This window comes from Ambystoma mexicanum, chromosome 3q (assembly GCF_040938575.1).
Source record: "Ambystoma mexicanum isolate Mex_15411 chromosome 3q, UKY_AmexF1_1, whole genome shotgun sequence".
NCBI classification, from domain to species: Eukaryota; Metazoa; Chordata; class Amphibia; order Caudata; family Ambystomatidae; genus Ambystoma; species Ambystoma mexicanum.
In genome coordinates, this window is record NC_090926.1 from 320,489,833 (window position 1) to 320,561,921 (window position 72,089).

Consider the following 72,089-nt stretch of genomic DNA (forward strand, 5'->3'; position numbering starts at 1 on the left):
ACCGGTCCGTATGTCTCTCCCGGACATTAATTCTGCCAGGCTCTTCCCCGTGTAGCTGTGGGGTGTGCTGCGGTAGTGCCTCAGCAGCTGATAGAGCACCTGCTCATAGGGCTGCCCTGCGAGTCGGGCCACTTGTAGGACCCTCTTGAGGTTGGCCATGAAGCGTTCAATCATCCCATTGGCCTGTGGTCAGAGTGGCATGACCTTGTGAAGATGGAAGCCCATGTACTCACTGAATTTTGTGAAATCATGTCCATTGAATGGGGGTCCATTATCGGTCTTTACTTTCTTTGGAATACTGTACACTCTGAATATGCGGTCAAGTACCAGGATGATGTGGTGCGCCGCCGTTGAGGATATTATTTGGGCTTCCGGGTACCGGGTGTATTCGTCCACGATGGCCAGCATGTACCTCCCCCCTTCAATAGGTCCAAAGAAGTCCACCGCCATGGCCTCCCAAACACATTCTGGTAATTCTGACATCCTCAGTGGCTTGGGGTGCCTATTGAGAAGGCAGCAGGTTGGACACTGCTTCAGGCACTCCTCCACCATGGTGTCTAACTGCGGAAACCACACCTTTTGGCGCAACATATGCTTCGTGGAGACCACTCCTCTATGTCCCTTGTGTGCCAGTTCGATTACTATCGACTTCAGTGATGCCGGGATCACCATTTTGTGGCCCTTCAGGAGCAGATTGTCTTCTGAGAGAGCTAGTTCCTTTTACCTGCAACAATATGTCCACCTCCCGTCGCACTTCTTCCGGTGCAAGTCGACCCCTTTCCATGGCTCTCCTCCATTGACCTGACCTGAGTCTGTTGCACACAATCTGGGATGCCTGATCTTCTTCCATCTCGTGGGCTATTTGTGCTGGCTCAAGGCCTTTGGGAATTGACTGTTGGATGAGATATCAAAGGTTCCTGTCAGCCACCGATGGTTCTGGGGCACAACCATTCCTGGGATGTCCGGAGAGGAAGTCAGCAGGATTTTCTTCCTTGCCCGGTATGTGCACGATTTCGAAAGAGTAGTCCTGTAGCCTGAGCTCCCACCTCACGATGTGGGGTGGCATCTTGTCTTGGGGGTTACCGAAGAGGAACAGAAGAGCTTGGTGGTGGTCACTTCCCTGAATGGCTTGCCGTAAAAAAAAAGGGGAAAGTGTTCACACGCACACACCACAGCCAGGCTTTCTTTCTCCGCCTGAGAATATGACTGCTCCATGGTGGAAAGGCGCCTGCTAGCATATGCGACAATGTGGGTTTGCGTTGGGTCAGCTGGGTCGATTTGCGCCAGAGTTGCTCCTAGTCCCACTGGGATTTTGTCCACGGTCAGTTCTGTTATGCGGTCCGAGTCTTAGTATAACATATTCTCTGCTCGAGCCACCCTTTCCCGAATGATCGCGAAGGCCCTCTGGCAGTCCTCCGACCATTGGAATACCGCATTCTGCTTGGTCAATGCCCTGAGGGGCTCGCTGACCATGGCAAAGTCTTTAATTTACGTTGTGCAGTAACTGGTGAGGCCCAGAAAGGACCTCAGCTCGGATACATTGGTTGGGGGTGGTGTTTCGTTAAGTGCAGTGAGTCATGCCGTTTTCAGTAAATACATGGCGGAAGAACTTCAATGTACCTTTTCTGAACTCACACTTTTCTTGGTTAAGAATAAGGTTGGTGGCCTCGAGTGCCATGCACACCTTGGCCAGAGTTTCTTCATGTTTGCTCACGTCAGCCCCGAACACCAAAATGTCATTGCTGTAATTTATGCAATTTGGGATGTGTTTTATTACATTATGGATTTCTGCATGAAATATCTCCTCAGCGGAGGACACCCCGAAACTCAATCTTTTGTACCTGTACAGCCCCAGGTGTGTGACGAAAGTAGAGATGTTCCGGCTCTCGGGGCTCAGTACAAGTTGCTGATAGCCCTTTTGCAGGTCCAGTTTTGAAAAGACCTTGGCTCCGTCCAACAAATGGATCATATCTGTGATGCGCAGTGCCATGTGTCTCTCCCTCTGAATGGCTTGGTTGGGCTTCTGCATGTCTACCCTTAGCCTGATGGCGTTGGATCCTTTCTTCGGCACCGAGACGCTTGCGAGACCCATGTGGTGGGGCCTGTGGCCGGTTCTATGATGTCTTGTTCAAGGAGCTTGTGTAGCTCATCTTCGACCTTCCTCTGGATATTTACAGCTATGCCCCTGTAGTGCTGCACTATTGAGCTAACTCCTTCATCTATGTGCAGTTTGACTTGTCTGTTCGGTAGTTTTCCTATGCCTTTGAAGAGATTGGGGTAAAGTTCTTTTATCATGAGCACCGGGTCAATGTACTTGTGCACCATGAACTTATATAGCACGTGTATTAGCCCCATGTCCATGGCAGTTTTAAAACTGAGTACACAGCCGCTTTCACTTGCCACCAAGAGTACGTGCAACAGCACCTTTTTTTCTTGCCCTTTGTGGTGACATTTTCCTTGTCCCAGGCATTTGAGGGGTGTCGAGGCACCATACGGGTATATATCGACTGTAGCAGGAAGCAGTTTTGGGACATGTGGTAGTTCTTTGTATATTTGTTCACAAACCACATTTACAGTGGCCTCAGTGTCTATGAGGAATTCTGTGGGTCTTTCGTTCAGTCGCAGTATTAACGTGGGGCTGTGTTCTGTTGCCACGGGATTGCCGAAGGCATAGATGTAACCGTCACTTCCTGACGAGCTGACTTCCGACTCTGATGGGGACTGTTCTACTAGGTAGCATACATGTTGCCGGGATCTGCGCTCGGGCCTCACATGAGCGACGTATCTCCTTATCTCTCTCTGTTCTCTCATGTGTCTCTCTTGCCCTGACTCCATTTCCTTTGGCTCAGTGTTTTCTGTTCTCTGCGAGGAGTATGGTGCCACTCCTGATGGTAGTGGTGGTGGAGGAGAAGATCTGGCTTTGTATTTTGGCATCGCCTCTTTACCTGTTTCCTTACCTTTCTCTCTGTTTAGGTGACACACAGACTTAAAATGTCCCTCTTCGCCACACGTGACGCACCTCTGGCCTGTCACAGGACATGTCCCTTCATGCGGGTATTTGTACCAACATCTGAAACAGAAAGGTTCTTCCTGTCTCCTCTCCTGTTGTAGTCGGTGTATGGATTCTGTGGATGCTGTGGAGTTGAAGCTTTCCACTTGTGAATCTACTGCCCTTTCGGCCCCTGCGCGTGTCAGTATTTCGTCCAAAGTGCGAGCCTTTTGTAGCAGTTTACGTCTGAATGCTTGGGACTCGCATCCTGCGATGATTTGGGAGCACAGAGCCTCTGTGTTGTAGTAGTTTGCGAAGTAGCAATGCTTCATTTTGATTCTCAATCTCATGAAATACTCATCCATGGTCTCACCCTTTGCCTGTTTTGTGCTGTGGAATAGGTGGCGCTCATAATCTACGTTGGTGTGCGGGTTGAAGTATGCAGCCAACGCCCCTTTTAGGTCTTGGATGGAGTCGATTGATGTGGTGGGCATCTCGTCTATGATTACTCGAGTCGCTGGCCCCACAGCCAATTTAAGCAGACATTTATGTCTTTCCTCATCAATGGGCCCCATGCCCCCCATGTACAAGTCAAAGTCCCTTATACATCTGGCCCACCTTGGCCCCATGTTGCTGGTGTCCACCACGTCAAATGCCCCCGGCTTCTGCACTGACAGGGAGTCAGGTAATCTATATGGAGCACGAAGGTACATTTGGGTCCTGCACCTGTATGTTCTTGGCCTCATCCTGGGGGCCTTTGTGATCAGACATCCTCTTTGGCTTGCTGGCAACCTATTACCCAAGTGCCCTACCCTGCATACACAGCCGTCTCTAAGGCACAAGCAGCGTGGAATCTCCCAGCACAGTGTGGGGCTTTAGATGGGGCACGTGTGTGAGTGGATGGCCGCCTTAGGGCACGAGCATCATCCCTTGGCTTACTGACACCCTCTCTCCTCGCCTCCGGTAGGTTGCACGTCACCGCCGCAGCCCAGTTCTTTTGGCCTTCTCTCTCGATTCGCTCTGGGGTGGGTGGGGCACCACCGCCGTCGCTGTGGCCCTGTCAAGCCTCTCCTGTCACGCCCTCTCCTTCCGGGCACCGTCAAGAGGTGCGATGCACCATCATCACCACTGCTGCCTGGGTGGGCTCTCAATAATCACAGCCGCACCCCGGGTTCACACGCCTCCAGCACGTCCTCATCGCCAGTGTAATGGCTGTTCCCCACTGGGGGTGGCCCACCTGCACTTCGCACACACGGCGCTGAAAAGAGGGACGGAAACAGGAGCTCTCTTTTCACGTCCTTCTTTATTCACCAACATGCATAGTCTAAAAGGACCCCGCCCTCCCATGTCACTTCCCTCCCTGCCGCCCACCTCCCTGATGCCCCGGAACTCGAGTGTCAACATGACAGGGCCTTTTCCCACTGTCAGTGCCTCTGCCCAATAGGTGGGGGCAGTAGAAGTGGGTGGTACAGGCCACCTATTTACTGGGCTCTTTATTTAATGAGTGACAACGGTTTTCTCTATGGTGCCTGCTGTCATAGATTTTCAACGTCATTATACTGTACAGAGCAGGTTTTGACATAACCAGATTGAAAATCAAACCAATAGCTACCTGGTTATGGTGGGCTCCAATGAGGTTTAGTTCTGTGCTTTAAGTGCCATGCTAAATCGAGTGGGGGGTTTATGGGGACGAGGCCAAAACAGGGTGTGGCCTAACAGGGATGGCATTCAGGTCAAGTAAGTGTTGCTTCCCTTAGTTGCTGCGTCGACTCCCTGCCATGCATCCCTTTGCATTGTTCATCACCCTCTCACCTGGGGTGTGAGGGTGATGATCCTTGCATTTCTAGTTAAAGGGGTGCTTGGTGTGGTTCAAAGCCCATTGATTTAAGTGGAATGCAAAATTGAGGGGGGCCTCTAAATAGGGAGTGTGGCCTAAATGTTGGCCATGGCCTAAATGGTGATTGGCATGGCCTAAATAGTGATTGGCATGGCCTAAAGAGGGTGCTGCTTGATCGAACCAACACACCATAAGACCCTGCAAACATGAGTCACTCAGCATGGTCTCAGATGGCATGGATTGAATCTAGTCAACACATTGCAAATTAATATGTTAATGTCTTGTTAATAGGTCTTGTACTGTGCACTTTTATCATTTGCGTGGTCTCTTGGTGCTCGGGCGGATCTGCAATGGAAGGGGGTTTGTAGGGGTTTGTTAGTGGGATTGAGCAAGAGAAGAGCAAGAGAGCTTTGATGTGCTGCTGGCAGCTTCAGTTCAGAGAAACTGGTCAATAAGTGTAGGTGCGTTTTCGGTTGGTAGCAGTCATGTGGTATTGGGGTATGAGCGGGCGTGGTTTGGTTTCTTGTTGGGTGTTGTGAAGTGCATGTGGCTTGTGGTGCCGTAGAGGCAGGGTTGTGTTTAGTTTAGAGTTTGAGGCTGAGTATGCAGAAAGGTGAGTTTTTAGTATGGTTAGTTAGGAGCCACACATTTGCTTCCCCCCACAAACCATCTAAGTGCGATACATTTCCTGCCACCAACAATCCATCTAAGTGCAATACATTTCCTATCTCCAACAGCCAGTTAAGTGCAGCACATTTCCTGCCCCCAACCCTCCATCTAAGTGTGATACATTACCTACCCCATCAACCAGTTAAGTTCAGCACATTTCCTGCCCCAACAACCAGTTAAGTGCAGCTCATTTCCCGCCCCAACATTCCACCCAAGTGCAACACACCCACAACCCCTAGCAAACCATCTAAGTGCGATACATTTCCTGCTCCCAACAATCCATCTAAGTGTGCTACATTTCCTGCCCCCAACAATCCATCTAATTGTGATACATTTCCTACCCCGAACAACCAGTTAAGTGCAGAAAATGTCCTACCCCAACGATCCATCTAAGTGCAATACATTTCCTACCCTCAACAGCCAGTTAAGTGCAGCATTTTTCGTGCCCTAAGCAATCCATCTACGTGTGATACATTTCCCACCTCCAACAATTCATCCCGTTTGCCCAATTAGGCTAAATGCAGGTAAGTATATGATAGGGAATAAGAGTGGTGGGGTTTTAGTGGAGTACAGTAATGGCTGTGCTCCCCGGCCACACCACACTTATATTTTCTGTTGCTGTAGGTTGTCTGTGTCAAGTGTCCTGAGGCAAACATGAGCAAACACGGAGTGGAGCTGCTTAATAGGAAGCTTCCCTTTGCCTCTGGCCCTTAGCCGATGGCTTGCCAGGGAAAGCTGCCCTGGTTGAGCCACTTAAGAGGGAGCATTCTGGTCAAGTGCAGGATCACAGACCCAATCAGGGCACACAGCGGGTGGGATGGGATGGGGCAGGGGGGAGTAAGGAAGGTCAGGGAAGGGGCTGGAGAGGGACCCATTGCGGCAGAGGGAGAACACAAGAAGGAGAAAAACACAAATAAATAAAGATGGGAAAAAAGGGAGGGGAAGCCTTACCGTGCAGGTGGAGTGTCCCTGCAGGCCCAGAGCAAAAGAAGGCCTGGGTCAGCTGCAACATGGCAAGACTCTCCAAGCCCAGGAGCACAGACCCAATCTGGGGTTCGATGCTATTAACACATATCCCTGCAGCATGTACTACACATGCTGAGCTATCTTATTACCATTAGTGGCACTCAAATATGTCAGTATTTATTTCAAATTTGTTTATTGCATTTGATCACCATATTCCCCAGAGAAAGATAACACTGCTACACAATTTGTGCTATAGTGAATGCACAAAGCGGATGAACTGCAGTGAACATGCAATGCATTATTGGATCAATTGATCCGATCCAAACATAATTGTGACAACAGCTGTGGCTGACAGCTATAAATACTTTGGGTCTCGTTTCAATACTACATAAAGTAAGGCAGCAGAGTAGTGATTTTATTTGCAAAGCACAGATGTGCTATATCGTGGGGGCTTCCATGGAATCGTGCTCCTTTCATAGGCAGCTTGCACCCTCCAGTGGCCCTGCTCGAGGGGAATAAGGTGCTAATGTCCAGAGGGAGTGGAGAACAACAGCCTGATAGCATCAGCAAACAGGCTATTAATCCGGTAATTCGATGCTGACAAGCATGCCTACGGAGAGACACAAGCGTTAATTAGGCAATGAGCCACGAGCAGGGGGGGCACTACTGCTTCAGGCGATGCCCCGGGGCCCATAGTTACAGGCATGAGGCCCTGCAAAGGGCTTATTGCTATAAGTACCCTGGCCCATATGACCGGGGTACTAAAAGCAATAATGTTCAGTTGCAAAATGCTCTGGCTTTTAGCAACTGAAAAAACAAAGAAAATAATATATGGCCACCAAGGAAGGGGAAACGAAGTCCCATCTCCCTTTCCATGGTAGCCATTAAAAGAATTAGGGTAAAAGTAAACAAAGAAAATGGCCGCCATGGAAAGGAGAGAAGGGACTACACATAGTCCCTTCTTCCTTTAGAAGGTGGCGTGTCACGGATCGGGAGCTGACATGCTGGGGACAGAAGTGTTCCCAGCATGTCCGCTCCCGAAAAGGATCCGAAAGGAGAAGGTAAAGGGGATAGAAGGGGAGGGAAATGTGTAGATTAGTAATAGGAGGGCAGGGAGGTGAGCACTTACCTTGTTCCCTGGCAGGGAAAATGGCAGCCTCCAGCACTGAGGTGGCTCGGAGCGGCGGGATTGCCGTCTGGTATTGCCCCTGCACTGAGCCTCCACATTAGCTGGGAGGCTGCCACCCCCCCCTGAAAACTTCCCACAGGATACTAATGGGATTTTGCATATCAATGCAGGGACCATCATGACTACCCGTCGTGTGACTGCCCTGCTCAGTCCCTCTCACTGTGATTTTAGCAATCTTTGAAATTGCCTGTCTTGCCTCTGCCCATGTAAGCAATGGTAGTTGGTAAAAGCTTGTATAGTGGGCTAAGCAGGGGGCAGCATGCAAAGGAGGAATAACACATGAAACCCAATTTCAAAAAACCATGAACACATTTAGTTACATCAAGCACAAACACAACCCACAAATGTAACCCGTCAACAGCACAACCCGGAAACAACATAAACATATCAACTGCATCATTTGCATTCTATGACAGATGGTCCTACATAGAAGCTTGCTGCAGTGGAAAATATAACATGGGTAAATTAGCCATGATGAGAACATGGATGTCGGTTTCATATAATAGTAAGATAAAAACCTCAAGGAAAGAGACCAAGGCGGCAGAGCTGACAGGCACAGAAATACAGATTCATGCAAGAACAAAGAATATTTGCTTGGCTCAGGAGCAAGGATACTGCAGCAATTGCAAAGCACAAGAGGAGTCAGAGAAGATAAGCTATGTACGTAAGACATATTTCTCTTAGATTAGGTAAAGGAGTGAACATTTGAAAGTGTCAAGTATTGAATAATCAAAGATGCAGAAAAAAATGCAAGACGGAGCAACCAAGTATCCAGAGGCCAAGAGGAGTAATAGCACCCAGTATAATTGAATCAAATAGCCCGAAATAGAAGGACAGGATGCACAAAATCCTGGTCTCCTCCCACGTGGTGCAACACCAGAAAACAAGGGCTTTTGATTAAGTTCCAGATGAAGATAACAATGTACCTTCACTCCCCTTAAAGTTCAGCGGAAGAGAACAGTCAGGAAGGTCAACTACAAAGAAGAAGCCTTGGCTTTGGGTCTAATTGATGAGAGATGGTAGGTTAATTGGCCAAGTGGGCAGTTGTTTGATGTTGTTCCCTGCACCTGTGTTTCGTTTTGCTTGCGTGCTGCTAACAAGCTGAATGCCCAAGTTTGGGAGAGAATGCCAACCAATCATAAGGGCCTATGTAATGATGGCCATACATTGTTATTGTTACAGAAGCCAATCTGCTGCAGTTATTCTGCTTTTTATATGTATTATATGTAGTTAAAGGTAGTTCAAGGCAAGCCTACCAGATCAGGGCCAGCTAATAATGTTACTAACACCGAAATAAGCTATAAGTATATATGTTCCCTTAACAAATCCCTCCTTTTGATAGGTTGGTACTGTTAGCCACGTAGGATGATGTCCTAGCTGACGTACAAAGCTTTTGTGTAACCAAAATGTATTTGAGAATGTGTGAGCTGAAATCTGTTTGTTCACGAGGTTTCCCTACTTTATTGAGCTGATAATAAAGTAGTATTTTGGCATATTATTTTAGTCTGTCCTGGTTATGTGGGTTTAAGATCATTTATTGGTAATATCATCTGGCACTTGGAATGCTCCAGGTGCTACTGCACATTTTGGTAGCCTTGCCGATGGTTCTGATCCAGTCTCCAAGATTCAGATTCAGACTCTCTGATGTTTGATGTCTTCCACCATTAGCCAGAAGATCGCAGAGTTTCCTGTGGAGAGCAGAGAAAAACACATGTGTGAAAACGAGACGGTCGGCAGGTGCCCCTTTGAAGAAATAACTGTCTGAACCCCACGGGCGCCCCATGGACTGAAGGCAAACTGGTCGATTGGGGAAGAGTCGCAATTGAGCAAAGAATGTAAGTAGAGCACTGAAAGTGGCAAATAAAAGGAATGTAAGTAGAGCACTGAAAGTGGCAAATAAAAGGGGGGGATTGTATTGTAAGTGTAAATATATATGTGAATGGGATTTGATTTAAGAGAGAGAGAGAGAGATAGATACCTCGACCCCAAATCCGAAGGGGACAGAAGGGCACACATTACACTTCCAGAGGGGGTATTTTTTTTAAGGGATTCCTGAGGCAAGGGTGATATGAAGAATGTGTGTCACCTTCCAAGATGCGGTAAACCTGAAATGAGGTACCCTTACTAGAGATAGTAAGAGAAGACGATCGTAGAAAATTATAGTGCACATTTGTTTGGGGTTATAAATATGTCAGTGTAAAACATTTGAATTGGTCAAACTAAGAAACATGAAACAACAGTAAAAATCTAGCTGGTTGTTAGACTAAAAATTAGCAATTGACTTCAATCATAGGAGCATAACAACAGTTTAAAAAAATAGTACATGAAATAAGATTTTAAAATAAATGTCATTTATAAAATAGCAGGACAGCAAGAATCGATAGAACTATAAACAAAGGAATTAAAGAGAACATTATTATAGGCTTCAAAATTGGTTCAAAAATGTTTTTTTTGGGTGGTCATGGGCAGTGATTGATGGTGCTGGCCCGAATTGATTGTTGTGATATAATTAATTTAAGCAATAAAAGAATAACAGAACCGTTAAGAATTGACAGTTAAGAATGGCTTGTCATTATGGGGGACACTCCCCTGCTACACTTGTGCAAAGCATTACGAAGATACACACCCAAGATTAAGAAGTACCATGCCGAATAGGTAAAGACATGGCTGATAAAATGTTTGTGCCTTGACCTCAACAAAGTTTTCTATCAAGAACAGTATTGCAACATATGACAACATATTTACATGCTACATACACAAGGAAGAAGTTACAGAAAAGATTAGCCATTTTAGAGCTATGGAAAATGTATCAGAGCGAGAAAGAAGACCTGCGTGAAAAGGTGTGGATTGTCACACTCACCTGTGTCTCTGCAGGAGCGATGGACGATCCTCCCTTGACCAGAGTCTTCACTTCCCCTGTTTCACCCGTAGGAATACCTGTCAAATACAAGGTGTACACTCAGACCTGAATTCACCCGATTCCCCTGGGCCCTTCCCTTCTCTTTACTGTGTGCTGTGATGTCCCCCTATGGGCTTACCTTGATCTTTAGTAGGGTGTGCACTCCATCCTGCATTCGCAGGGGCGCGATTCACTCATGTGATTGGTGCCAATGTCTGTAGGCTGAGTTCAGGTGCCAAACGCTGTTTTATGCCTTCACAGCGAGGCCGAGAGTTCAAGGTGCCAGTTTCTTCACTGGCTAGAAAGTCCTTTCCACAGGTGAATGTTGCGGGGAGAATGTTGAGTGTCCAAAATTGTCTGTATTGTCTTTGTTTGCCGTAATTTTTGTGGGTGAGTAGGGCTGCGTGTAGAAGCTAGCTGCTGGTAGGTTTGCGCAGCGCCTTCAATTCGAGCGCGCCTGGTAATGTCTCTTCCTTTCCCTTGCAGGAGAAATTATGTGGTATTAGCACCTCGAGTCCGGGTTCAGTGCTACTGGAGACTTGGCGGTTAGGGAAGTTTGCACGGAGGCTTTTGATAAGTGTGCACCGCGTAGAGAGAGAGAGCGCAGTGAAATTAGTGTCCGCGTTATTGGAGCGAGCGCAATGAATAATGTCTCTTCTTTCTTACAGGGGTTTGTGGGCTCGTGCAACTAACCTGTATTCCAGCATCGCGGGAAGATTCGGTGAGTATGCACAGCGTTACTGATGTTCGCGTGTTAACGCTGTTCTTCTTTGTTCTTACAGGTGCCGGTGTAGAAGTTCCCTCTTGACTGAAGATTGCTGCGGTGTGGAGTAAGAACCAGGTACGCTGAAGCTGAATGATCGGAGTGGGTAAGCAGAAGAAGGATGATCCGGAGCAGGTAAGCAGAAGCAGGATGATCCAGAGCAGGTAAGCAGAAGCAGGATGATCCGAAGCAGGTAAGCAGAAACAGGATGATCCGGAGCAGGTAAGCAGATGCTGGCTGATCCAGAGCACGGCAAGTGTGTTGCTGATACAGCTCACAGTAAGCAACACAAAGCACTGGAAGACTCTTGGGTGTGGCTTATATAGCCAGCCACACCCAAACACTAGAGAGCTCATAAGTTATCATGCACTTCCTGTTTGGCAACAGAAAGTGGTAACCAGGAAGTTACTACAAACACTAGGAAGGAATGAAAGGAGGGATTTGTTATGGGTTCTTTGTGTGCCTATGCCAGGCCTGCCAAGCCTCCACCCAGCTTGCCCCAACTACCTGCCTGATACCCATGACAGTCTTCCCCCTCAAGACCGCTCCCAATGGTGTGTATGGGGGCTTTGGTTCCTCAGGATGTGTCATGATCTCTGCTTCCAAAAGATCAGGACTTGCCCGACTCCCTTGGAAGCAGACCCATAACCCTGGTTCCGAGTGCCAGCCAGTCCCAATTGGGACCTTTTGGACCCTGTCCTGGCGCCAGTAACATCAGGCTCATAAAGATGCCCAGTCCCAGCGCTGGAAGCGCCGGGCTCATAATGCTTGGGTGGACTTACCTGCAGCAGACCATGCTGCTTACTTACCTGCCAGTTGAACCCCGGATCCTCTTCTGTTTGGGACTACTTTTCCTGTTGGGTGGGGCAGGAGCCACTCCCTAGGTTCACAACACTGGAACTCTTCTGGAAAGCAGGAACTCTTTTCTTACCTAGGCGTGGCTGTGGAAGGAGACACCTAAGCACTACAGGAGGCTATTTAAACCACACCCGATGGATGAATCTTGCTTTGTGTTATTCTGCATTCTCTGCAGCAGAACGCTCCTCGTGTCTTCTGCTTCTGATCCTGGGCCTAAGGAAACAAAGGCTTACCATCCTGGAATCCAGTCTTCAGCAGCACCTGTAAAGACAAAGAAAGAACAGGTTAGCACTACGGTCTTCAGTGGCAGCGCATCTCTTACCTGGTCCATCGGCTGTCACCAACGCCTCGCGCTGCATTCCGGCATCTGAAAGACAAAGGCTTACCTACTCTTCGCATGTTCCGGAGGTCTTCGCACTGCAATCTGGCATCTGAAAGACAAAAGCTTACCAGCTCTTCGCACGCTCCGGAGGCCTTGGGCGCTGCATCCCGCATCTGAAAGACAAATGAAGGTGCGTTTAAAGACATTGGGCAACTTTATTACTCACGTGCCATTACTCCTTCCCACGCCGAATCCAGTGGGTATTCCAGCACCCTTCAGCTTCTCTAAAGCTCCGAACTTGTGCCTGCAAGATAAAAGGGACAGTTAGTGCGCATCGTGATGCAGGCTACAAGCGCTTACCTATGTGCTTCCAGGCGCTTCTATTCCTCACGCGGGTTCGATCCTCATCTCTCATCAGCCCGCCATCCGCCATCGCCGGAACTCTGCAAAACAAGAGATATCATTACAAAAGACTTTTAAGACATTTGAAGCGCCCAGAACTTACCGTTCTTGCAGTTAACGACGGACAGCAGTCCTCTGAGGTCAAGAGGCCTGCACCCTTACCCAGTGAAGGAACTCGTTACGGCACCCTGCCCTGAGGCAGATGGAGAGCTCGGCGTTCACTTACCTAAGGTGAGGGCGTTAACCTTTGGGGTTCTACAGGAGAAGAGAAAGGGAAGAGGAGAGAGGCACCCAATAACCCCAGTTCATTAATCCCATATTTTCTATCTGCAGACAACTTACTCTTCGAGTCAGACATACAGTGCACAGAGGTCCAGCCCAAAGAGCCAACCGTGTGTTACACATCACCTTTGAAGATATGGCATTCACCCAGTCAAGACCGGCGCCTCTGCGGGAATCAGGTGAGCGTTACAGAACACAAAGCCTACCGCAAAACTCCCACCCAGGCGCTGTGGAAAACTCAGATACCGACCAACTAGCCCAGTTACTTGGGGAACTAAGAGCAGAAGTGCATGCAGCCCGTCAGGAAACGAATGCTCTAAGAAGGGAACTGATTATTTCCAAGGAGCGAACAGACGATCTCGCTAGACAATTGCTACAGTCACAAGACGGACAAACTCCGTTACCCGCATCAGGGGCAAATCTTCCTTCAACATCCTCTACGAACCCAGTGCAGATCAACCTACCTGGGAATGTACCTCTGGCTCCGCCCGAACGATTTTCTGGTGACCCAAAGAGGTTTGCAGTATTCATTAATCAGTGCCGGTTGCACTTCTTATGCCGGCCAGCAGCCTTTCCAACTGATCAAGCTAAGGTAGCTTTCGTGCTTTCGTACCTTAGTGGCAATGCGGCAGACTGGTCGATCCCTCTAGTTAATCAAGATGATCCGGTTCTCCATGATTTTCAAGCTTTTCAGCTCAGTATGGAAAAACTGTTTGCAAGACATTCACAGGGGCAGGCCTTGGACAATGAGCTCCTTTCATTGCGACAGGGTTATCAAGACCTTTTGGCTTACATTGCGTCTTTCAACAGACTGATAGTGGAAACTCGATGGCCTGAGGACAAAAGGATTACGCTGTTTTATAGAGGTCTACGTGGAGAGCTCAAAGATGTGTTAGCCCAAGTAGTGAATCCCCCGCAAGACTGTTCGGACTATATTGACTTAGTCGTTCAAATAGATCACAGACTGCAGAACAGGAAGGCCGATCGTCCCAGGTTTGATGCTCGAGTATTTTCCAAACCACCAACTCCTTCCAAAGGAGTAGACTCCGGGGAACCCATGCAAATAGGGGGCCTGAAAGGACCACTAACACAAAAGGAGCGGGAAAGGAGAAAACAGTTGCAATTATGCCTCTATTGCGGAAACTCAGGGCACTTTCTTCGAGACTGTCCGGTGAAACCAGCCAAGAAGGCAGTAGGAGCTGCAGTTACCAAGGTCACAAACTCTGAGCAGGGAAACGACCTCGCCCGACAAGAATAGAGGTCCTCTTGCCGAGCGTTAAAACCAGTTCCGTGACCTCGCATTTCGTGATACCTATGGTCCTCATTAACCCTGATCATCCGGATCGATTACATGCGATTGAAGCTTACGTCGACAGCGGTGCCATCAGCAATTATGTGGATCATGAAATGGTTTTGAGGATGAATCTAACTCTTTGTCCCAAGGCTGTAATGGATGTCATTACTACGGTGGATGGTACGGAGATAGCCTCCGGACCAGTAACGCATACCACTCAAGAAGTGACGCTAGTAAGTCAAGATGGACACCATGAGAAGATCGTGTTCGATGTGATCAAGGCCCCTCAGTTCCAGATTATTCTAGGAATACCTTGGTTAGAGAAACACAATCCTCAGATCGATTGGCGAGCAAGAACGGTTCAGTTTCCAGAATGTGTCTCTACTTGTCACCCTCCACCTGGTGTTGCACTGGCAGCAATTTCTTCGGAGACTCCCCAGTTACCTCCCGAATACCTAGAATTCCAAGATGTTTTCCGGAAGGATCAGGCTAACTCTCTACCTCCTCATAGGTCTTATGACTGCCAGATAGACCTGATACCTGGATCTACTCCTCCTTGTAGTAGAATTTATGCCCTCACCGAGCCTGAGAACCATCACCTCCGACAATACCTGGATCAATACCTAGCGAATGGGTTTATTCGTCCTTCCAAGTCCCCTGCTTCCTCAGCTTTGTTCTTCGTTCCAAAAAAAGAAGGGGACCTTAGAACTTGTATAGATTATCGCGCCCTGAACCAGATCACCGTTAAGAATAGATATCCGTTTCCTTTGATCCCTGAACTCCTGGACCAAGTCAGAAAAGCATGCATATATACAAAGCTGGATCTTAGAGGAGCCTACCACTTGGTACGAGTAAAAGAGGGCGATGAATGGAAGACGGCCTTCTGCACCAAGTATGGGCTATTTGAATATCAGGTCATGCCCTTCGGACTTTGCAATGCCCCGGTCGCCTTTCAATATTTTATGAACGATGTCCTCAGAGAGCTCATAGATGTGTGTGTTGTTGTTTACATTGACGACATCCTCGTTTATTCTTCATCGGAAACTGAACATCGGAAACACGTGAAAATGGTCCTCGAGAGATTGCGTCAACACAAACTTTTCGCTAAATTGGAAAAATGTGTTTTCAACGTGACTGAAGTTGAATTCTTGGGATTCATATTATCACCTAGCGGAGTGCGTATGGATTCAAAGAAGGTCGATGCAATTCTCAAATGGCCATCGCCATCCTCCGTAAAAGGTGTTCAAAGCATGTTAGGCTTCGCTAACTTTTACCGCAGGTTTATCCCCGAATTCTCCAGCCCATCACTGCCTTGTTAAAGAAAAACAAACGTTTTGAATGGTCTACCGAGGCGGAACAAGCTTTCCAGAATTTGAAGACTAGATTTATCTCTGCACCGATCTTAAAACATCCTCGCCCAGAACTCCCCTACATCGTTGAAACTGATGCTTCGAGCCTTGCCATGGGGGCAGTTCTATCACAAAAGGACCCAGTAACCAATCAGTTGCATCCCGTGGCATTTTGGTCCCGCAAATTCTCGCCTCCTGAAATCAATTACACTAATACTGATAAGGAACTTCTAGCTATCAAGTCCGCCTTTAAGGCTTGGCGGCATTATCTTCTGGGGGCACAACAAACCGTTACTGTGATTACAGATCACCGAAACCTGCAATATTTGAAAACCGCAAAATCTCAATCCTCTAGGCAACTCCGTTGGGCACTATTCTTTGCCGAGTTTGACTTCATAATTACCTATCGACCTGGTACAAAAAACGGTAAAGCTGATGCCCTTTCTCGGATGGGAGTGGAAGAACATTAAGATCACTACGGTTAGCACTACGGTCTTCAGTGGCAGCGCATCTCTTACCTGGTCCATCGGCTGTCACCAACGCCTCGCGCTGCATTCCGGCATCTGAAAGACAAAGGCTTACCTACTCTTCGCATGTTCCGGAGGTCTTCGCACTGCATTCCGGCATCTGAAAGACAAAAGCTTACCAGCTCTTTGCACGCTCTGGAGGCCTTCGGTGCTGCATCCCGCATCTGAAAGACAAAAGAAGGTGCGTTTGAAGACATTGGGCAACTTTATTACTCACGTGCTATTACTCCTTCCCACGCCGAATCCAGTGGGTATTCCAGCACCCTTCAGCTTCTCTAAAGCTCCGAACTTGTGCCTGCAAGATAAAAGGGACAGTTAGTGCGCATCGTGAAGCAGGCTACAATCGCTTACCTATGTGCTTCCAGGCGCTTCTATTCCTCACGCGGGTTCGATCCTCAACTCTCATCAGCCCGCCATCCGCCATCGCCGGAACTCTGCAAAACAAGAGATATCATTACAAAAGACTTAAGACATTTGAAGCGCCCAGAACTTACCGTTCGTGCAGTTAACGACGGACAGCAGTCCTCTGAGGTCAAGAGGCCTGCAACCTTATCTAGTGAAGGAACTCGTTACGGCACCCTGCCCCTAGGCAGATGGAGAGCTCGGCGTTCACTTACCTAAGGTGAGGGCGTTAACCTTTGGGGTTCTACAGGAGAAGAGAAAGGGAAGAGGAGAGAGGCACCCAATAACCCCAGTTCATTAATCCCATATTTTCTATCTGCAGACATCTTACTCTTCGAGTCAGACATACAGTGCACAGAGGTCCAGCCCAAAGAGCCAACCGTGTGTTACACATCACCTTTGAAGATACGGCATTCACCCAGTCAAGACCGGCGCCTCTGCGGGAATCAGGTGAGCGTTACAGGATGGTCCCGATGGAATTTCTGCACCAATCAGGGGGCATGCACGTGCGTGCTGGGTTCCTATGATCTTTCCTGAGGTCCGTACCCCTTCCAGTCAATCAAATAATACAGGGTCTTTCGTACTTGTTTGGAATATAATATGTTCTTTACTTCATATTCTGGTGCTTCTTCACCCACTTGTATGGGTGCGGGAGGTGTGGAAGTTCGGGTTCCTGGGTGTGCTGGTTTTAAAAGTGACACTTGAAATACGGGATGTATACGCATATGCTGAGGTAACGGCAGTCTCATGGCTGCTGGATTAATTATTTTTTCTATTGTATACGGGCCAATGTATCTAGGCTGACATTTCTTGGGACCCTTTAAAGCAATGTGTCTAGTTGCCAGCCAGACCGATTCTCCCACTTGATAATCTGGAGCTTTTCGTCAATGGCGATCAGTGTTTCTTTTCTGTGTTTCTTTGGCTTGCTGTCGGTTCCTGCTGGCTTCTCTGGCTGCTTTCATGATGCTGGCATGTAGATTCTTTACTGCAGGCATTTCAATCTTTTCTGGCGGATCGTAGACCGACATTCTGTGGTTTCGACCATATAGTAAAGAAGGGTGTTACTTGGGTGGATGAATGTGTTGAGTTGTTGTAGGCATACTCTGCCATCCATAGAATTTCTGTCCAGCTTTGGCTTGTTTGGTGTAATAGACAGCGCAAATACTGTTCCATGGTCTGGTTCGTGCGCTCGGTTTGGCCGTCCATTTGAGGGTGGTGACTAGAAGACAGACATTCTTCTACTCTTGCCAGGGCACAACATTTTTTCCAAAAACGAGATACAAATTGGCTGCCTCTATCAGAAACGATTATGGTAGGGAATCCATGTAACTTGATGATTCGGTCTAGAAAAACCTGCTCCAGGGTCTGAGCTGAGGGAATACCTTTTAGAGCTATGAAATGGGCCATTTTGGAGAAGAGGTCCACTACTACGAGGATGGCATTATAACCTGAGTTATGAGGTAGATCAGTGATGAAGTCCATTGATACTGTGTGCCAGGGCACTGGCGGAATGGTGTTTGGCTGAAGGAGGCCGGCTGGTTTTTGCCAGGATGTTTTATACTGTGCACAAACCTCACAGGTGCCTATTTAGGTGGCAATATCTTCTCGCCAAGTTGGCCACAATAAGATTTGCTTACTTTTTTCATGGTTTTGGCTATACCCGGATGGGCTTCTAACAGCAGGTCATGGTAGTCTGATATGATTGCTTGTTGCAGATCTTTAGTTGGAATGTAGAGGCGTTTTTGGTAGTATGGTAGTTTGTCTTGAATGGTGAACTGGTCTCCCTTCATGTCCCAAGCCAGTAGGTCTTCTTCAGACATATTTACTTTTATTGTTTCCTGCAGAGTATTTAACGGAGATGGGCCGATGCAGAGGCCGAGAATTTTATGGCTGGGTATGATCTCCACCGGGTTAGGGGCATTGTAGACTTCCTCTCCTGTGCCAATGCGGGATAACGCATCTGCTTTCCCGTTCTTAACTCCGGGGTGGTAGGTGATTACAAAGTCGTATTCCATTAAGGATAGGGCCCAACTGAGCTGCCTGGAAGACTGAGCTTTTGCTGAGGGTAAATATTGCAAGTTCCGATGATCTGCTATTATTGTGCTGGTGTGTTTTGCTCCTAGTAAATAATGTCGCCATTCACACAGTGCGCTTTTGATTGCTAGGAGTTCTTTCTCAGAAATTGCATAGTTTAATTCTGCTGGGGAAAATGTCCTTAACCAAAAGGCAATGGGGTGAAGGCATCCGATTTCAGGATTTTGTTGAGACAATACAGCCCCCATGGCAATGCTTGAAGCATCCATTTCCACAATGTACGGTAAATCGGGCTGTGGGTGTTGCAAAATTGGGGCTAAGGTGAATTTTTCCTTGAGAGCTCAGAAAGCTTCTTTCGCCGCTGGTGTCCATTCGAACTTTCGGTGTTTGCGTAGCAAGGACGTTATTGGATGTACAACATATGAGAATCCTGGTATGAAGCATCGATAAAAGTTTGCAAACCCTAGGAAACTCTGTACTCCCTTTACAGACGTGGGTGAGGACCAAGTGAGGATTGCCTCCAATTTTCTATTGTCCATCTTGATCCCCTGCGGTGTCAGTAGATATCCCAGAAACTCCACCTCAGTGACGTGGAAGGAGAATTTTTCTAGATTTGCATACAGTTGGTTTTCACGCAGTTTGCAGAGCACCGCTCGCACATGGGTTACGTGTTCTTGGGAAGTGGTGGAGTAGATCAGAATGTCATCGATGTAGACGACTGCGCAGACATCGAGGAGTTGCCGTAACACATCATTCATAAAATGCTGGAACGCAGCTGGGGCATTGCAAAGCCCAAAGGGCATGACCTGATATTCGTACAAGCCATAGCGGGTACGGAACGCAGTCTTCCACTCGTCCCCTTTCTTCATGCGTACCAGGTGATATGCGCCGCTTAAGTCTAGCTTGGTGAAAATCTTCGCTTGTCTCACGTGGTCTATGAGTACTGGTATCAGAGGTAACGGGTACTTATTTTTTATGGTGACTTGATTTAGGGCCTGGTAATCAATACACGTCCTTAAGTCCCCCTCTTTCTTCGGTACGAAGAAGAGTGGGAAGGCGGCTAATGTCTTAGATGGTCTAATGAAGCCATTGGCCAGGTATTGATCCAAGTAGGTCCGTAGATTAGTGTTTTCTTCCTCGGTTAATGCATAAATGCGGCTGCACGGTACTTGTGCCCCTGGGTGCAGGTCGATCTGGCAGTCGTAAACTCGATGTGTTGGTAGTGTAGTAGCTTGCTCCTTCGCGAACACATCCTGGAACTCCTGGTATTCCTCTGGTAAAGTGCCCACCAAGCCTAAAAGTGCTATCTTTTCCTGTGAAGCTAACAATGGGCTTCCTTTGATCCCTTTGATGTCATAACAAGAGGCACATTCCGTGGAAAAGAGTAAGGTTCGAGCTCGCCAATCTATCTCTGGGTTGTGCGTCTCTAGCCACGGTATCCCAAGAATCAGCTGGAATTGGGGTGCAGCGATAAGGTTGAATCTAATACTTTCTCTGTGGCCATCTTGGCAGATTAAGGTGATGGTGGAAGTACACTGTGTTACTGGTCCCAAAAGGAGTTGTGTGCCATCCACAGGTGTCACGCTTTCTGCGGTGTCCTTACGGTGGAATGCTAATCCCAAGGTCTTTGCGGTGTTTATGTCCAGGTATTTCCCAATAGCCCCACTGTCTATGAAAGCCTTGAGGGCATGCATTCGGGTGGGTGGTGAAGGGTCTACTAAATCCACAGGAATACTGAAATGTGAGATCTGAGTGCTCCGTTCCTGGCTCGACAGACCGACCTCTACATCTGCCGGGCATTGGAGTTTTCCGCTACCGCACCTGTGTCTTCCCCTGTGTTATCTAGTACCCCGTTGTCTTCTGTGGGGGTTTAATCGTGCAGTTCCGAAGGAAGTGACCAGATTGGCCGCAATATAAGCAAAGTTTTTCCTGACGCCTCCGTTCTCTCTCCGCCTTGGTGAGTGGTCCCCTGAGAACACCCAATTGCATGGGCTCCGAGTGTATTTCTGAGGCCTGTCGATGGGACGCTTCCTTTGGTCGGACATACACTGGTCTATGCTCTGATCTGGTTCGGTCAGCCTTGCGATCCTGTAACCGGTGGTCTAGTTGCATAGTTAGGTCGATGAATTCACTGCAATCTTCGGGAGGATTAACTACTTGCACCAAGACATCTTTAAATTCTCCTCTCAGTCCTCGATAAAATAACTTATTCGTTTCTCCTCTGACCAACCTGATTCGGCTATTAAACGATTGAATGTGGTGACATATGAGATAAGATCCTGACCACCCTGTTGCAGAGAGAGTAGCTCATCATCCAGGGCCTGACCTCGAGTCCGATGGGCAAATAGTTTTTCCGTTCACGCTGAAAACCTGGGTAATTTCTCAGTAAAGGGTCATCCCTAAGCACTAACAGGACAGACCAGTGCGCCGTGTGCCCTTCTAAATAGGAGATGACAAAAGCTACTTTAGCTTGGTTGTTCAGAAAGGTGTCTGGTTTGCAATTGAAATGTAGCCGGCGTTGATTCATGAACGCTCCAAATTTCTTGGGCTCCCCAGAGAAGCGTTCTGGTGGTGCTAAAGGGATGTTGCCTGGAAGCAATACCTGAACGGGTGTCCTTACAGGTGCCACAGTAGGCTGCCCCTGTGGAACTCCACCTGGTAGGGGTGCTAGACCAGCTTGGGTCTGTAGGAGCTGTCTTGCCAAATCGTCTGTTTTGTCCCTGTTGACTACCAGTTCATGCCTTAAGGCATTTGTCTCTGAGCGGGCTGCATGCACCTCGGCCTGTAGTTCACCTAACAATAGGGAAAGCTGGTCTACCTCGGAGGTTTCCATCGTTCGGGCAGAGGTATTGAGGATGGCTTCGTGTTCTGTCACACTCACCTGTGTCTCTGCAGGAGCGATGGACGAGCCTCCCTTGACCCCGAGTCTTCACTTCCCCTGTTTCACCCAGAGGAATACCTGTCAAATACAAGGTGTACACTCAGATCTGAATTCACCCGATTCCCCTGGGCCCTTCCCTTCTCTTTACTGTGTGCTGTGATGTCCCCCTATGGGCTTACCTTGATCTTTAGTAGGGTGTGCACTCCATCCTGCATTTGCAGGGGCGCGATTCACTCATGTGATTGGTGCCAATGTCTGTAGGCTGAGTTCAGATGCCAAACGCTGTTTTATGCCTTCACAACGAGGCCGAGAGTTCAAGGCTCCAGTTTCTACACTGGCTAGAAAGTCCTTCCCACAAGTGAACATTGCGCAGAGAATGTTGAGTGTCCAAAATTGTCCGTATTGTCTTTGTTTGCCGGTATTTTTGTGGGTGAGTAGCGCTGCGTGTAGAAGCTGACTGCTGGTAGGTTTGCGCAGCGCCTTCAATTCGAGCCCGCCTGGTAATGTCTCTCCCTTTCCCTTGCAGGAGAAATGATGTGCTATTAGCGTCTCGAGTCCGGGTTCAGCGCTACTGGAGACTTGGTGGTTAGGTAAGTTTGCACGGAAAAGTATGCACCGCGTAGAGAGAGAGAGCGCAGTGAAATAAGTGTCCACGTTATTGGAGCAAGTGCAATGAATAGTGTCTCTTCTTTCTTACAGGGATTCCTGCATTGCGGGAAGATTCAGTGAGTATGCGCAGCGTTACTGATGTGCGCGTGTTAATGCTGTTTTCTTTGTTCTTACAGGTGCCGGTGTAGAAGTCCCCTCTTGACTGGAGATAGCTGTGGCGTGGAGTAAGAACCAGGTACGCTGAAGCTGAATGATCCGGAGCGGGTAAGCAGAATTAGTATGATCCGGAGCAGGTAAGCAGAAGCAGAATGATCCGGAGCAGGTAAGCAGAAGCAGGATGATCCGGAGCAGGTAAACAGAAACAGAATGATTTGGAGCAGGTAAGCAGAAGCAGGATGATCCGGAGCAGGTAAGCAGAAACAGGATGATCTGGAGCAGGTAAGCAGATGCTGGCTGATCCAGAGCATGGAAAGTGTGTTGCTGATACAGCTCACAGTAAGCAACACGAAGCACTGGAAGAATCTTGGGTGTGGCTTATATAGCCAGCCACACCTAAACACTAGAGAGCTCATAAGTTATCATGCACTTCCTGTTTGGCAAAAGGAAGTGGTAACCAGGAAGTTACTACCAACACAAGGAAGGAATGAAAGGAGGGATTTGTTATGGGTTCTTTGTGTGCTTATGCCAGGCCTGCCAAGCCTCCACCCAGCTTGCCCCAACTACCTGCCTGATACCCATGACATGGATGCTTAATCAGCATAAAGGGGAGGACGAAACGCCCTTGGCTCCTCTTTTGCTTCCAAAAAATAGCAATACAACTGAAGATAAGCAGGGATTTGATCCTTTAAAGGAGCTAAAAGCAGCGGTGTGGTATGTTAATCCAACACACATACCCCCTGTTTATACTAGTGAGGACAATATAGAAGCAAGCAGGATTAAAGAACGAAAATATATGTCAGCACGCGATGAATATAAAGAGCGTGATGAAATGAGGGACATACAGATAATTATAGAAGAAGAAGCCAAGAGACAAAAAGAAGGGAAGGACAAAGTTAACGAAGTGACAATAGTACAGAACGAGTGGCTGGGAGGACAGATACTACTCAAATTAGATGAAAAGGGCATTGATGATGTTAGAGAGAGAGAAGAAAAGGAATGGGAAAAGAAGCAAAAGGAACAAACAAGAAAGGGCATACAAAGAAGAGAAGGAAAAAGAGAGGAAGTGAAAGGAAGAACAAAGAAGGTATGAAGAACAGAAAAAACAAAAAGAGAGAATAGAGAAGAAACGTGAAGAGATAGAAACACAGTGATTGAAAGAACATATGTTGCAAAGAAGGTGAGAGGAGGGAGAGAAAAAGGAGATGAGAAGAAGGGTAGAAGAAATGAGAAGGAGTAGGGGACAAAGGGATGGCAAAATAGATCATATTGTTAACAGATGTATAATAGCAATCGAAGCACAAGAATGATGGGAAGAAGAGAGAGGGTCACAACAGCCCTGCATGGAGATCCAAGGCATACTGAGAATACAGACATGGGCTGATGAGCATGAGGCAGAAGGCATAGGCATAGGGAAAAGGATTGGAAATTTATATAGGCAAATGAGGGAGAAAGATGGTTATAAAAACAAAGGGGGCATTGAAGGATCTCCACCGAAAGAAACAGGAGAAAGATTGGATGAGATAATGATAGATGAGCATAGAATGCTGTCCTTAAGTAGATTAGATCTTGATGATGAGGAAAGGGATAATAGTCATACCAGTGGGGGTATAATATCAGATGAAGAAAGGGAAGAAAACGAGAGAGCGCGAAGACAAGGTGCATGTGTTTTTTTGATAGATCCAGATGCAGGAATAGGGGTAAAGTGTTCACACTTAGAAGACCAAAAAGAAAAAACACCAGAATCTAAACCATATTCCGAACAACCATAAGCATGGTCACACAGTGCAGGGGATATATCCCTGCCTTATGTAAGTAAAGTCATAACCGAGACAAAAACGAATGGGCAAAACTAGCCTCACCTGAAAGACAAGAAGTGTAGGTGGATAGGATTGTGGACCAGGATTTACACAATTTCCATTATTAGGGAAAGGGGGAGGATGAACATATTATACCGTGGCCACAAATGGATAAAGAATATTTGAAATGTAAATGACCTAGTTTGACTGGAGGTGCAGGAAAATGGATTTGAGTTAGAAAGATTGACAGCGAGAATGACGTTAGCGGGGGGTGACATAAAAGGCTAACGAGCAGCTATTCTAGGGGAGAGAGCTCATTGCATTTGGAGACAATCAGGATATGAGAGTGTGACAGCACAAAACATGACACATGATGGAGCGCCATTTAATAATTGCAGAGCAGACATATGGAGGGTGCTTAGAGTGCAATATCCTGGCACATCAGACATGAGTGTGATTACGACAAGGAAAATGGTTGAGGACGAAGATCCTGTTGCTTTTATTCAAGAGATTCAAGAACATTGGCATCTTAAAATGGGGGAACTGTGGGATAAAACAGTAGCATCATCCTGTTTTATGCCCGAGCCAGTGCAACGGCAGATGACAAAACGGGTAGGGATGGAAGCGAAGCCATGGCCAGAAATACAGTTGACCATTGTACATCGTTGTTGATTATTACAAGAGAAGAATAAGAAGAAAGCTGAGAGTAGAAAGCAATGGTAAGCAAAGTTAGTTCATAAACAATTGTCAAAATTTGCCATAGAAGGAGCAGTATTGACGAGTGGTGAAGGTGTAGCAGCACAAAAGTTACAGCTAGTGCAGCCAAGCAATGTAGGGTACTCTATAGATCGAGGTGGATACAAGTTATGGCCATGAGGTAGAGGGAATGGACCAAGAGGAAGAGGAGAAGGGATGACAGAAGTCCTCACGCAGAAGACAACATTAGGACATGGGCATAAGCCATTAGCCAACTATAGTGGGATTCTAGACCCAGTAATGAAAGGACTTTATCTTTGCGAACAAGCATTAGCTGCTGCTGCTTACGCGCTTGAAAAAGCTGCAAGTATTACAATGGGGTGCTGAATGACGTTATTCGTTGAGAATTCCTTATTCGCCATTTTAGTGAAACCCAAAAGTACATTGACTACACAAAGAACATCGGGATACAAAGTGATTATTTTGAAAACAGTGATTACAATTGTGAGATGTAGAGTAGTGAATCCAGAGACATTCATAGCAGAACCAGTAAGGAAGGACTATATACATGGGGTTACAGTTGGTTGGAGTTATCTGGGTCGGGACTCCCAGTCCACCACGCACCTTGTTTATGGAATAATTGTATGTTAGCCCGCAGCCTGGCTCCTGGTTTGTCTGGAACTCCGGAGTTCCCAATTGACTGAATGAGTAGGTGGGATGGCAAACCTGCGGATGATGTTGGGCCCTGGGGGGATACAATAATCCAAGGATTTACCTGATTCACTAATGGTTTAGGTTCATCATCAGGTCAGAAGAGTCATGTTGCTGCTAGTAAATTGTTGCTTTATTATTGTTTTCAACAAAACACCAGAGCAATCTGAAAACATTAACGTGGCAGATAATGCCAGTTGTTCAACATAGGTGAGTGCACCTATGGTGTTATGTTGAAAATAATAATAAAGCAACAATTTACTAGCACCAACATGACTCTTCTGACCTGATGATGAACCTAAACCATTAGCGAATCAGCTAAATCCTTGGATTATTGAATCCCCCCACCGCCCAACATCATCCACAGGTTTGCCATCCCACCTACGGACTATATACATGATTGTACAATGTATACTGAGTTCTATGATGATATTCCCCATGTTAGAGAAAATGCTCTCGGAGGTGGGAAAATTCTATTCATTGACGGTTCTTCAAAAATTCATCAAACAACAGGAGAAAGACATATGGGATCAAAAGCAGTGAAGCTAAAAAAAATGGTGAATTTGAAGTAGTAACAAGTGCAAGACTGCCTTCACATTACTCAGCACAGGCTGCATAATTGGTGGCACTTATCGCCACACTGCAGGAATAGAGGATGAGGAAGTGACAGTGTACTCTGACTCTGCCTATGTGACATCAACCGTACACGTAGGATTGCCACATTGGAAAAGGAGGGGTTTCCTCTATGCAGACAGCACACCAGTGCAACATGGATAAACTAATTTAGGCACTAAAACTCCCATTGGGTATTGCCGTGGTGAAATGCGCAGCCCATAATAAGAGGGCAGACATGATTTATTGCGGTAACGATGTTGAAGCCAAAAGAGCAGAATAATTTCCAAATGTTTCTAATTTTGAAGTAGAAGATGTTAAGCAAATATCAGAATGTTGCATGCTGATAAAAGAAGGTTTTACCATGTAATCCATTGTACAGTTAATTGAGCTGCAAGATCAAGCATCACAGGAAGAGCAGGATTTATGGAAGAGACAGGGGCTTTCTTTATCCCACACTGAGGCTCTGTGGAGCCAGGATAGTACTGGAAAGCCAGATATGCCTCTAGCATTACTGAAAGTTGCACTGGACCAGCTTCACTATCCAGTGCATACAACCCGAGGGAATCTTGCTGCCATGATTGCAGAAGACTGGTTTTCACCACATTTGTTAGAACACATTGCAGTTTATTGTGAACTGCATTGTTTTCCAGAAGTTCACAGCAGGGCATACCATGCTAACAGTGAGAGGAACAACCCCCAGACCCAATGGTCCCTTTCAGCATCTACATACAGATTACGTGGATATGTTGCAAGTATGCAATGGGTATAGATACATGTTAGTGGTAGTATGTCCCTTTCCCCAATGGATTGAGGCAGGTCCATGTACACACCCTGATGCCATATGTGCTGCCATATTTCTCATATTTGAGGTGTTTCCTAGATGGTGTGTGTGCGAAATACTGTGGTCTGATAATGGCCCACATTTTGTAAATGAATAGTTCGAACAGATAACTCTTCTATTAGGCATAAAACACATGTTTTCATCTGCCTATCACCCATAGGCAAATGGTTTTGTGAGGGATTAAAAGGACTCCTTAAGGAAAGGATAGCCAAGATTAAAATAACTTTAAAGATGGGATGGCTACACTGCCTACCCCTTGCTCTGTTTGCTCTGAGGAACCAACCTGGCTCCTCATGAGTTGGTGACTGGACACCGAATAAGAGTGCCCTTTGCTCCTCCCTCTTGAATAAAAACTGATGCCCATAGTGTTGCAAAAACATTACGGGATAAGATGCATGATTACTTAACAAATATGACTGCTAGTGTTTATTTTATTTCTCAACAGGTCAAAAATTGTAGGGAAGGGTTGAGGAAGATTGAGGAAGACAGTAAAACAACTGATCCTATAGACTTGCTAAAGTAACCTAGTTTGTACCCAGGGGACCAAGTGCTTGTGAAAGTTTTCTACGCACTTGGAATAAGCCCCACTTTGAGGGACCATACCTAGTAGAGGGGGTCACTCCCACCGCAGTGAAGATCGAAGGAAGAAGAGCATGGTTACACCTAAATAATGTAAAACTTTACAAAGGAGAGTCCCTGACTCCTCCTGCACCCACTGACAGTGAAGCAATAGAAGGAGTTCCACGAATTAAGATGAGATCGGCTACCAATAGCCAAAACAAAGAACAGATGGAGTAAAAACCGTTGACTATTGACTATTCCCAAGTTTAAAAGAAAAGCGAATTAATCTGTGTAAAGTATCAACTGAACAATTCCAGTTAGGCTAAAGAGGCTATGCATTGGAGATAAAACACAGAGATTGCACACAACATTTTATGTTGTCTATAACATTGCATACATTTCTGTATGCTGTTTTTATATACATTCTTCAGACTTACCCAGCTTTAGTAAGGCGACCTGCTGATATTGTCACATTTTTGGGAAATCCTAAAAACAGTTTTATTATTTTCAAGATCATCATTGCAATCATTTTACAATTTCTATTATAAAAATAAGTGTGGTTTATAAAAGAGACAGACGTTACACATTGAATTAAAGAAAATGAGAATCTTCCATTATATGAGATACACATTGCTAGCAAGAAGACCACTTACTGAACAGGATATAATTTGACACATGGATATTCTTGCAATACTTCTTGTAGTTACATTTAGCACAATGTGTTCTCTTTACTTTCCCATGCTTATAACATTTCTCCAAATGTTGTTCTTTAATACAGATGGAGTATTTAGCAATTTGACTTCTATTTCTATTCCTAACAAAAGCACAAGTGATATTTTCGCTGGCATTTGCAGGCAAATTATCCAATTCAAGAGGGATGCTGGGTAGATCATGAGGGTATACATTCATATCTTAATAATTCAGCCAATGTAAAAAATAAAGGAAGTGCACATGAAGGAAGTGGGGAAGCTGCTATGTATGTTCTCTCATCCCTAAGGCCATGAGCGCAGCCAGCCAGACCATTCATTGCAAGAGAAATATCTGTACATGATGCAAAGTGCCTCAGCCATCTAGCAGCATGCACGACAAGAGGACAAGAGGACAATTTGAAAGAAGATGGGCAACCCTATGATGGAGGTTGGGAAAGACATTCCCATATGAAGATGAATACATAAAACCGCAGAAAATGGAAAAAGACCCAGACTGCAAAAGTAGAATGCTCATGTACTCACTAAATGGTATGATTGGGGATCAGATAAGGATTGTTGAACAAATGAAACTGGGCTGTGCAGATGCATGGGAAGCGCCAGGATTGCCAGGATGCTGGGAGTGACCTCAACTATTAGTATATGAAGAGTAGCCACTAGTACAGGATGGGAAGACAGAATGTTAGCATGCAGTGCAAACTTATTGATGTCAGCACCAGTACAGTTAGTGCAAATAGTGAACGATGGATGCCTGAAAGAATGGGCTAAGTATTCAAAATTATTAACATGGGTTGAAAATGAAGCATGATCTGTAATCATACTGCCAATGAAAAATACAACATTGTGTTTCAGGAACAGTTGTCTGCCCAAAGTTGGAGAAAACAAAAAATTCAAGCAAATAATTAATGTACCAGGAATGAATGTAGGAACTGCTGCGCTAATGGACCGCTATTGGGCCTGTGGATCCAAAGCTTATATGCAGCTACCTAAAAACGGAGGAGGAATATACTCTATAGAGACCATACATGTTCCTGCATTGGTGATTTCCCAAAGTGATCTACATATTGATAGCTTTCCAAAAATGGATGCTCATGAGAGGAAGAAGAGGTCACTCAACGTCATCCGACAGACGAGAGAGAACTGTTTTTCAGCAAAATCAATAGAAGCCTATCATGCCATTCCAGCGGAGCATAAATTGTTCATGCCAGGAATATTCAAACTGCAATGAACTTGAAGTGGTTACAAATAACCCGGTGGGAGCTGTTATAAACAATACATATGACAATAAAAGGATTCAATATGATTAGAGAAGAATTGAGGGCCATCAGACTCATGACCCTCCAGAGCAGGTATGGCTTGGACTTGATCAGAGCAATGGAAGGAGGCGTGTGCGCCAAGATCGGGCCTTCTTGCTGTATGCACATACCTGCCCGTGATGAAGAAAATGGAACCCTGACAGAGGCAATAACTATGCTGTCAACCATGCAATGAATATGGAGGAAGAAGTCGATGAGACTGAAGATGAAGACTGGTTTTCGTCCTTGTTTCCATGAGTTCCCACCTGGCTGGCAAATACTTTTAAGCTACTTGGAGCAATGCTTGTGTTAGTATTGCTGGAATTCTGTCTTGTGAGAATAATCATAGGACAGTGCAAGAAGACAGCAGAGAAAGCTATTATGATGAAGATAATGATCAATGTGAATGCTGTGACTGATGAGCACACGCAGATTGAAAGTACCATCTGTGAGCAACTGAGATGAAGTACTCTGGCACCCTCAGGAACAAAGTTTTATTACCCCAAGGATCAAAAGAATTATATGGGACGGTGGGTATTCTGTCAACCTACTGGGAAATGTTGCCATATGGCCTGGAGTGTGGATGAGCACATAAAGAATGCAGGTGACCTGAGGGAGGTGACAAAGATATGTATTCTGAAGAAACCACAGTGTGAAGAGAAGGTGAAGAATATTGAGGAGCTGGTCGAGGGCTCAACCAGAGGGGAGACTGTAGAGAAGCAGATCTACATGTCACTCATGGAGCCCACCCCCTCACCTCTGTCATATTGGAAGAGTAACAAGAAAGCACTGTGTATGACACCTGGTATCATCCCAATGTGGCATCGAAGATATGAATGACGTTATGTGCTCAGACAACCGTACCAAATGTACCCTCGAAATCATGTGGTAGATGGACGTCTGCAGACACCACTGGACATAGAAGAGCTATAAGTTAAGTCTGACAGGTGTAAAGTGATGTCATAAGGAGATGACACAAGGACGCACTGAAACAATATAACAATATTTGAAGAATGAACGTGTGATTGAAGTACAAAGTAACTGAACATGCAAATGCAAAGAAATCATATACACAAAGAAGATGAGTAAGAAGCGATGTAGTAGATGTATATATGCAAAAACGTAAGGTAGATGAGATACATAGAAGCTTTCTGTAGTAGAAAATGTAACACAAGTAAAGTAGCCTTGATGAGAAGATGGATGTTGGTTCGTATAATAGAGAGCTAAAAACCCCAAGGAAAGAGTTCAAGGATCCAGAGTTGACAGGTACAGAAATACAGATTCATGTAAGAACAAAGAATATTTGCTTGGCACAGGTTCAAGGATATCACAGCAAGAAGCAATTGAAAAGCACAAGAGGAGTCGTTGGGACATACATTGTTGCAGAAGCCAATCTGCTGCTATTATTCTTCTATTATCTGTATTATACGTCGTTATAAGTAGTTCAAGGCGTGCCTACCAGATAAGGGGCGGCCATTAATATCACTAACACATAAATCAGCTATAAGTATATATGTTCCCTTAACCAATACCTCCTTTTGATAGGTTTTTACTGTTAACCACATAGGATGATGGCATAGCTGACGTACATTGAGGTATAAAGCTTTTGTGTAATCAAAATGTATTCGAGAGTGTGTGAGCTTCAATCTGTTTGTTCACCAGGTTTTTGTGTAATCAAAATGTATTCGAGAGTGTGTGAGCTTCAATCTGTTTGTTCACCAGGTTTTCCCTAGTATTTTGCCATATTCTCTGTGTCTGTCTGGTTATTTGGGTCTGATATAATTTATTGGTAACACCATCTGACACTTGGAACGCTCCAGGTGCTACTGCACAGTCCCTTCCGCTCCTTGGATGGTGAGGTGCCACTTTGACCTCCCCGCCATACCAGGCGGCCCAATACCTTGTACCTATACTGACTACCTCCTGATCACGCCCCCCAGCTCCTGTGACCTCTACTGGCCAGAAACCCCCAGTGAGAGGCAGCCAACCCACACCATTAGCCTATTCCGGTCAGTGGGGACCCCCAAAGCGGAAAATCACCATCCTCTTGGACCTACACCACCTGTCACCCAGTCACCACCACCTCCCTAGACTGCCTACTCAGCAGGGTGGGATGGAAGAAGGAGCCCTGTGTGGCTGGCGATGCGCTGAGTGGGACTTGGCAGAGGGTTGACCGAGGAGGAGGAAGCTGATGCTCTCCCCCTCCTCTGGCTACCCTCAAATTTCAGTTTTTGCACCGTCGGCTCCCCTCCTCGCACAGCAGATGAAAATACCAAGCCCGCCTCTGACCAAGCCCCCCAAATCCCTCCATTCAGATTGGTCTTACCTACAAAACCTGCATATTCAGACTTCCTCTTGGGCAAGAACTACCGCACATCCCCCAGTGAATTCCCTTTTCGCAATATCCTAACATTTAAAGTGTGCCCTTCCTTGTGTAGAGTAAAACACTGACACTCTAAAGGGACAAAATATAAAAGTAAATTGCCGTGACGCCAAAGGAGGTGTTAATGTGCTTTGTTTTGACATTGCAGAAGGCCAAAGCCTGCTACCCCACTCATCTGGTTGGGCACGTGGGATCATGGGCGGCGACCCAGAAGAAGATTCAAGAATGGGAGGTGAGCCAGAGAGCAAAACAGGTTCACAGGATATGCCAGGGGAAGGGTCTTCACACTGGGCCAGTGGTGACAGGGCAAATTTGGGTGGGGGGCCTTAAAGTTTGCAGTTTGTTGGCGTGGGTGCCCGGGACAGGACAGGCAGCGGAGCATTCACATCATGTCCAGGAGTTGCCCCCCTCGACAGTAGTTGAGCCGGCGGGGAACCCAGTGGATAGCAGCAGTGGTGCCTGGCTGCTGGCGACGGAGCTGGTGACCCACAGAAGAAGGGAGGAGAAATGGACCATCTGGGAGCCGGAGCCGCACAGTGCACAAGAACAGTGCGGCACATGAAGAAGGGACCTTGCAGCACATCAGTAGTACATATGACCGCAAGGGATTCTGTGACAGCAGAAGGCTGACATGCTAGCTGCAGAGAGGGGCTCAAGCTGAATGGGCTTTGGGTTCTGATACTTACTTAGCAACAGTAGCATGCAGTGGAAAAAATGACGAGTCAGGATTTAGGTGGATCTATTAAAATGTTATTAGTAAAGCAGTGGCAGACACACACAACCAACGGCAAAACGAGACTTTGGCGCAAGTGAACCCCTCTCCCTTCTGTGTCCCAGTTTCTTGTACCCACATAGATACATGAGTTTCAATGGCAGTGGGGTGGTCCCAACTGGCAAAGTCACACCATGCAACATTATTGCTGACAGAGAACAAACCCTCGTTAAATGGCCTTTGCCAGCTGCACTCTGCCATGCTCGTTAGTGTTCTCAGTGAAGAAAGCATAGCGTAATACATTTCTCCAAGGTGAATATACTCCCTAAAGCTTTGCACCTACTCTGAGGCAGGTAAGAGCCTTTATAATATGATGACTTCTGGCAGCTAAAACCACCTTTCAGCAGGAAAGCTAGAGCATGGAACGCGCTTAGCTATTCCAAAAGGGATATACGTCAGAAGCGTGAATGGTGAAGGCGAGCATTCTTTCGGAATGGTTAAAACGCTTGTCTACAATGACATGCACAGCGTAGTGTCCCATTTCACCTCATACAAGCGAAAGACAGTGGTTTATAAAATGGCGAGTGGGAAACAGAATCGAATGGTCACAGTGACAGTATGACGGGGGGCTGCAAAAATGAGTAGGCCTTGTTACTTATTTTTCCTCCATATGCCCGTATGACCCCCAAAGCTGAAGATTCATACCAATGTAACATGAGTTCTCCTAATCGTCAAATTCTTTTTTCACAAGGTGTGCATTCATTTGCTGGCCAAACGTCACAATGAATGTCTATTGGTTCCCAATTTATCAGCAACAAAAAACTAGCATAATCATTTAATGATGGGGACGGTGAAATAGAAGATGAAATTGCATCTGCATCCATTAACATACGTGTCTTAGAGCAGCTTGAGGAGAATCATGTAACTGGTGGCAAACATAACCCAGTAGTTGATAGAGAGTTAAGTAGAATGGAACCGGTGAACAATCCTAAGGATAATGAGGCTCCTCAGAAAGAGAACAGGATATGCCTCATTAAAAATCTATACCAGAAAAGTGAGAGCAGTTGGCTCACCAGAACTGAGCTAATGGCCAGATTCCACGCTGTTCCTCAACTACGTGTATTAAGATCGGATGATTTTGAATTCATTGAGCCTCTACAAGTTACTAATGCCAACGTTTCAGCCGTTCATTGCAAGTTTATCTCCTCTGCCCAATTGATACGTAACTACAAAGACAGCCTCCGAGTCGTTGGCATTGAAGTGGATCCTGATCCCGATCAGGAGGATCCTAAATGGCCACGTAAAGCTCCCTCAGCAGTAAAAGAAACAACAGAAGTTCCGCCAAATCTGAAAAGGGACCGGGTCGCGATGGCCGACATCCAGAATGTTCTAACCTGGTTAGCATCAGCGCTACCGAAGGTGGTGAACTCAAATTGAATCCCCTCACTAGTATCATGGAATTGCAGAGGGTTCAAGCATTTGTTCTCCTCGGTGGGTCCTCTCCAGCTCCTAACGGAAAATGTATGCATATGCCTACAAGAGACTTGGTTGAGATCTTCTATAATACTCAACGGTTATACAATCTACCAGTCTCTGGCGATGAAGGGAAGGAGAGGGAGACCTTATGGTGGCCTGATCACAGGTATCAGGAATACGGTTACATCAAGACAGCTGGAGACATTAACCAGTGATAAAGTGATCGCAGTAGAACTGGAGAGCATAAGCGAGGGATGTAGAGAAAATATGCTCATTATTAATTTGTATAGTCCACCGGGCGGTAAAGAGGTTGAATCCCTTCAAGAAGCAATTCATGAGTTGTTGGCCGCCTGGGTGATGGATCCGTCTAACACATTGGTAATTATTGTTGGGGACTTTAATTGCCATATGTTAAGTACAGCCGGCACATCTATTAATCCTCTTTTGAATTCAACAAACAATATGGTACATAATCCCGAAGAGCCACTTGGTATCTCTTGGCTGAGCTTCTTTAACGGCTGTGAAATGGAGATGATTAACGGCAGAACTTCAAGCGACAATCCAGGAAATTATACATGGCACAGCGGGACTGCAAAAAGTGTCCTGGACTATATATTTGTGAGTCCACAGATGGCCATGAATGTAAGCGACCTGAAGATCTCTGCAAATGACTGGAGCGACCACTCAACGCTTGTGCTGAAGTGCAACATTGGTATGCCGGCCATATGTACTAAGCCCCTGGGGGACATGACAACTAACCATTCGGGCACCCGTCTATGCTGGTCTGATAAAAACATCAATGCAGCTGTAACCTCGGTGCAGGCCATAGATGATGACATACTGTCCAAGTTCCATAATATGTCCATAAATGAAATGGAACATTGGGTTACATCATTCTCCGCTACACATGCGACATCTGCAGTTAACCGGATAGCGATTGATGGCAAAACATCAGTTATATATGACAAAAGCATTAGAGATGCCAAACGTAGGTTAAGAGCAGAAATTAGACAAGCCAAACGTACTAGTGCATCTCATTGGGCCTACCAAGGTATTTGCAGAGCTCTAAAAAATAAGTACAGAGCGTGTGTTAAAGCTAAAAGGTTTGAGCTAAAACTTAGGCGATGGCAAAATATGGTTCAAACCATATGTTCCAAAAATTCAAGAAGCATATGGTCTCTTCTTGGCCAAGCCAGAGGCAGTGGTAGAAAGGATCTGATTAACCCTATAAGTTCTAGTCAATGGACGGACTTCCTTATGGGTCGCAACATCCCTACTAAGGAGGTGGGAAAGTCGGTAGAAAAAGTGACCCCAAGGTCCACCCCCCTCAATATAACAACTGAGCATTTACTTTGGAAAATCAGAATGCTCAAATCATCTAGGGCTCCTGGGCCTAACGGACTTTCAAATGCTGTGTTGAGAAGCCAGCCGGAATTCTGGGCTAAATTTTTAAGAATATTATTTGGGAAAGTACTTGCGGTTGGAAAGATCCCTAAATCATGGCAGCATGCCTATTTAATACCAATCTTTAAGAAAGGTGATAGGAAAGATCCCTGTAACTTCAGGTTACTATCTATGCTTGACTGTACAGGGAAACTTTTTGCTTCACTGTTACTTGATAAATTAGAGGAATGGGTGGCTAAATCTGACATACTCAACACTTTTCAGTGCGGCTTCAGGAAAGGCTACTCAACGATTCATAATATAATTATCCTGGACACTTTACGCTCAAAGGCCATGAGGAAAGGAAATCTGCCACTATATGCCATGTTTGTCGACTTTAAGGCAGCTTTTGACTCGGTCCGCAGAGAAAAACTGTGGGCCGAACTCGAGCTATTAGGCTGCCTTGAGATACTTCTGTATTATTTAAAATTATTGCATGAGGACAATACAGTGGCTTGCAGACTTAATAACCAGGGGGATATGACTGCTGAGATCCCCCAGAATCATGGAGTCAAGCAGGGCTGCGTGGCGGCCCCGTTTTTGTACAATCTTTATACGTATGATTTACCAGATGCCATCTTAAGTGTGCATAATTGTCCTCCTGTTGTCGGTACAATCCACTGTGCAGTGTTAGCGTATGCTGAGGATCTGATAATTATGGATCATACGGTCTACGGAGATCTGCATTGAAGCTATGGGAGTATGCTGCGAATAATGATCTAATCATTAACCAGGAGAAAACTCAGGTGATGATCTTCGTAAGTAAGAAGATTGTACACCCTAGGCTTCTATTGCGTGAAATCGAAATTAAGTACACCCAGCAATACAAATATCTCGGGGTCGAAATGGACGCCAAGCCGGGCTATAACTCCTGTATTCAAATGGGACAACATCGGGCGGCTCAAGTAACGTCGCTGATCAGCCAATTTGCAAGACAGAACTGTGGATTTACACTGTACGGAATCCGTCAATTACATACCCAGGTGTTAACCCCTATGGTTGTTTATGGGCTGGAAGCCTTGCTGCAAATGGACTTAAGCTGGCTGCAAGTCATAGAGGGGAAGTTCTGGAGAAGAATCCTAGGGCTCCCCCAATCTATTCCAATGGCATTGTTAAGATTGGAAGTGGGGGTTTCCTCTTTAGGTTCCATCGTCCTGAAAAGGAGAGCTGAACTTTATCTTAGGATTTCTAATCAACCAGAGAATCGGTTATTGAAAGAATTTGCCATTGAAGCTACAAAGGAAGCTACCAAATGCCATCTTAAAAAGGAGACTGAAGCCTTCTTGAGGGTAATGAACTGGACTAAGAGTGGAATGAAGTTTGATGATCCCCAAAAAAATGCATTGTCCAAAAAAATTGCCCTCTGGGACTGGTTGGAAAACTACACACATCTGGATAAGCTTCCAAAATACAAATTCATTCACTACATGCTCTATTCCTTTAAGCAAATGCAGCCGTATCTAACCCTCTGTCCATCAAGTAGACTCAGGCGATTTTTACTTCTATTGAGGGTTGATAATTTACCGCTGGTGTCGAATAAAAGTAAATATAATAGTTTATCTTCCACAGAGAGGTATTGCCGACTATGTAAGGATAACGGATGCAAAGAAACCGCTAATCATGTACTAACTAAATGTGTAAACATGATGGATACTTATATAGTAAGTTATAGCAATTCTGTCCATGATACGGCATCTATTGGGGAATCTGCATTTTGGCTACGCCTTATGAATATGCAAAGTCGGCAGCTGCGGATTGCTACCTTTAGAGTCTGGTTGGTAATCGAAAGAACTCTGAATATATATATATGAACTTGTCTGATACTATGATACTGACTCTATTAGAGGTTTGGTGATCTTTATATTTCCGTAGGAGTAATTTTATCAACGATTAATGATTAGAACAATAAGTATAACATGCTTGAGTTGTGCTTAACTGTAATTTTTAGTTAGATAAGTAATTAACTGTAATTCTTAGTTAGATAAGTAATATATATATTATGAGATTGTTTTTTAGGTTTTAGTTTTAGTTTTAGTTGTGTTTAAATCCTATCTTTAGTTCTTTTTTTTTACTATGTTTATAAAATGTATCATTATGTGTAAAGTTTAAATATAAACTGTAACACATTATTAATAAATTAAATTTAACCATTTTTTTTTAAAAAGGGGAGGTTTTTCAAATTATTGCCTTACCTCTTCCATTTTCTTTATTCTTTATTCAATATTTTTCATTTCTTAGATACGAGAGGCATAATTTTCCTGCAACATCTTTCTACAGAGAGTGACAAAAACAAACAACAATATACATAAACATTGAAGGCGGCAACACAAAAAGTCTCTCGCCTCTTTAGACAGTCAGGTACTTTGTAAATCAAAAAAGCTGGTGAAGTACAAGGAAATATAATGAACTGTACAAAACATGTAGAGCAGATAGACATATTCAACAAAAACATTGTACATCTCGTAATGTGTACAAAAACATGAGCAGAGTGAACATTAGTAACCATTAACATGTAATGTGGTACATCTGTCCATACTGTGAACTGTATCAGTTACTTATACTTGTTCATATGGGTCTCTTCTCCAAATACATTTCTTCTAGGAGTGTTACAGGTCAGACTGTGCATTTTCTGGTTCACACCTAGTGTGACGGTCAGCTGACCTATGTCATGATAGGAAAGGGGTGAAAGCGGACCTGGCCATGTGGGATGAGTGTCATGCACTGGTGAACCCTCCCAAGCTTCCTCCTCACCTGTGTCTTCAATGGAACTCTCGTGGGTCTGCGACCTCTTCTTACGGCGAGGTTTCTTTGGTTCCTTTACTCTGTGCTCCTTTTTGTGGAGGTAGGGGCGAGCTCCCTCGGAGGCCACCTTGGCCCAAAAGGGTTACCTAGGCCAAGGGGAACCCAGAGGAGCAAGCCCCCAGCAACAGGGAAAAAGCTGCTTGGCACAAAAAACCCTGTATGAAATGGTGCACTGTAGATCACGTAGATAGTGAGGTCTGAAGGTATATGTGCTTCCGTGGTGGGTTGAACCAACTAAGTAGGCTGTTAGTAGGCGGAGCCTCAGTCTAGACTGTACCCACTCGGCACACTGGCGAAGAAGTAGAGAGATTCCGTTCCTTCCAAAACAGTGTGCTCCTTGATGGGAATGCGGAACAGAATGAAGGGGTGAGCAGCCTGCTTAAGGATTTCGTAGCCTAGATAGGTAAACTGGAAGTCAGCAAAAGAACGTGGCAGAAAAACCCTGTGGAGAGCAGGGGAAACTGAGGATACTAAAGGAGAAATGCCCCACGAGCACGAGGATGAAATGCACAAGCGCGAGAGCCTGGCGAGGGAAGTAGGCAAAGATGAAGGTATGGGTGAAAGCCGCAAGGGATGCAGCGGAAATGCAAGAGAGCGAGAGGACCCAGCCGAGAGTACGGGAAGGAGAAAAGGAAAGGGAGAAGCCTGACCAAAAGTGGCGGGTGAACAAAAGGGAGCGAGAGTGCCAGAGAGTCCAGCCGGAGCTGGGGAGAATATGGAAAGCTCTGCGAAGACGCGGAAAAGAAAGATCAAGAAAAGAGCAGCAAACAGGAGAGGAGGGAGGCGGGCGAAGCACAGGAGGAGAACAAGGGAGACAGGCAAGCTCCGGCAGAGAACCGGAGAGGAGGGTGACTGACTGGCAAGATGCTAGAAACTCTAGGGAAGCTAGAGGACGAGCAAAGCGTGATTCCAAAAGACGGATACAACGCACCTTGCCACTGCCGCCCATAGTTATAACTGCAGTGGCCATCTTGGGTGTAGACTAGTCCGTTCACCGAAGAAGCAAACAGCACGTGAATAGCACCTCAATGTAACTTCCACTGCTGCCAGCATTTCCTTGGGCGTCGCATGAAAATGATTTCCTAAGGTGCTTCAATGGGATAGCAGTTTGGCGGGAAGCTTCGCCATCTAGCAGACAGTTAGAGTTTGTTACGGATGCCTCTGGAGGAGGGGGTTCCAAGGCTTTCCTTAATTGCAGCTGGTGTGCAGGCTCATGGCCATAGTACTGGAGGGAGGGACACCTGACTGGAACATAACATTCTTAGAGCTTTTTCCAATCACAGTGAGTTTCCAGATTTGAAAGGAAAGACTTAGCAAAAAACAAAATAATGCTGTGGTGCGACAATCAGGCGGTGGTACATGGGCGTTATAGAGTGCAATATGACAATTTCGTAGCGTGGTCCAGGCCGGCAGGCTCCATAGGCGAAAGGGAGGTCAGGGATTTCATTCAGAAAGCCTACACAGCTGGAAAGTCAAAAGCGCAGACAGCTTTGTGCCTGGCAGTTGTGGCCTTCTTCACCAAGGTGAGCGAGAAATGGGACCCGATCAAGGTTCATGCAATAAAAGCGGCCATGAAGGCAGAGGCTTAGACAGGGTAGGGCCTGAGCGGGCAAGGCCCACCCCAAATCTGTTAATGCCCACTCACCAGCCCTGTGTGGGCATTTTACAGATGTTAATGTCACTGCGGTGGGCCCAACTACATTAGCTTCAGGCTCCACTGCATGAAGGGCAGTAGGCAGGGAATGCAGTGGGAACACAGACAACCAATTTTGTTGGGGGGTCTGGTTAAAATAATAGTTAGTTTGGGCCTGCTCGGGAAGCATGAAAGGCTGCTGTTCAGGACAGCATTGTCGCTGTCGTACTTTGGGGCCTTTCGAGTAAGTGAACTGGTCACATCTAACAAGAATGTGGACGGCATAGGAGGCCTCTTGGTAACTGATGCAGTAGTAGATTTGGAGGAGGTGAGATTAAAGGTCACAAGGTCAAAAAGGGACCAAGAGGGTAGTCACAGTTGGTCCAATTACCATGCATCACAGCGCAAGAGTGCTGCCCCATGTGCCTCTTAAGGGTTCTCCAGGGGGGCCCAGAAGCCTCTTGGTGCACGAGGATGGCCTGCCATTGACAATATTTCAATTCCATGCAGTAATGTAGATAGTATTGATCAGGGTGGGGAAAACCCCAGCAGATCTTTGAACACACTCATTCAGGATTTGGCCTGCTAGCACAGTCTTTCAGGCAGGGGCAAGCGAGTGGGAGATTAATCAAAAAAGTGGGTTCTTGTGAGCTCATGTGGTCAGAGATGATACCAAGACACCAATGGAAAGGGGCAAAATCATACACAGCCGTGAAAAGGTTGAGGAAGAAATGGAACATTGCGATGGCAATATTTTGCAGGTGCATGGGTTTCGCGACCATAAGACACTGGGCCTCATAACGACCCTGGCGGTAGCCGTGCCGGTAAAAATGGCACGGCTGCCGCTGGAGTCGTCCTTTTTTTTGGCACCTGGCAATGGGGAATTACCAGGGCATTACAGCCCCGGTGGTCCCGGTAATTGCCCATAGCCAGGTGCTGGTAAAAATGACTCCCCATTCCCATTCGAGTCCCATAGGACTCAATGGGAATGGGGAGGACGGAAGCACTGGCATCGTTGATAACGGTGACGGGTCTTCCATGAAAGTCTGTGAGCGGGTGCTGTTCCGCCCGCCAGGTCTGCACCCGCTCGCAGAACTCAGAGTATGCTGGTCCGGTAACAACGGTGCCGGTAGTTTACCGGCACCATTGTTACCGGACCGGCATACTCATAATATGCCCACTGTCTGATAAAAGTAGGTGTCCCTGGGGACGGGGTGCACCTGTCGGAGGTAGGTATGGATCTCTTCCTACTCGATGTAGAGGATTGCCTGAGAGAACAGGGCTTTGTATTTTTTTTAAAAAAGGAACTTTTGTAAGAGGAAAGGACCACGAGCAGTCAGCCCCTTGTAAAGCCTCACATGGTGGGTGACTGGAAGGTCTTGGAACATGCGTCCCCAGCTGGCGAAAAATAATAGTGCTCCCCAAAGCCCAATACCGGGATTCAGTGGTATAATATGTGAATGGAGTAAAACAGCTCAGTGGGCCGAGCGCTGCCGCATCTTAAACATGAATCAGGTTGGCTACGAGTAGGGTCACACTCACAGTGATATTACCTTTGAAGAATAATGCGCAATGGCACTTGGCATGGGAGAACGTTTGTGCTGACCTCTGTTCCCGCAAATAAACATAGGGTTCTGGTTTTCCATTGCTCCAAGAAGCTATGGGAAAGGTCCTCATGGAAAGTAGAAAAGGTCTAGCATAACAGCCGAAACCAGAGCGCTGAGTGTTGGTCAAGGAAGTGTATTATGAAGCGGCGACGCGGAATGAGTGTCTCCTGTTGGTGCATTGCCTGTGGGCCACCGTATTGTTAAACTTAAGGATCATAACAATGCAAGGGCGGAGATGTGGCTGAACATCGGTAAAATGTCCCTACACATCCAGAAAGTATTAATTACGTCAGCGAAGGGCATAGTCGGTTAATTTCAGCGGAGTAACTTTGCAGAAAAGGTTGTGAGAGACATGACATCTAAACGAAAGGGGCCCCTGCCCAAATGAATGGGGCAAAAATGCTGATTATTCATCCAGGAGGGAATGACCTGGCCTAAAAGTGCAGGAGGGTGGCAGGGTGAGCAGGTACCTGGGCCCGAAGGGCAGAGGGTGGCCAGGTGAAGCATTGCTGAGAGAGAAAGCAGATCAGCAGGGGAGAAGAGGGGCAAAGGCAGAGGCGAAGAGGAAAGTCTTCAGGAGCTTCCGAAACCATAGATGGTTCTCCTCAAGTTTCAAGGTGGCAGGGAGGCAGTTTCAGAGGGAGGCCCCCATCAGTGGAGACAAAGAGTGGGGGGGCCTGTATGGGTACAGATACAGGCCCCAGAGCAAGGGGTGGCCAGGGGGCAGTGCAGGAGGGTGGCAGGGTGAGCAGGTACCTGGGCCCGAAGGGCAGAGGGTGGCCAGGTGAAGCATTGCTGGGAGAGAAAGCAGATCAGCAGGGGAGAAGAGGGGCAAAGGCAGAGGCGAAGAGGAAAGTCTTCAGGAGCTTCCGAAACCATAGATGGTTCTCCTCAAGTTTCAAGGTGGCAGGGAGGCAGTTTCAGAGGGAGGCCCCCATCAGTGGAGACAAAGAGTGGGGGGGCCTGTATGGGTACAGATACAGGCCCCAGAGCAAGGGGTGGCCAGGGGGCAGTGCAGGAGGGTGGCAGGGTGAGCAGGTACCTGGGCCCGAAGGGCAGAGGGTGGCCAGGTGAAGCATTGCTGGGAGAGAAAGCAGATCAGCAGGGGAGAAGAGGGGCAAAGGCAGAGGCGAAGAGGAACGTCTTCAGGAGCTTCCGAAACCGTAAATGGTTCTCCTCAAGTTTCAAGGTGGCAGGTAGGCAGTTCCAGAGGGAGGTCCCCATCAGTGCAGACAAAGAGTGGGGGGGGGCCTGTATGGGTACCGATGGCTTGCGCACCGATGTGGTCAGAAATGATTACCGAGGTTTATAGGTAGGGGCCAAGTCAATTGCAGCTGTTGAACAGTCCACCACTCCCTAACTGACTTCCTTTACAGGTATATATATATGTGTACAGGTGTCACGTATGTCTTGTCGCAGGTGGCAGTCACACAGGCGATCCAGCTGACCAAAAAGCTTTTTGTAAGAAGAAATGACCATGAACAATCAGCCCCTTGTAAAGCGTGACACAGCTGGAGGCTGGAAGGTCTTGGAACATGGGCACCCCATTCAGCTTCCAGCCCTGGCTGGTGAAAAAATAATGGCGCTCCCCACAGCCAAATACCAGGGACATACGATTCATCCCGAGCTGGAAGCTCAATGAGGTTGGGGAGCGGGACCCGGATTATGGACAAAGATGGACAATTATTGACTGAAAAGCTGAATGGATACAAATTTGCGGTGGGGCTGTGCAGAAATTTAAAGAATTAAGCGTTGTGTCCGCCGTCAAGCCGATGGCTCGCCGATCATCTTATGTTGACTTATGTGTCAATAAAAGTTGCGACCATTACGTTTTTCCACAAATACAAGTGGTCTGATTCTGTAAGCAGAAGCCCCCTGAATGGTGGGGCACAAGACTGGCGAGGCCACAGCTTTGTATAAAACTTGAACCTTTATGGGGGCAATGACACTAAGCGGGGCCACCAGGGGCCTGACTGCCTATGTTAGAGGTGGGCACCAGACTCACCTCATCCCATGTCCCATAGCAACTCGCTCGCTTTGACATCTGTGCAGAACTTGCTGACGCAGGTTCGAATTCCGTATCCCTTCCGTGGTCGATAAATGAGCACCACACACCGTGGGTAATATAAGCAGCGCTCAGATGCCTGAGGTGTCTTAGCGCTATATAAATGCTAAATAATTATTATTATCCCAATGTATCTGCATCTGCTGAATTAACCATTCCTGCAAGGATCTGGCAGGGGGCGCTGTGCTTCGTGCAATTCCACTGCACTCTTTCCAGCTCACTTCTTTAACGTTCTAATTTCCACAGTGAACTATTGGAAATAATTTGGGGATTGCATGAACCACATGATGGAAAGGTGCGTCCCTTTAAAGCAAAGCATATACGCCCATGCTGCCACTACTCGCACAGTGGCAGCATGGGTGTATTTGCTTTGCTTTGCTCCGTGGGTGCCCGTTCGTGGGCATGTACTCACATTGTGTACTATGCACAAGCGTAGTGGCCTTACGATGCCTAAATCGTATCTAAAAAAGCGTCCTGTGACTCTGCACGGTTGTTTACAGACTTTGGGCTGAGGGTAAGCAAGGATGTGAGAGATGCATGCACTCATAGCTGCAACCTTGCTCTGTATCAGCACTTTTTCACCAGGATATCACCCTCTTTTCATCTCCCTTTCTCTGGCTACTTTCTGCACTTTCCATCACCCCCAGGATTCTCACCATCTCCATTATTTTCTCTTTTCACACCTTTTTCCCGCTCCCTATTTCTAGCTCTCTTGCTTGCATTTCTTCGTATTTTCACTTTCTTTTTCGTATTTTCTTTTCATCTTGCATCGTCTTAATGTTCATGTCTCTCCCTGACCCTCTGTCTCCAGCCAGGCCCCACTTGTAACACAATCCTGGCTACTCCTCTTCCTCTTTCACTCTCTTCTGCTCTGGCTATCTCTCTCCATCTCGCGCGCATTCTCTGCCCCCCCTCCCCGGCCCCCTCCACAGCCCTTCTGTCTGCATTGATTTGTCTGCCTTTCTGGTTTTTATTTCATCTGTCAGCCTGTCTCTTTTGCACACTCACCACTCTGTCCTAGCAGGTCCGTCTCTGAAAATGCTGAAGACTTAGCGGGGTCACCCCCTACTTTGGCCCCCCTATCCCAGACCCAGAGTCAATAAGTACTTATAAGATAAAGAACTAGAGAGACATTATGGGCCTCATCACGAGTTGGGCGGTAGCCCTTTAATGCGGCGGTAATGCTATTACTGCTGGATTTAAGTAAATGTGCCAACTTAACGCCCATTTTCGGGTGCAATTACAGGTCCGAGCGAGATGGTATATGAGAAGGGACACAAAGCTTATATGTGCTGTTTGGTAATTTACACAGCCATCGACTGATCATGGCCATGCTAATCCAAATGGCCATTCCTACCACTTCCTGCCCGTCCCTGCCCAAAGCACATCCTCCTGAGATCTCTTTGGGCTAGCTTTATGAAGCCATAACCTCAAACCTTGTGCTCAATGTGCTGCCTGCTGGTCGTATTTCAAAGCAGTTTTCTGAAAGTTAATGGCCTGATTGCTGCTGTAAACGCGCTATTGGTTTAATAAAATGTTCTTAACCAAGTGTTCATTTATAAGCAGTGTGTCTGTCCTTCACTGAAGTCCTGTTAAAAACAAGCATCCCACCTACCTGTTGACCGGAGCTTTGTGTTCTGGTCCCGGTGCTCCGCCCTCCCGCACCCACCATAGAAATAGGAAAGGGACTAAGTCCCTTTTCCTATGGTGGAGGCCATCTGTTTTTCCGTGGAGCACATTCCCGAAAAAACAAAAAAGTATTTGCAGGCCCGGGCAATCCCCAGGGTGTAAATGTCTATCACCCCTTTGTCGGGGGTAGGCATAGCCCGTGGTAATGGGCCACAGCCCTCAACGAGGTCCTCGCCTTGCTCGGGCCTACCTAGACTCTGGCTGGCGGGCCAATACCGGCCATGTCTGCCCCCCCCGACACGGAGGGGATTGCCATATTACATGCCCAGGTACCCGCATCATTTTGCAGCTGCGGCCATTAATGGTCAGGTAGTAGTCAGTTAGTATCATTACAGAAGTGCCTGGCAAATGCCTTTCCAATACGTACACAAAAAACATAATTGTTGGCATTGCCAATGCTCATTTTCATTGGAAGATAGCACTCTGCATTTGTGAAGCCTTGCACTTTGAATAGCATTGGTTTTGCATATGTAACATCCTTCCATAGATATGGCCCCTGCTTCCTTATTAATCTGTTCTTCTTTTGTTTGCATGCATTAAATAATGATGCCATTTTAATTAAAATGAAGAGAAATAAATGAAACATAGGAACACAATTAAAATAGTGCTTTCATTTGGTTTTAAATAAAAGTATGTTTTTCAGGTTTGGACATGACTTATTAAAGAAAACACGTATTTGACTTCATATTCAGCGTTGGCCTCTACTTGATGAACAATGTGGTATTCAGTCGAATACTAAATCTGCTTTTCGGTATACCCCTACATTAAAATGCCCAATTCCTGGTGGGAAACTTGGGAGTGCTTAATTCTAATGCTCTCTGAAGGTTGGCTGCTTCACACTCAATACTTGGCCCTTTTCTCCAGGATGCCGTTTCATGCCCAGCTCTCCTTGATGGGCCCACCCCACTGACACATTGGGCCTCATTATAATGTTGGCGGTACGGTGTGAACGGTGCCGGTAGTGCACAGGCACCATTAATGCTGTACTGCCGAATTAGGAGCTCTGCTCGTGGGTGCCTGACAGCCCACCAGGTCTGACCTACGGGGCAGAATGGGGATGGGGAGCCTGGGAATACCGCCACCCGTGAATAGGCAATTACCAGTCCATTCAACTCGTAATGGGCCGGTAATTGCCCATTCACAGATGGCGGTGCCAGTAGCGAGTAAAACAGGCACGGCTACCGCCAAGCTCGTAATGAGGCCCATAGTCTTTCACTACGGTATATATTTTTTGGCATATCCTGTGATATCTATTTTTTTACCTCCATAGCCAACCAGGCCTTTTCCTCTTAAGTTACCTTATGACCTCTCGAAAACTCTCCCCTGATAAAATAGTATGCCTATAAAAAAGAGAAAGGTCTTTCCCCATGTGTTCGCTTTCTCTTTCTTGTGTTAAATAGGATGTTGCAGCCAAAAAGTGCTCCCCGAGATGAAGTGTCTTGTTGAAAGAAAGTGGATTCATGTTTCCCTTTCTGGATTGGACCTCATCACAAGTCTGGCGGTAACCCTTAAATGCGGCGGTAGCGCTATTACCGCCGCATTTAAGGATCTGCCAGATCATGGCTTTGGCTGATTTCCCCCCGGCTAAGAGCTGGGGGGATATTGCCGAAATTTTACGCTCATACCGCCGGCGGGAAATCCGCCGGCGGTAAGAGCGCGAAATTTCCCCATTGAGCCCAATGGGGAATGGGCTCAATGCGGAATGGGGATTTCCAGTTCCGCCAAACCTGTGATCCAGCGCTAATAGAGCTGGTGGGTTTGGCGGTAGGGCAGTTACCGCCCAACTCATGATGAGGCCAGAATGCGGTCCATACCATTAGTTACTGATGCACTCTAAACATTCTGACTGGCTGAGAAGAGGTTAATAAAGATTTCCATGTGCTAATAAGTCTTAATGCTTTGGTGATATTACCTTTTAGCTGCATTTACTACTAATGCTCCACATAATCTCCAAGTAGCTACCCAGATATGTGCCTTATTTTAAGACAATTGAACTAAGTCACATATGCATATTTTCATGATGAATGCTTTTTCGTGGTACTTCACATTTTCTACACATCATATCTAGTAACAAGCAGCATGCCTGTGTCAAGCAATGACAGTCAGTCAAACCTACCACACAGTATTGTTTGTTGTGCGTCTTTGAGAACATTTGGAAATCCAGAGGACATTTTTTATGCTCGCATTGCTGTGGATTCTGGGACTTACAGTCTTCCTTTCAAGCTGGGGGAAATATATTTACAATCATGCTCGTTTTGCTTCCCATATTCCTTATAAGGATGTACATATTACGCAGGTTTCTTTATTATGATGTGTATGCTTTTCAAGTAGTCCCTACAAAGCAAAACATTATTGATAGCCAAAGATTGACAGGTGTTTATACCAAATAGTCCTTAGAAGATACGTGACCAAGGGCCCAAGATGCAGACTGCTCTTAAATTCGGGTTTCACCACTTCACTAAAGTGTGTGATCTTGAGAATGTCATTTTATCCCACTGCGCAATTTCTGCGCCTGTTGTAAACGAACTATTCAAGGAGTTTGTTTACACAAAATCTAATAATTAAACAAAATAAACAGAAGTTGTTTTTAATTATTAAAAAAACACTTTTTATGTTTACCCATAGACACATTAATGAAACATTCTGATACTAAGTGCGATCTCTGCATTTATTTTTCTCAGAATTCTCCAAAATGTTTGTTTGGCATCAGGCCTGGCTGAAGAAGTGCAGGGGCCCATTTCAACATGATGGTTGGGCCCCCCCACCCTCCTTAGAGGACAAAACAGTCTGGGGCACCAGTGGAGAGCATACATTATAATGGAGACAAATACAGCCAGGGGTTAATAGCTGCCAGTTCTCACGAGACAGCCAGCCAGCAGGGAGCTGAAACACTAAACGCCCACTGATTATCACCTTGTCTTTTCACCAGTTCCTCCACATCCGCCTCTTGCTGACAAGAAGAATGTATAACTTTTCAGTGGCCAGTTAGTGTTTCAGCCTGCTGTCCGTCTCGTGATAATTGGCGGCTGTTAACGCATGGCTGCATTTCTTTGCATTAAATGTGCAATTTGCAGCACTAGCGTTACACACTTCATTTGCTGGAGCCCTTCGGGTCATCACTTTGAAACCCATTACGCCCACTTTGACCACTCACTGAATTACAGCTGCCAGGAAATCGGTGCTAATTCCGCCTGCGGAATTCGCCCCAGCGGAATATCCACTGGCGGAAATTCCACCAAAATGTTGCAAAATTAGCCCCTGTGGTAATTTCACTGGCAGAATTACCACCAGAAACCCAAAAGGACAATCTACCACATTACAATTGGAAATACCGTTAAAACACCACCAAAACCCAGTGGTAATTCTACCAAAAATGTGGTGCATTTACCTCCAGCTGTAAGTTGGAAGTAAAAGCATCCAGGTAATGCGAATCAAAGCACAGGTAACAATAATAACCTCCAGATGTGTATTTAAGGCCCACACCCTCCCCAAACACACTCCCAAGCAACATGCAGCCACACCACACATGAACTATGGCATCCACAACTTGCTGCTGTTCATTGAGCTCCAGCAGCATAGAAAGAACACTGCATGGAAGGATACCGGCAACACGAAGACGGAGGAGACGTGTGTCGCAGAGGCCAGCCATACCACATGGCCTGGGCACTGACCGATGGACAATCTGTCTCGCTTGGACCGGAACACCATAGCATATCTGCTGACCCTGATAGAGGCAGATGTCCAGAGCGCCATACGCATCAGAAATGCCATCCCACTCCTGCGGAGGTTGGTGTACGTCTTCCAATGCTGTGCCATAGGCGCATTCCAGTAGACTGTCCAGGCGCTGCATGGCATGTCCCAGCCAACATTCTCAAAAGTGCTGGAGCGAGTGTTGGATGTGCTCATGAAGCCTGCATATCAAAGAATCTTGCTGCCCTCCACTCAGGCCCAGGTGCATTCAGCAAAGGCATGATTCTATGCCATCGTCCATTTCCCTAATGCCATTGAAGCACTCGACTGCACACATGTGGCAATGGTTCCCCTGTCACCCACTCTCCTAGGCAGTGGATCCTACATACCGGAATCATAAACAGTATCTTTCCATGAACATCCAGATGACCTGTCATGGAGAGCTCACCATCAGCCACTGCTGTGCACGATTCCGAGGTTCATCACATGATACCATAATCCTGAGGAACAGCACTCTCCCTGTATAAATGGACGCACACTGAGAACCACATACCTGGCTCCTGGGTCAGTATGAAAACTGATGATGTAGAACAGAGGGACACATGGAGACAGGCATGAGATAATATGTGAGGACTCTACAAGTCCCATAAACCATATTCCAGGTGGCAATAAATAGCCCATGGCCAATAATACAACTTATGCTAGACACAGAGCCACCTGAAAACATATGGCGTTATGCTGCCTGTGCCCACTCGCAGCCACTATAAACCCACCACCCCATGTGCAGTGCAGAGTGTCAGCCCTATACACAAATGAGTACACAAAGGACACCAGCACAATAGAGAGTGAAATTAGCATTCAGGTGCCAAACAGTATTGCAGTACACTCTCCTTCTTACCTGTCGTAGATGATTCAGGTTATCTGCTGCTACCGTGATTGTTGACACTGCTGAGGAACCCTGGTACACTGCAGGAGACAGCCTACAATGAGGCACTCAAGACCAGGACCTGCACAGAATGCAGGTTTGGACTACTAAAGGAAAGGTTCAGGTGCCTCCAATAGAGAGGGGGGGCACTAATGCACACACCTGCAAAAGTGGATGAGATTGTCCTCACTTGCGCTATGCTACACAACATGTGCATACGGTGGAATATACCCATTCCTCCAGGTGAGGACATTGCATGCCCCGATTCAGTTGATGAAGAAGCTGCAGGTGATGGCAGGGCACCTCACAAACGACGTGAGCAATTGAGAGAGGAACATATTGTCCGGCAGGAGATCATGGATAACTATTCCTGAAAGCTCATTTTAATACATGTCACTGAACATTTAGCTGCTACTGTATTCCTTCCAAAAATTGTAGTCTCTGGAATCATCCGCCACACGAAGTGCAAGAGACACGCGGAGAATACGGGCAATACAAAGGATTCATACAGTTTAGCTGCTACTGTATTCACAAGTTTCACTGTATGGAAATGATCGCTGGATCCACTAGCTGTAGTACGAAGTGATTTATTAAACATATGTGCACCCCAGCACCCAATACTAGTGCGCTACCACCACCTTCATTCCCAACACTAGAGCCCTCCAACCAACCTCATCCCCAACACCAATGCCCTCCCACCACCCTCATCCCCAAACAGAATGACATGTCCATTGTCACTTGTGCTTGCTACGTCCCCCATCGGGAAGTGGGGAGCGTGACACCAGTTCCTCAGATCTACATGCCGTAGTGCTTGGGACAGAGCCCTCTGTGGGTGTGGCTGAAATGGAGCAGCCACTACCCCCCTGATGTGCTTCAATGTGTGAGTGATGGCCCTCGGAACAGTCTCATTACTTGCTGAGATGGACAAGGCCAGCTCACGCACCCTCTGCTCAACCGCTGTGAGAGCAGCTGTGCCTTCACCAATGAACCTGCCCTGCCTCTCCAAAGTAATTGAAACGACTATTTCTATCTAGCTACAATGTTTAGATCTATAATTAACACATGCTTATCCTAGATTGCAGATTAGGCTTCCATGCATATATTATAATAAGGTTGTTGACCGGAATCTCTGGTCGGCAGAAGTCTAACCAAAGACTGCCAATCTTAGTCATTTAATGTTTGTGTATTTGGAAGAGTCCCTATCTTTTCCAGTATTCTATTACGTCGCATTCCAAATCAAGTTGCCCACTCTCTAATTAGGATCCTAATTATAGCAATGTATACAGGGAAACCTGATCCTGCAGTCTAGGATAACCAGTTGTTCATTTTAGATCTAAACATTGTAGCTAGGTAGCCGTAGTCGTTTCAGTTAAGGGTGGTGCAATTCTGGTGTTGAATATTGCATGTTAAAGAGGTTGTGTGTACTAATCCTCTTCTCTTGCCTTTTCTCTCTTCCACAATTCCCATCCCTTGTTGTCACCTTTGTATTTTTTGGGTACAATTTATGATTTATATGCATGTACATTGTAATATGCTTTGTTCATTTCAATAAATGTGGGTTATATGTGGTTTAAGTCAAAAAAAGACCTTGGCCGTGAGGCCAGCGGTGCGGGCTGCACACCCGAGGAACACGCGAAGGTGGTTAAGTAAAGTACTTATGATTCAACAACTGCTTGTTATGGTTTTAGAACAAATACATTTTTATTTTTGCTATTAAGTTCATTGACTGTGATTCCACTGAAAGTATTCAATTTGCCAGGCTGAAATGTCACATTAGAGGCCTATGCATTTCGGGCTTAAGAACCCTCCCTCAAGGCCTGTGAACGTATGTGTTAGAACTGCCTTATGGTCAAATCAGCGTAAATTAATAATATATTGTCAGCAGTTAACAAACAAAACCAACCGTTTTCGAGGTAAAGCATTGAAATACCACCAATTGTATACAACATGAAGAAAATTGTCATGTGTCTACATGGGCATTTCGACATAAGTGTTCGTCGCATATGTGTTACCAATTGTATGCCATGTGGTAGGTATTTATGTGGGTCATCATCAATAGGTACATCGATTAGTATGAGTCGGAGAAGAGAAAAGAAAGAAGCAGAAAAAAGTAAATATGTGTTGCGGTGAGAAGAATATAATCACTGATGTTAGATTAGAGTCTATTAATGATTATGTAGGAAGGTGGGAGTCAGAATACTGACCTGCTGCTCGTATTCGTGTTATGTTGCTGTTGGCCTCGAGGAACGGAAACAAAAGTGTCCGTGTCTCTTGGCTGGATCGATGTCTCGAGTCTACAAAGATTATAACTAGCTCTGTAATAAATTACTATCAATGGAGGACTGAGGTGACTGCATCTATATCAAGAGTGTCTCTTACCCAGTTGAGATTAATGCTCGTCCGGGCTGTAGCGGGATGCTGCAAAAGCCTGTGTACAGCGTTCTGCTCGCTTTGTTGTCAGCGGTTGCCAAGGTAACCGTAATGGATGCCCGGCGAACGTTAGCCGCGGTGATACGAGTCAGTAACAAATGCTCAGTTAGTATGTGGCAATCAAGGCGGCCATCTTGAGATGGTGAGAGGAACTCCTAAAAACTGATCCTGGAGCGAAACTGTACAATTCCTATGTGTAATTATAGAAAATATAGATAGTAAATCGAAAAGCTAATGTATTTAATATTTAATGGTAAACCAAGGGAAAAAGCGTGAGGAATTATCCCCGTGGATTGAAATGTTATGAGAAGGTGGTGTGAGACATGAAAAATAACGCTGTATAAATAATCCCAGAGGTTGTATCAAGACCTAAAAGAGAACTGTAAAGAAACAAATATATAGAAGAGTAAATGGAAAATATTTATACTGTGGGAAAATTAAGCTGAAAACAAGCTTGTAACCCGAGTGTGCAAATGGGCAAAAATGACAGGTGAAAGAAGTTAAATCAAAAACGAGATGCATAAATAATGAACGTCTTTCATGACATATTGGTGAACGTTTCATAAGAAGCAATTTAGGTCAATCCAAAGTGCTTCTCATAGCTCTCAACTCACCCGCTTTTGGCGGGTGTCACCCGCCTTGTAAACAGGTGAGTCACCCGCCAAGCCTCGTGCACGCCCATTCATTTCAATGGGCCTCTCACCCGCCAAACACAAAATCGGGTGATTTCACCCGCCTTTGCATCGAAAAAGGTTGAGAGCTATGGCTTCTTTTTGTGCTCTCAATCTTTTCATGTTCATAATCGGTCCTTTGGTAGATATCACTTCTAGCACTACGGATCTGAGTTGTGCTACTGTGTGACCATTTTCGTGGAAGTGTCTTGCCACTGCTGACATTTGGTTGTTCAGTCTGATGCAAGACTTATGTTCGTTAATGCGTACACGTACTTTGCGTGCAGTCTCTCTGACGTAATACTTAGCACATGGGCATTTGATTGCGTAAATCACGTTTTCTGACAAACAGGTGGCAAGTTGTCTCAGTTGGATTTTCTCTCCTGTTCTTGGCTGTGATATGTAGGGTCCTCTTATTATGTTGTTACAGTTCTCGAAACTCATACATGGATGTGTTCCGGGATACTTGTCAGCTGCTTTTGGTTTGGAGTTTCTGCTGTGCGTGTGGACTAGTAGATTTCGTAAGTTATTGCTTTTTTGATACGCAAATACTGGAGGTTTTGCAAAGAGATCTTTTGTCCTCTGGTTGTTCTGTAATATGCTCCATCTTTTAAGAACACTGTCTTTGATATGTCAACTCTGAATAGAGTATTTGGTGACAAAAACCAATCCTGGATTTTCACGTTCTTGTTTTTTGGACAGGAGTTGGGTACGGTCTTGTGTGTTCGTTTTGGCTCTGGCTGCTATAAGGTCTTCCTCTGGGTATCCTCTCTCTTTGAGCTTCATGTGCAGTTTGTTCAATTCTAGATCACATTCTACTGGATCGCTTACAATCCTTTTGAGTCATAGCATTTGGCCGAGGGGTAGATTGCGTAAGATGCTTGGTGGATGGAAGCTCATTCTGTGAAGTAAGTTGTTTCTGTCGGTTGGGTTGAAGTATAGTTTTGTAAAGATCCTGGAACCTTCAATTTCCGTTTGTACATCTAGATAATGTACGTTTGGATCCCCTATTTCCATGGTGAATTTTAATCTACTGTCGATGTTGTTGAGGTACAGAAGGAAAATGTTTAATTCTTCATGGTTACCTGACCAAATTCCAAAAATGGTGTCGATATATCGCTTCCATTTTTTCTGGTGGAGGCTCCATTGTGGATGATTGATGATATGTGTGGTTTCAAAGTCATACATAAATGCATTTGCCTATGATGGTGCCATAGTGGCTCCCATGGCCGTTCTAGGGAGTTTTTTGTAATACGTATCTTTGTATTTGAAACATACATTTTCAGAAATGAATTTCAATAGGACCATCAGGAATTCTTTGCTGGCTCTTATTGGTCCTGCGTGTAATAGTAATTTCTCTACTGCTCCTTGTCCAAAGTTGTGTGGGATGCTTGTGTACAAGCTAGAAACATCTATGGTAAATAAGATGTCTTCTGTTGTGAGTTCAATTTGGTCTAGAATCTGTAGAAAATGAGTTGTGTCCTTCACATATGTAGATGTCTGTTGGATGATTGGCTGAAGAAAATAATCTATATATGTACCTAAGGTTGAAAAATGCTTTCCGTGGCTGCTACTATTGGCCTTCCAGGTGGATTTGTGAGTTGTTTGTGTATCTTCGCTAGGATGTATAGGTGCTGCATTTTGGGATAAGAGGTCCATAAATATGTCTTTGTTTTGCTACTGATCCAATTGTTTTCTAATGCAGTTTCTAATATGATGTTAATTTCCACTTTGATATCTTTAGTTGGATCATGTGCTAATGCTTGATATGTTTCTGCATCGGATAGTTGTCTCAAACACTCAGTATTGTATTGTTCAGTATCCTGTATAACTATAGTGCCACCTTTATCAGCTGGCCTGATGGTTATGGAATCATCTGTGAATAGATTCTTGATGGTGGACAGTTCTCCTCTGTTCAAATTCTTTCTCTTAGGTTGGTGAAACTGTATTTTCTTCATATCACTTAATACCATATTGTGAAAGATTTCGATTGCAGGTATGCTCACTGGTAGGTTAAATGTGCTTTTGGGTTTGAATTCCATGTATTCAGATTCCGCTTGACATGGAATATCAGTGGTATTAGCTGTTTCTGCAAAATATGTTTTCAATTTGAGTTTACGAACTAGTTTGCATAATTAAACTTTTGTGTTGAACCTACTGGTGCTGTAAATTGGCATGAATTTGAGACCTTTTTGGAGTGTTTTGATTTCTCTGGTTGTTAAACTTCTAGTTGATAAATTGACCACTAATTTGGATTAATTTTCAGTCTTGTCTTCATTCCTTGTCCTCTTCTTCCTTCCTCTCCTTGTCCTCTTCCTCGTCCTCCTAAAAAATCTTTCCTTAATGGGTTCAGAGGTTGTCTTGGTCTTAGATTTATTCCTGACGTACTTGCTGTCGGGTTTTCTGCTGTTTGGTCATCTGTGGTTTCTACATTATCTGATTCGGAACTACTTTGATCACTTGTTGGTTTGTTGGGTCTTTGACCTTGGTTAAGGTATTTATCCGCCCACTTGTATACTTCGTTATTCAAATAGTCGTAAGTATCTCTCTTAAATTTCCTGATTTTGTGGGATTGAAGGTCTGGTTTGTAACTTTCCAATTTGTTATTAATGTCTGTCAGTATTTCAGCAAATGATTCTGTGTCAGTTAGATCTGTTATGTCTTTAGATAGGCCATCTATTTCTTTTTCTAGTAATTCGATGTTTTGCGAGAGTTCCTTGATCATCAGTAGTATCAAATCGAGGGAACATTTATTAAAAATTTGTTCCCATTTTTTGACAAACTCTCTGTTTTCTTTACATAGGGTTGGACGTAATGGTATCCTGAGTCCTCTTGGAATACGCTGTGCCTTGTAATATCGGCTGAGTGTGACCACATGTAATTTATGGTTGATGAGTTTCCTTATGGAGTATTCAAGTTGTGCTGGACACAGAGCCACCTGAAAACATATGGCGTTATGCTGCCTGCAGCCACTATAAACCCACCACCCCGTGTGCAGTGCAGAGTGTCAGCCCTATACACACACGAGGACACAAAGGACACCAGCACAATAGAGAGTGAAATTAGCATTCATGTGCCAAGCAGTATTGCAGTACACTCTCCTTCTTACCTGTCGTAGATGATTCAGGTTATCTGCTGCTACCGTGATTGTTGACACTGGTGAGGAACCCTGGTACACTGCAGGAGACAGCCTACAATGAGGCACTCAAGACCAGGACCTGCACAGAATGCACGTTTGGACTACTAAAGGAAAGGTTCAGGTGCCTCCAATAGAGAAGTGGGGCACTAATGCACACACCTGCAAAAGTGGATGAGATTGTCCTCACTTGCGCTATGCTACACAACATGTGCATACGGTGGAATATACCCATTCCTCCAGGTGAGGACATTGCATGCCCCGATTCAGTTGATGAAGAAGCTGCAGGTGATGGCAGGGCACCTCACAAACAATGTGAGCAATTGCGAGAGGAACATATTGTCCGGCAGGACATCATGGATAACTATTCCTGAAAGCTCATTTTAATACACGTCACTGCACATTTAGCTGCTATGGAAATGATCGCTGGATCCACTAGCTGTAGTACGAAGTGATTTATTAAACATATGTGCACCCCAGCACCCAATACCAATGCGCTCCCACCACCTTCATTCCCAACACCAATGCCCTCCCACCACCCTCATCCCCAAACAGAATGGCATGTCCATTGTCACTTGTGCTTGCAACGTCCCCCATCGGGAAGTGGGGAGTGTGACACCAATTCCTGAGATTTACGTGCCGTACGTAGTGCTTGGGACAGAGCCCTTTGTGGGTGTGGCTGAAATGGAGCGGCCACTACCCCCCTGATGTGCTTCAGTGTGTGAGTGATGGCCCTCGGAACAGTCTCATTACTTGCTGAGATGGACAAGGCCAGCTCACGCACCCTCTGCTCAAACGCGTTGAGAGCAGCTGTGCCTTCACCAATGAACCTGCCCTGCCTCTCCAAAGTAATTGAAACAACTATAGCTATCTAGCTACAATGTTTAGATCTACAATTAACACATGCTTATCCTAGATTGCAGATTCAGGCTTCCATGCATATATTATAATAAGCTTGTTGACCGGAATCTCTGGTCGGCAGAAGTCTAACCAAAGACTGCCAATCTTAGTCATTTAATGTTTGTGTATTTGGAAGAGTCCCTATCTTTTCCTGTATTCTATTACGTCGCATTCCAAATCAAGTTGCCCACTCCCTAATTAGGATCCTAATTATAGCAATGTATACAGGGAAACCTGAGCCTGCAGTCTAAGATAACCAGTTGTTCATTTTAGATCTAAACATTGTAGCTAGGTAGCCAAAGTTGTTTCAGTTAAGGGTGGTGCAATTCTGGTGTTGAATATTGCATGTTAAAGAGGTTATGTGTACTAATCATCTTCTCTTGCCTTTTCTCTCTTCCACAATTCCCATCCCTTGTTGTCACCTTTGTATTTTATGGGTACAATTTATGATTTATATGCATGTACATTGTAATATGCTTTGTTCATTTCAATAAATGTGGTTTATATGTGGTTTAACTCACACACTTGGGAAAGACCCTTAAGGGTCAAAACACGTGTCGGCTGTCACTCACGTCTTTTCCTTGGTCATGTAATAATCAAGTCTATTAAATTATTTGTTGAGCAAAAGTAACTGAATTATTATTTCTTGAAAATAATCTGGGATAATATTGTGTCTACTTAGACCTAATTCACTTTAGCGATTGATCAATCATGCAAGAAGGTTTCAAACAACATAGGATGTTGTATTGCTCAAGCGCAGATATAATTGTTTCTGCAATGGATTACTAACAGATCCAGCGATCTATGAACACAAGACTGTTTTGTCTCTAACTAAATAGAATGTATCTTTGTTCGTTTGGAAATAAATCCTGCCCTACCAGAACTTTTCACGATTCAAACGGATTAGTGCTGACTTGATAATCCCACACTGTTTGAGTAAATATTAACAGAGCCAGTATGCAAACAAAACATATTATGCAGATTGTGCGTCTTGTTTGTAAACTATGATGTAACTCCTGGGTGTTTGCAGTGCTGGAAATGGAAATGATTTATTGTGGAATACCACCAGTTGCACGGGTGAGGTGCCGGAGGATTGTTTGCACCCCCTCACCCCGAATAAACATTTGCCTCTCAGAAGATTAATCATGACCGCTTGGAAAATAATCCAAAGGAAGAGCTGTGATGAATCCAGGGAATTTATCTCCTCTCCCCAAGGGGAGCGGTTCCCTTTGGAGCTCCGGAAGTGAGCCCGCTAATCTTCACAGGGAGAGGACAGGGCAAGCAGGATCCCACAGGGGGTGAACCCCCGTACACCCGAGGATAGGCCATCTCTAAACAGGGATATCTGTTGTTCTCCCTTGTCTCAGGAAGCTAATATCTTTGTTGGCTATATGGGGATTACAAGAGACTACTGTGAAGTGGCTGGTGTGGTTTCTGATCCTTCACTGTTGCCATCCTTGCATGAAGAGCAGGACCAATGGATTGCCCCATCTCGTTGCTGGGAGGACTGTAAGGTCCCGCAAGACTGACACAGAAGAGAAACAAAAGCCTGCGGAGTAACACAGAGGACGGGTCATCTGCCTAGGAGGTGGTGCCAGAAAGCATCACCACGCACATGGCGTGGAGAGTGAAGGAGCCGGAGAGCCCACAGAGCGCTGCTGCCTTCTTAGAGGCTGGGAGCCAGAGAAGCCCGAGCCTGCCCAACGAAGAGGAAACCCAACAGTGCTGAGTGGTTCACCGGCACCTGCTGGAACCAAAACTAAGTCTGGTCGAGCCCCGATGGGAAGAACCAGCACAGCTGCACCGACAGGGAAGACCAGAGGGAGAAACCAGAGATTAATTTGGTTGGGGGTCAGAAGCCAGCCACCACTTCCTAGGTTAAGTAGAAACCCCATACCACACCTGCCTGGTTGAATTGGGTTAATCTTTCTTTGTTAGTTGTAGGCACAGGATTCAAAGTATATTAGGCTTTGAACAAAGGACTGTGTTATGCTTGTAAGACATCCTGACAAGCACAATTTTTTACTTTCTTTTTAGATTTGTGTGAAAGCGCCTTATGATTAAGGACAGGGTAGGCCTTACTTTTTTTTGTTTAATAGAAGTGGCTGTGTAAAATGAGCTCTTGTCCGCCTACTGAGTCTGAAAAAAAGCTGCACACATTTAAACCTAAAAAGCTGTATTTAATTATGTCCTGCAAAGTATGATCCTATCAAACAATTTCACACGCATCCTGATCAGACGTACATGTGGTCTTGTGGGTAAGTGTCTCATCCCTGGTCCTAAAGATATGGGTTTGAATCAAGGCTTTTGCACATTTTGCAGTAGTTCAACAGACTAAACCAACTGAAGGGTGCAAATGGCTTTTTCCTGGTGCAGGAAGACATTTTTAGCTGGATCACGAATATAGGAAAATCTGACCCAATGCTACACCCAGTGGGTGATCGCCCATAATGGGTGAGGGAGACCCTCTGTACCTTTGCTCATTATGGAGGAGCTGAGCCAGCCAGTGTATACACGGAATGCTCCTTCAGCTTCTTTCTGGAGCAGAGGGAGCACTACTGGGCTGGATTGAACTGTCAAAGGGAAACAAGGAGTCACTCTTTGCTTCGTGGTTTCTGTTTGTGTGCACAGGATCCGGAGAGCTACTATGCTCCCTGGGAGGGTGTGTGAGGCAAGGAGTAGAGTCTGGACCAGGCTTGAAGGTAAGAAGAACATATTATGTATGCGTGAGCATGTGAATGATTGAGGGAGTGTATGATGCATGGCTGGGTTCACATTTGAATGAGCAAGTGTATGGGTGCGCAAGAGAATGCTGTGTGAATGAGCAAGTGAATGTTGTGTGAATGTGTGTGGTGTGCCCATGTGTGTTTGTATTGGACTGGGCCGCTGATATTGGGGGACATTGGGTTGGGATACAACATATTCATTGGATTTAAAGGGGGCATCTTGTAAAGCAAGCATGATAGGTTTTATGTCGCTAGACTGGCATTTCGTGCAGTTAGTCTAGCCTTTGTTTATTGTGGCATGACATTTTTTACTGCCTGTCTTGGATAAAGCAAGCACAATTTTAATACTTGGCTAGATTGCTATTTTGGGGAAGCCAGTCTAGCTATTTCTTGGAATTTGTCTGGGCATCTATAATCAAGCAAGCATGATGTGTTATTATGTGGCTAGTCTGGCATTTCGGTGCCGCCGGTCTAGTTATTTCTTACTGTGAAATGGCATTTTTTACTAGGGATCTATGATAAAGCAAGAATGAGCTGATAGTATGTGGCTAGATGGACATTTTGGTGACCAACCGCCGACATCTACTTGGCATTGTGCAGATTCACAAAAAATCTTCTGGGTATCCCGAAACTTGGCCGAAAAGACGATAAATCTGAATGTTTATAAAATGGCTAATAGTGATCACAACCTCTTGCGTTTTTCCTGTATGATGGAATGGGCAAAGCCACAAAAACGATATGAAATTCCATTATCAGTAAATGCTGGGGGAAATCGGCTCCAAATCAATGGAGCGCAAATCCAAAAACTGGGTGAAAAGCTATCTAAACATTATAAAGGACAGCAAGTCAACTATGCCCCATTAGTGAGACTCTTTAAAACGTCCATAGTTTTGTCACGATCAATGGGGGTATCTCACAAGCATATGTCAAGTATCATCCTTTCAACCGAAAAGAGAAATATGCGGCGAGATGTAAGACGGCTGAAAAAAATCCTGGTTCTGCTAAAACAACAGAAGAAGTAAGAAGAGAAATTAAACAAAGACGACAAGTGTATAGAAACTGGTTAAAACCTCATAAACAAAACTGTGCAGAGGAAATGATGAAAATTCTGGTGACCAAAAACACTCGATAAATATGGACCATCTTGAATGCAGGAAACTCCCGATTTTCTGCATCAATTTCAAATGAAATTGATGTTGCAAAATGGGAGGAATACTTTGTCCATATATATCGGAAACTCCCAAAAGAACTATGTGGTTTATCAGTGAATAACGATGCAATCTGGGAGGTTAAAATTGCTTCGTCTGATATCGAGAATGCAATTAAGAAGCTAAAGAACTCCCATGCTGCTGGCCCCGATTTAATCACCAATGAGATGTTGAAAAAACATGCTCCACAATGAGCAGTCTTTATTGAAGCCTTGTTTTCGACGATCTGTATGACAAACCAAATACCTGAATCGTGGCACGAGGCAATAGTAGTTCCAATATGCAAAAAGGGCAGTCGGGCTGATCCTACCAACTATCGCCCAATTGCCCTACTTGATACTATTGGAAAGATTTTGGGCTCTTTTCTGCGCCAAAAACTGGCCCACTGGGCATGTAATGCCAAGACTGTACTTGGCTTTTATAGACATGTGCCAAACTTTTGTTAAAATAAATCGTTGATTGCTCTGGAAGAAATTGACGCCTTGGAACTGCCCGCTATCTTTCCTAGAACCGGTGCAAGCTCTCCATACCGACACATCAATTCGGGTTCGACTAAATAACTAAGGAGATCTATCAAATAAAATTCCCACTAACAGAGACGTTAAACAAGGATGCCCAATGGCGGCTGAGCTATTTAAGCTCTTCATTTCAGACTTGCCCGAGTACTTGGATCAAGTTCACTGTTTTTCCCCAAAACTTAACAGCACACTAATTACATGCATAACATATTCGGACGACCTTGTCTTGATCGATCGTGCGCCGATTGGGTTACAACGGCTACTGAAGAATTTACATGAGTACTTGGATTGCAACGACCTGGAATTAAATGTCGAAAAAACAAAAATAATGACTATTGGGTTGTCAGGGACCCGGAAAGATAAAGCCTTCAAATGGAAAATCGACAATGAAACCTTAAATCCAGTAAATTGCATCCGTCATCTTGGAGTAATGTTTAATAATTCCCTAAACGAGCATCACTGGAGGCTGAATTTAGCAGCTCGTATGACACAGTTTGGAATTCAAAGTGCAAAGATCAACAGAGAGTATGAGAAATTTAGTTTATTACCAGTCATCACATTTCACTCTCAAAAGGTAGTCCCTGCGATATCTCTTGGAGCAGAGGCTGGATGGAACTTGGATCCGCAATTCTGGCACAAACTTGAAGCAAAATGTTGGCGGCGTGTTCTGAGTCTACCATCTTAGGTCTCAGTGACAGCCATACGCAACGAACTAACATTGAATTCTTTACATACAACTGTAATTTGGAAATCATTAAGGGGGTAATTCATAGAATTCAGCGCACAAGTGGCGCACGCGGCTGGCGCACAGTGTGCGCGTGCGGCAGTCTGCGCCAGCCGTGTGCGCCAAAATCCATTTCAGCGCACAGCGTATTCATGGATTTTAAGATCCATAACCAGCCGTTGCGCAGAGTGGCGCAGCGACTCTGCAGCAGCACCAGTTATGCCCCCAACCCCTCCCCGTGCACCATGAACAGTGCACAAATCCCATACATTGCGCACAGGCCAGTGGACCAGCATACAGCCCCCCAACCACGAATGCGAACAGGGGTACGTGTATTACGGGGATGCGTGGGGAGAATCACACGCGATTGGCCCTGTGCGAGCGGGTTATGTGTATTTCGGGGGTGCGCAGGAAGTTATACATGCGATTGGCCCTGTGCGAGCGGGGTGCATGTATTAGCGGGGTGCGTGGGAAGTTCTACACGCGTTTGGCCTTGTGCGAGTGGGGTACGTGTATTTCAGGGGTGCGCGGGGAGAATCACACGCGATTGGCCCTGTGCGAGCGGGGTACGTGTATTTCGGGGGTGCACGGGGAGAATCACACGAGATAGGACCTGTGCGAGCGGGGTACGTGTATTTCGGGGGTGCGCAGGAAGTTCTACACATGATTGGCCCTGTGCAAGCGGGGTACGTGTTTTTCGGGAGTGCGTGGGAAGTTATACACGTGATTGGCCCTGTGCGAGCGGGGTACGTGTATTACGGGGGTGCGTGGGAAGTTCTACACACGATTGGCCTTGTGCAAGTCGGGTATGTGTATTACGGGGGTGCGCGGGAAGTTCTACACGCGATTGGCCTTGTGCGAGCGGGGTATGTGTATTGCGGGGGTGCACATGAAGTTCTACACGCGATTGGCCTTGTGCGAGCGGGGTACGGGTATTTCGGGGTTGCGCGGGAAGTTTCACACGCGATTGGCCTTGTACGAGCGGGGTACGTGTATTCCGGGGGTGCGTGGGAAGTTTCACACGCGATTGGCCCTGTGCAAGCGGGGTACGGGTAATTCGGGGGTGCGTGGGAAGTTCTTCACGTGATTGGCCTTGTGCGAGCGGGGTACGTGTATTTCAGGGGTGCACGGGAAGTTTCACACGCGATTGTTCTTGAGCGAGCGGAGTACATGTATTACAGGGGTGCGCGGGAAGTTTCACACGTGATTGTACTTGTGCGAGCGGGGTATGTGCATTTCGGGGGTGCGCGGGATGTATCACATGCGATTGGCCCTGTGCGAGTGGGGTACGTGTATTTCGGGGGTGCGCAGGAAGTTCTACACACGATTGGCCTTGTGCGATCGGGGTATGTGTATTTCGGGGGTGCGTCGGAAGTTTCACACAAGATTGGCCTTGTGCGAGCAGGGTACGTGTATTTCGGGGGTGCGTGGGAAGTTTCACACGCGATTGGCCCTGTGCGAGCGTGGTACGTGTATTTTGGGGGTGCCCCAACGAATTGCCAGTGTGTGTCCTCCCAGGTGTGCCCTCTTCCCCCTGCCCAGGGCCTGCAGGCAGACCACAACACAGGGGAACACACTGCACCCCTGGCCATGCCCCACGGGCAGCCCATCTACCCTGTCGAAGCACCCCAGCCAGCCCACATGTCACCACGCACAAGTGAGCACTGACACATGTCCCCCAGCACCCCCACCCACCCAGCATTGAGGGTCAGGCCCCGACTCATGTCCCCACCCAACATGACATAAAGATGCAGATTCATGGGCTTCATGTCCAACAAAATCCCACTGCACGCCACCCCAGTCTTCAGACACAACCAAGTTTCCCATCCACCCCACACTGAAAGGCCTATTACTTGTCACTAACCAAAAGTCAAATATGCACATCAACACATGTCCGTCACACACACACACTGGGTGCGAGTGATTGTGTAAACCCACATTGTGACATGCAGTAAACCAAAGAGCAAATACCACACATGGAAGTAAGAAATCAAGATGTATTGTGCACAAAAATATCAAAAAGGTTTCAAAGCATGTAAAGAATCAGAAACAAGAAAATAAGGCAATCCCTAAAAAAAAATAATAAGAATGATGACACAATCAAAATGAATCCAAAATAAAGTTTGTCAAAAATCCTTGTCCAACAAAGTAAATCCAAAGCAAATCAAAATTCAAAAATCCATTGATCCATGGTGAGTGTAAAATATGTTTTTTTAAAAATCCACTGTCCAACTATGTACAAATATTGCAACAAGGGTCCATGAGCCCAACAAATGAAATGAAACCTATATAAAAAAAACCCTACCTAATTTACAACTAGATACAAAAACGTGGGGCATTGTCCAAGCGTCCCAAAAGAAAAAAAAAAGAGAAAGGAAACCTATCACTAACTAACTATATACAATGGCGGCGGGCAAGTCCTGCGGCTCACTCTGTGATGTTGTGGGCCAGGGCATCATCAAACTCCATGTCTATCTACTGGAGGTGGGCCTCTGCCCTGGCCCCGAGGTCTCGCAGGGATGCATCCATGACCTGTTCCAACTCCCTGCGAGTTGCCTCGAGGCACTCAGCCCGCCTCAACGCCCGACACATGGAGAACTCCGCTCTGACCATGGTGAGCCTCACCTCTTCCGCCCGCCGCTGCTCCGCATCTATCCGATGGTCCAACCGCAGCCACACAGAAGACACTCCCATTCCAGGGTCCTCCTGCCCTCTGGCCGATGCCTGACCCTCTGATGTTGATGGCCCGAGTCATCATTGCTCCCACCTAGAGCCTGCTGCTGCTGCTGTCCATGTGCCCTGTCCGATGATGCCTGCACATCCTCCATCTGCTGGTCTCCAGTTGTTGGGGTGTTCACCCCTGCTGGACCGCCGACTCCCGACTGTGGCAGGGATGGGATCTCCAGCAAGCTGGCTGTGTTGGTTGGGCCAGGTCCACAGGGGGCCCTGGTGGAATCTGGGCCGGAAGACGGCAGGGAGAACGACTGGTGCATAGTCTCCACAGAGGAGGAGAGGTCCGCCAGAGTGTGCGACACATGTAGGACCCACCGACCATGGCCCCTCCCAACTGTGCCACGTTGCCACGCAGTTCTTCGAGATGGCGTGCGTGCTCCCCCCAGGAAGCACGCACGTCATCACGAATGACAGGCGTGTGCAACGCAACACCAATCAGGACGGAGCCCATACTGTCATGGGACTCCTCGTCCGCAGGTAGTTGGGAGGCAGATGACATGGGCCTCCCCCCTACCTGCGGACGGGCCTGTGACAGGGCATCCCTGCTGGTGCATGGTGGTGCAGTCACAGGGTCAGGGACAGCGACATGCACAGGCTCCTCCGTGGTGACCTATGCTGCCTCCTGACCCTGGCCCTGGACTGCACCAGTGGTACTACCCCCACCAGGCCCCATGTGCGGCTCAGTAGCGGGCTCCTCCTCCTCTGTGGAGACCACTAACCTGGATGTCTCTGCACCGTCTTCCGCCATTGCAAGCCCATGTGGGGGCTCACCCGGCCCTTCTGCTACAGCCGTAGAGGCAGACGCGGCACCAGTCCCCTCTCTCCCGGATGATGGCAATTCCTAGGAGGGTGGCTGGGCCTTGCGTCGCCACCCAGTGGAGGCATCCCCGCCACTTAGCTCCACAGCGCGGTCTCCGCCCTCTTCTTCACTCGACGCTGCGTAGAGGGAGACATACAACACAAGCATCAGGGTACCGTACAATAGTCCCCTAGACAGAAAGCAATAACACATGAGTGGCACTGTCAAACGTCACTTCCAACCTGTCCCTCAACAACACATGGGTCAATGCACGCAACACACATGCAGAAACAGGAACGCTGCATGCAATCAACATCAGCATCCATGTACAAGGGCCTCTGTTAACAAAAATGTTGCCTTAAAACTCACATGCATCATGGCTCATAAGATCCCATGCACACACATCACCGGAGGGTCATGTATCATGGCTCCTACACCACAGACACAGTGGATACAACAGTGACCGCACTGCATGGGTGAATGTACACATCATCACGGACATGTGTCATGCATCCATGGCGTTTCAAAGTCACACACACACTTCTCAGACACATAGACATGCACACCATACATGTACATGAGAGCAGCACCCATCCCTCACCCCCCATCCATGTCCAAGAACAGGGACTGGCATGCATTCATGTGTGCATTCCGCATGCATCTCCCCATGTCTCATTGGAACACATGCACCATCCATGTGGTTCACGCATTACTGGTCTCACATGCATTACCATGATGTCCCGGCGCACACACATCCATACATGGCCTATGTTACATAACCAGGCAAGTAGCTGACTACCAGCGCACTGCAACATGCCCTGTTTCACACAGCAATGCATGGCCATTTACCGCTCGACTCCAGACGGGTCTTCCTCCGAAGGATCTGGGCGTGGAGCGCTGGCCTTATGGGTTCCAGGACCCTCATCTGGATGTTGCTCAGGTGGACCCGGCACCCCTCTGCATCCTATGCATTCACGAGGCGCTGGGCCTTGTTGAGGGTCCTGGACCTGAAGTCCTCCCAGTGCTTCCGGACGTGCTTGATGTCGCGGGTTGCCACCCCCTCCGCGTTGATGGCAACCACAACATCCTCCCAGATACTCTCCCGTCCTTCCTTGTCGGCGCACGATGGTGTGAAGAGGGCATCATAATGCCCCAGGACATGCTCCACCAGGACACCAACTTCCTTTTCACTGAAGCTGGTGGCCCTCTGCCTCTCTGGCTGGGGGTCGCCAGTGGTCTCGGATGGTTTTTGCCCCGACATGGCGACCCCCGAGGCAGGCGTGGGTGGGCAACTGGGTCCTGGGGCTGGGCTGTGGAGTGATGGTATCCCAGTCGGGAGTCTTCTGTTCCAGCAGGGGTGGACACAGCAACTGGACCCCTGCAGATGGCTGACGTGCAGGCACCAAATAGCAGGGCACGTGGGCAGCAGGCAGGCAGCAGCAGATGGCAGGTGGGAGCATGCTCGGGGCTCTTTGGGGGCAGGAAAATGGCCTTTTGGGCAGGAGCGTGGTCTTCCGTGTGTTTTCGCGTGGGCAGCTTGATACAGAGTGATTTGGCACGTGAAAAAAGTGCACGTCAGCGTGTAATTCGAGGAAAGGCCCTTAGCGCGTAAGCACGTCTGTGACGTAGCACGCACGGGTGTTTCCCTCAATACGGGTGCATAGTGGGTCAGCACGTGAAAAAACCAAAAGTCCGTGTGTGAATGCGTGTAATTTGAGGAAAGGGCCTAAGCGCGTAAGTGACGTGATGCGCACAAGCCTTTCCCTCAGCCCGGGTTAAAGGTGAGCGGGGCCAGCAGTTCGCTGTACGTGCCTTTCGTGGAGACCGACTTGTGTGTTGCTACTTCGTGTTGTTTCGCACACTATCACAACTTCACAGTGGATCAAGGACATAGCTCTTATTTTGGCAGGGGTATTGGCTACGCGTATTTTTCATCATCGCGCTAGTCTGACGGTGAGTCGCGCACGCCATTTTACCCACTGTGGGTGCCCCTGTGTATCTCATACACATTTTCGAGGTCATAGTAGCCTGCGTGTCCCACGCGTATGCGTTTTTCATGTTCCTGGGTGCCACCGCGTACTGCGGGAGGTTAATTCCACGCACGTAGGCTGCAGGGGTTGCGTGCACGGTTTTACTGCAGTTTTGGGGTGCCTGAGCGTTGCGTGACCCGTCACTTCATCACTGGGGTCACATACAGCCTTGCAGGTGCAGGGGTGCTGTTAACATCTTGCATCCCACCCCCTTCACCCCAATTGCCCAGGACAATTGTGGTGTACACCTCCCAATGGCACTCCTCCATCTGTGCCGGCACTACTCCATTTGTGCCATGGTTGGGAGGCCACCAAAGGTGAGGGGCACCTCAGTTGGGCATACTCCTCATGGTGGGCATGGTCAGGGACGTGGCCAGGGTGACCAGGGAGTAGGGGGACTCCAGGGTGTCCAGGGTGGCCACAGAGGGGGAAGAGGCAGGGGTGCGCCACTTGGGCACGATGTTGTGCCATGTGTCGGTGCAATCATGCCACCACCCTCTATGGTTCCGGTAGATGCAGTTCTTGCATCTGGCACTGGCGCCCGTGTGACCCGGTAGTCCGTTTCATCGACTGCCACGGGCCCAAGGGTAGTGGTATCTGCAGGTGCAGCTGTGGACACCACCACCCAGGCTCAGGGTCTGCCAGCGCAGTCTGCGTTGGCACTTGAAGAGTCACTGGAAGATTTCCAGCAGGTCAGGAGGAACACTGTAGGTGCATGCAGGGCTGCCCTGACCGAGACACGTGTCCCTGGGGCAGCAATGTCATCTGCTGCCCCGACCAACCGGGTGTTGGCAAGTGCAGGGGCAGATGCAGCCAACAACACCCCGGTTGTGAGTCTACCAACCAGGACAGTCGCGGTCAATGACCCTGGCACAGCGGATATTGCTGCCCAGGGTCCATTCCAGGGCACCCAGCAGCCACTGACCCAAGTCAGGCCTTCGGTCGTCCTTCAACATGCCACTCCCTTGGTTCAATCCACCGGTCCCACTGGCCATACTGATCAGGGCGGCATTCGGCAGCCAGGGTCCGCACCACTATACAAGAGGAGGAAGTTTGCATCTGCAGCACAGGTTGGGACCCCAGACACAGCCACGGCCTCCTGCACGTCAAGGAAGAAGCCTTTCTGCAAACAGGAACTGGACTCCCTTGTGGACTACGTGCAGGCCCACAGACGTGACATGCTAGTGGGGCCAAATTGTCGAACTACGGCTTCCCATCGGAATACCCACTGGAAGCATGTCGCGGATAATGTGAGTGCATTCGGCCATGAGGTGCGCACAGCTGCCGAGTGCAAGAAGCGTTGGAATGACCTCAAACGCAGCGCTAAGGCCAAGCGTGCCTCTAATTACAGCATGACTCTGGTGACTGGCGGTGGGCCTCCACCTGAGGAGGATCACCTCACTCCGCACGAGGCACTTGTTGCAGAGTTCATACCACAAGAATTGGTTGAAGGAGTGGGAGAGATGCAGGACTTTGATACCCAGTCCAGTGAGTGGTGTTGCGTTTATGTCCAGCCGATGTGTGTTTTGCCTGTGTGATGTGTTGTGCTTGACTGCCACTACATGCTATGTGTACATGGTTTTCATGTGCTAGTCATGCAATGCTTCACTGATGCGTGCTTGCTGTGCAGGATAGTGGACATGTAGAGAAGACGGGGACTGTCCTCATCACCACACTTACACCCTACTCACAAGTTAGTCACCCTGATGCCCCTCCGGTCCATGTTCCTGCTCTCTGGCCCTTCTGCATGTAGCCAGGGGTGGTTTTCCTCTCAGCATTGGGACTATGTCATTGCATGACTGACGTGCATGTGTCCTCTGCCTGCATGCGGGTACTCCATGTAGGCATGTCCCCTTGCCCCTCCACCCACCCCTGCATCCCAATTACACCATTGCACTTTTGTGCATCATTTTGGCATAGTGCAATGGCCGATTCAAGCCTCCTGTGTACATGCTAACTTCCACCAGCCAACCTACCAGACACATGCAGTGCGGTACATCCTCTGCCCTTCATGCAGGGTGTATCACTTGGACTGTGCAGATGGCAGATGCTCCGCAGGGACATGTGTGCCCATTCATGCTCCATGTGCATTCCATGCATGCCCCTATGTGTCCTTGCCTGGATGATCTTTGTAGTATGTGTCTTGTATGAGCAACATTTCTTGGGATTTCTACCGCCATCCCATGCCCACTCTGGCCCTGTCCCGTATCACACACATGTTTAGGGTGTCACAGTCTGTGTGGGGCACAGTCCTCCCCCAGTTTCAGACCCACTGACTCTGTCCAACTGGTGTAGTGGCTTTTGCACACTTGGGTGTACTACTGAGGATTCATCATGTGTCCTGCTTACTGTCCCATCATCATCTGCTGTGTTGTCAGTTGACTCAGATGATACCATTGATGCTAGTCAACACTGTCTGCCAATACACAGGTCTCTGTTCAGCCTTTTGCTACCAAGCAAGGCATCCCTGCATTTTCACTGAGGGGGAGGGCTTTGCTTGTAGCCATGCAACCCATTGCATGCACATTGCACGTGATGCCTGAACTAGCCTTTCCACTGGCTTCACGATTTATGATACACATCATGAAGTACTTGTTCATGTAGATAGTGAGTAACGTACAAATGTTCTGCACTGCATCAACCCGCTTCTGAGCCGTGTAACACCGTTCTACATGCCTACTCACTGATGCAATGTCAAATTGACCAGGCATGCATGGCAGGTTCTGTTTTGTGTGTGACATGTCTGCTTCATGTGTTGGCTGTCTGTGTGATGTCTATGTGTATGTGTGTCATGTGCTTCTGACATGTGTACTAATATTTTTTTCTCTCCACTTTTCAGGTGATGAGGCAATGGAGCCAGAGGATGGTGTGGTCATGGCACAGGGTTGTCATCACAACCACAACCCGGCACAAGTGGGGGTCGTGGGGTGGTAGACCACGAGAACCCACATGTGCTCCAGTCCATCGTGTCTTTGGCTGGCTATGAGTCCAGCACAGATGACCACTCTGACAGCCATGTTGAGTTGGATGTGTATCAGGTCCATACATCAGGGGTGAGTGATTCTGATGTGGACACTTCTCTGTCCGCGACACCTGCACTGAGGGGCCGGACAGTGGTGGGACCTCCGCCTGTGGTGGATCTGGACGCAGGGTCACCCTCCACACCAGTCGCTGATGTGCCTGGGGCATCACGTAGATGGGGTATGTAGTTGTGCAGCAGCGGGCGGGTCCCAACCCAACGAGGATGCACAGTCCTTGGGTCCCGCAGGTGTCAAGCCCAGCAACGAAGTGGCCGCGCGCCACCGAGGTATACTGAGTGGGATCAAGACATGACTGCCAATTCAGAACGTCAGGGGGCAGCACTTGATAACATTGCTTCGAGCATGGAACATGTGGCCCAATCCGTGCTCCCCCCTGCTAGGCAGGTGCTTCTCCAGCGGCAGGCGGCACAGTCTACGGCCCGCTCGCTCAGGCTGGGCATGGCGGCCTCTGACAGGGCACGCCAGGCTGAAATGTTGTCTCTGCGTCAAGCAATTACTGCTCACGCAGAGGCACACATGGCTGCCCTGAGGGCTGAGTCTCAGTCTCTCAGATCCACTCTGGATGCCCTCTTGACATCCCGGAGGGTGTGGTCAGAGGAGAGGTTTGAGCAGCTTAAGCGTACCATCTCAGCTGAGCTACATGTTGCCTGGAGGTGCATTGGTTGTCCAGCCAGACCATGCAGGAAGAACTCTGTGCTACACGTTTTACCTTGCAAGTGGAAGCACGTGTATCACAGGGGTTCTGCATGCAGACCTGCGTGTCATTGCCGCACAGAACCAAGCTCACCCGTCCGGCAGACTTGCTGCCGATGAGGGGCAAGCTGCGCCTAGGCGTGGTCAGGCTCCTGTGCCACGTCGTCCTTTACAGGATGAGGCAGACTCAGACGACGGATTATCTTCCACACAGGTCGTGGTGTGCAGGTGTTGAGCCCATGGAGGTTTTTTTTTTGTCTCAACATCATCGCATGTGGGTGTTGAAGTGCACCCTGTACCTCCCCCCTCATGGGTGCCCCCCCCCCTCGGTCGTATGTGGCCATTTTTGATTTTTCCTTTTAGTTTAGTTAGTTAATATTAACTATTTGATAGTTATTTTAA

At 46.9% G+C, this 72,089-nt stretch overlaps 1 long non-coding RNA gene across 1 annotated transcript; it reads right to left on the bottom strand.

Annotated features, from left to right (window-relative positions):
* Positions 1–6,433: 6,433 nt before the first annotated feature.
* LOC138582527 (uncharacterized) lies at positions 6,434–52,542 on the bottom strand. Its single transcript, XR_011305039.1, has 3 exons — positions 52,458–52,542; positions 37,860–37,938; positions 6,434–9,338 (listed from the first exon to the last, which is right to left on the bottom strand). It is a non-coding gene; the product is annotated as an uncharacterized lncRNA (long non-coding RNA).
* Between the last annotated feature and the right edge of the window lie 19,547 nt (positions 52,543–72,089).